This window comes from Alosa alosa, chromosome 5 (genome assembly GCF_017589495.1).
Source record: "Alosa alosa isolate M-15738 ecotype Scorff River chromosome 5, AALO_Geno_1.1, whole genome shotgun sequence".
NCBI classification, from domain to species: domain Eukaryota; kingdom Metazoa; phylum Chordata; class Actinopteri; order Clupeiformes; family Clupeidae; genus Alosa; species Alosa alosa.
Window position 1 is genome coordinate 19332848 of NC_063193.1, and position 71688 is coordinate 19404535.

The 71688-nt window shown below is 42.8% G+C and overlaps 4 protein-coding genes across 5 annotated transcripts; 2 read left to right on the plus strand and 2 right to left on the minus strand.

Annotated features, from left to right (window-relative positions):
- The first annotated feature begins 14501 nt into the window (after nt 1-14501).
- Nucleotides 14502-27330, plus strand: LOC125294220 (HLA class II histocompatibility antigen, DP beta 1 chain-like). The gene is made up of 5 exons (XM_048242694.1): nt 14502-14521; nt 22983-23020; nt 23145-23417; nt 24435-24716; nt 27212-27330. Exons 1-5 carry the CDS (start codon nt 14502-14504, stop codon nt 27328-27330), a joined length of 732 nt encoding a protein of 243 aa, XP_048098651.1.
- LOC125294221 (H-2 class II histocompatibility antigen, A-K alpha chain-like) lies at nt 19057-20112 on the minus strand. The gene is made up of 4 exons (XM_048242695.1): nt 20032-20112; nt 19618-19908; nt 19231-19361; nt 19057-19144 (listed from the first exon to the last, which is right to left on the minus strand). The coding sequence occupies exons 1-4, from the start codon at nt 20096-20098 to the stop codon at nt 19124-19126; spliced, it is 510 nt and encodes a 169-aa protein (XP_048098652.1). The 5' UTR covers nt 20099-20112; the 3' UTR covers nt 19057-19123.
- Nucleotides 27331-31528: 4198 nt separating the features above from the next.
- On the plus strand, nt 31529-38663 carry LOC125294218 (macrophage-expressed gene 1 protein-like). 2 transcript variants are annotated; one of them, XM_048242690.1, is made up of 4 exons: nt 31916-31980; nt 35594-35943; nt 36340-36891; nt 37539-38663. In XM_048242690.1, exons 3-4 carry the CDS (start codon nt 36365-36367, stop codon nt 38557-38559), a joined length of 1548 nt encoding a protein of 515 aa, XP_048098647.1. In that variant the 5' UTR covers nt 31916-31980; nt 35594-35943; nt 36340-36364; the 3' UTR covers nt 38560-38663. The 2 variants fall into 2 exon arrangements, with proteins under 2 accessions (XP_048098646.1, XP_048098647.1); XM_048242689.1 differs by lacking the exons at nt 35594-35943; nt 36340-36891; nt 37539-38663 and adding an exon at nt 32940-35168 and having other exon boundaries at nt 31529-31980.
- A 1082-nt stretch (nt 38664-39745) lies between these two features.
- smarcad1a (SWI/SNF-related, matrix-associated actin-dependent regulator of chromatin, subfamily a, containing DEAD/H box 1 a) lies at nt 39746-56905 on the minus strand. The gene is made up of 23 exons (XM_048244596.1): nt 56427-56905; nt 55656-55752; nt 55364-55520; nt 55193-55259; nt 54972-55081; nt 54467-54606; nt 54116-54194; nt 53212-53693; nt 50951-51147; nt 49026-49116; nt 48652-48751; nt 48207-48266; nt 47996-48071; nt 47168-47303; nt 46585-46716; nt 44463-44555; nt 43749-43866; nt 42830-42945; nt 41985-42173; nt 40761-40879; nt 40488-40670; nt 40175-40284; nt 39746-39986 (listed from the first exon to the last, which is right to left on the minus strand). Exons 7-23 carry the CDS (start codon nt 54129-54131, stop codon nt 39925-39927), a joined length of 2280 nt encoding a protein of 759 aa, XP_048100553.1. The 5' UTR covers nt 54132-54194; nt 54467-54606; nt 54972-55081; nt 55193-55259; nt 55364-55520; nt 55656-55752; nt 56427-56905; the 3' UTR covers nt 39746-39924.
- Nucleotides 56906-71688: the final 14783 nt, after the last annotated feature.

Sequence of the window (71688 nt, forward strand, 5' to 3'; positions counted from 1 at the left end):
CCAGCTGCCTATGCACCTGGAAGGGCTGGCTCCAGTATGAAGCCATCTTGTTGCCCCGATGAGGCCTACGAGCTCGAACCCAGTCACCAGCGGTAATAGCAGTGCTCTTGACCCTGTGTTTCCGGTCAAAATACTGCCGCATCCGTTGTTGATGTCTGTTTACGGCGGCTTTGGCTTGAGCGTGAGAGCTGCCGCCTGGAGGCACTGCCATGCCTCGTGCCTTGAGTCTGTCCAGTGGCAGTTCCATCTCCCAACCCATCATGAGGAGTGCTGGAGAAGCCCCAGTTGTGGTGTGTTGGCTGGCCCTGTAGTGCATCAGGGTTTGGTTGAGTGCCGTCTGGAATGTACACCCCTGAGCCAGGTGGGCTCGGACGCCATTCTTTAGGCTCTGGTTGAACCGCTCCACACCGCCGTTTGCTTGTGGATTGTAGTATGCTGTGCGGATGTGTTTGACTCCCCTATCACTGAGAAACTGAGAGAAGTCTGCAGAGATGAACTGGGGCCCATTATCTGTCGTGATGGCGCAAGGCATGCCCCAACGTGCGTACAAGGCTTCTAGGATGTCTGTGATGACCTGTGTTGTGACAGTTCCAGCTGGAACCACTTCGGGCCATTTTGAATGGAGGTCGTACAGCACCACAAGGAAACGCTGATGACGGAATTCCACGGCCATGGATCTCCCTACAGATGTCGAGCTGGAGATGTTCCCATGGGCGGGACGGCCATGGAACAGGCTGCAGAGGGGTTGGCACTGGAGGTCCAGTTTTCCCAAAGAGGAGGCATGGCACACAGTCTTTAACCAGGGCTTCAATATCGCGATCGATGCCTGGCCACCAGATGAGATCTCGGCATCGCTGTTTGAGTTTAACAATGCCTAGGTGCCCCTCATGTGCCATGGATAACACGCGGGCCCGCAGGCTGCAGGGCACCACGGTGCACAAGCCCCTAGAGACACAAACATCACCCCAACATGACAGTTCATCACGCACCCTTGCGAATGGCATGAGCTCATCACAAACTTTTGCTGGCCATCCAGAGCATATACGCGTACGTAGCAAGGCCAGTATGGGGTCATGCTCAGACCCGCGCTGCAACTACTCCAACGACACAGCCGACTGCAAGGGTGTGTGGAGCATGTGAATGAATTCAGTCTCTGTGTCCTCGTCCGGGGAGGCCATTGGTGTGGGAGCATCGATGGAATGAGAGAGTAGGTCGGCGACTACATTGTCCCTTCCAGGGGTAAATTTCAGTTCATAGTCATATTGCCTCAGCCTTTCCCCCCATTTGTGCAGGCGCAGGGGTTTATGACCAGATCCTGAAGCTGTCAACAATGCAGTCAGGGCCTGATGGTCAGTCCTAAGGGTGAAACGACATCCGTAGAGGTAAAGGTGCCACCTCTCTGAGGCCCACACACAGGCGAGCGCCTCACGTTCACCAACAGAGTAGCGCTGTTCTGTTGGTGTTAATGCCCTGGAGGCGAAGGCTACAGGTCTCTCCACCCTGTCCTGCACCTGTGAAAGGACTGCACCAATAGCCCGATCTGAAGCATCACAGGTGACTAGAGTCGGACATTCAGGGTTAAAGTGGGCTAGGACAGGGGGTGTTGTGAGCTGGGCTTTCAGAGTTTGTACGGCTTCTGAACATGCTGTAGTCCAGTGCCATGGCTCTTCTTTTTTAAGCAGTTGGCGGAGAGGTGCGGTGGTCTGTGAGTAGTCGGGCAGAAAACGGAGGTAGTATGCAGTCATGCCTAAAAACGAGGCCACTTGAGAGGCTGAGGTCGGCTCTGAAATCCTGTGTATGGCGTCGACGTTGGACTGTAGTGGGGAAAAGTCGATGGCTGGGGCAGCAAAGCATTTTTCTTCGTTCAGAGTCAGGTTGTTCTGAAGGAGGGCCTGAGCCACCCTCTGGAGGCGCTTGTTGTGTGTCTCAATGTCTTGAGCATGGATAACAATGTCATCCAGGAAAACCGCTACCCCAGGGATGCCAGCCAGGATTGTGCTCATCACCTTCTGGAAGCAGCTAGGGGCGGAGCTTAATCCAAAAGCCATTCGAGTGTACCGGAACACCCCAGCGTGCGTCACGAAAGCAGTGAGGTCCCTGCTGGCTGGGTGGAGTGGTACCTGCAGGTAGCCCTGATGTAAGTCAAGCTTTGTGAAGACTGTTGAGCCGTGAAAGTGAAGTGAGCTCCTCTGAGGTAGGCAAAGGATATCTGTCTGGAAGAACTGCCTTATTCACCAAACGTAGGTCAACGCATATTCTTATAACCCCAGATTTTTTTTTTGCAATGACTAAGTTTGAAATCCAGGGAGCAGCATTGACTGGTTCAATAATTCCCATGTCCAGGAGTGTCCCAAGTTCGCGGGTGACCTCGTCTCTCAAGGCGAAGGGAATCCTGCGCAGGGGCTGGATGACAGGTGACACATCAGGGTTCACCAAAGGCCTGTGTGTGAAGGCTGTGAGACAGCCTAGGCCATTGAACAGAGCCGGCCACTTTTGCTGTCAGGGGGAGGTGATGGGGCCAGCATCATCCCTGAGAGTGAATCCCAGGCCTGTGAACAGGTCCAGGCCTAGAAGGTTGGCTCCCCTCCTTGTGATGTGAAAGGGGAAAGATGGTAGATGCTTGGAGCCGTAGTGAACGGGCACATGGAGCACACCTATTATATCAATCCTGGAGCTGTCGTAGCCACATAGAGCTGTGGCAAGGTGTTCTAATGGCAGGTGAGAGAAAAACTTATAGTAAGTGCTTGAGTTTAGAAGTGATGCAGCCGCACCAGTGTCCATTAATAAGGGCAGGGTCACTTAAATGTAATTATAGATATCTTGAATTAGAGTTTTGACTAGGCGAAATGACGTTAGAGATATCTGTATTGCTATGCAAATTAGGCCCGCATCCCACTTTAGGCGGGAGCAGAGCGTGTTATTGTTCAAATCATCAAATCATATAGCACCTGTTAACTGTTAACTTTATAATTAGCATATGTCAGAGCAGCCAGAGGGCGAGTTTTTTATTGTCTTTTTAATGCTGCAGCCTATGCAAGACAGGAGCTGGCAGCAATAATTGATTATTCAATGTTGCTTTGATTGTTTCGATTACAGCCAACACCATTATGAATGGAGTTTCCTGTAGATGGTGCTGGTGCATTTAGTAGCCTAGCCTAGCCTAGGCCTACTAATTTATGTAGGCTACGAAACAGAGATCAAGCCTTCTTCTTCTTCCATTCATAGAAATAAGGAAATAAGCCCACTTCTTCGATTATGTTGGGGAGGGGAAATTAGCCTACGAACAGAGAATGTCTAATAAGTAGACGGGCTCTGCTACGGATCTAAAGAGCAACGTCTTGCACAATAATTTGCAATAGTCATAATGACGTTTGAGATATCTTCACCTTTCATTCTGCCTAGTCAAAACTGAATTAAAGATATCTGCAATTGCCATTTAAGATGTGTGACGAGTTGAATGTTGTTTTCAATGACGTGATGACAGATATCTGTAATTCAGTTTTGCCTAGTCAAAACTAAATTACAGATATCTCTATCTGACGTTTCGACTAGTCACAATTACGTTACAGATATCTTGAATGACAATTCCAACTATCCAAAATGTAATTGCGACTAGTCAGAAAGACGTTGTTGATATCTTCAATGTTAATTCCAGATAGTCAAACTTAGCGGGTAAATGATAAAATTGCTTGCCATAAAGCACATGAACACTTGCTGTCGGAAAAACAAAGTAGCCATGGGGGCGGTCCTTGTCATTCCGAGGTGCTCTGAATGCACCATTACATAGCCTAGGCTACCATGCATGGACTCGTAGGCTATATTTCCCCACAAACCAAGCGGCTGCTTGGACAAATCCACTTGAGGGGTGGGGCAGGGGGGCGCGATCGTAACAGACACTGAACCTGTCATGAAGAGGCCAAAATGATTGACCTGTCACCCCCCAATCCAAATGGATGCAACTGCATTTATAGGCTAAGCTTAGGTCTACATGACGGGCCGCAAATAGGCTAAATAACTTAAAAAAAAAAAAAATAATAAATCCCGGAGGTCACCGGCCCACATGTGGACCGGCTCACCGGGCATTTGCCCGGTTGTACAGATTACCAGTCCGAGCCTGGATTACACAAATAATTGACAAGGAAGTGCAAGATTATTCGACGGTCGCTTCTTTTCTAATTTTAATTCTAATTATTTTCGATTTACCAGGAAATTGTGGTAGAAATATAGTTTTTTCTTACTAATTATTCGTGTAATCCCTCTGATATATTGTGTTTTTCTTTTTTTAAACTTCGTTCCTTTATGAATTGTGATATAATATGAAGGTATTTTTTTAATGTAGCCTAATTACTCTGACAAGTAAGGGATAACGGCCGCCACGCGACTCATGGACAAGGGGAAATGCAAAGCACTCCCGATCACGCAGCAGCAATTTTCTTCCTCCCGAGATTTCTTCACGTTGCTTGATCCAAATTCTGTTATTTTTGCTGTATATATGTTGTACGAAAATGTAGTTTGTTATCAAAGTGAAATGGTTGCTGGCATAGGCTAAGTCAGCGGTGTTAGTTTGAGCACATAATTGACGTTTTGTTTACGTGTGTTCAATGGAAGTCAATGGGAGCCGCAAATCTGTAAATAGCAGCGACCAAAGAATATTTCTCCGGATAGCGAGAAGGCGGTCCTATAAGGTACTTTTAAAGGAGAAATCCGGCAATTTTTCATATAGATTTTCGTTTCTTGAGGTCAATGTCAAAACAAAAACAATTAAAGCAGCCAGGCAGCTACAGTGATACACTCTGGGTTCTTGGCCCCAGAGTGTAGCGCTGTAGCAGCCTGGAAGCTCTATCAGAACGTCACATATTACCAACCGTCCCGTATGTCCAACCTCTTACGTGTATGTGACTAAAAACCTGCATCATACATAATCTGTTGGTGATTTATTGTAATCTCACAATGAAAAAAATAGGAAAAATCCAACCTTGAAGGGAAGCAAATTTATTCTGAGAAAAAGGAAAATCTCATAAAGAAATAAATATTTTAACAAAATCACGTCGCTCACAATTATTGGCACCCCTGCTTGTAATACCTTCTTAAGCCTCCCTTTGCCTTTCTGTATATATGAACCAGACGTGAACGGTAATGTGTTTCTTTTTAATAAACTGCCTGTACACTTAAATTTTTCAATGCTTCGCTTTACATGTAGAGACCCTCATTATGCTACCGTGTAAGTGTGGTGCTATTTTGAGCCTTGTTAGTGGTATAGAAATAGCGATTACATTTTACTGTACATCTGCCCCGAAGGCTAGCGTTAAACGCTAATTAGCGGTTTGCAATAAAACTGGTCACATTCGACTAGCATGAAAACAAATCCCAGCGATCGGTCGAACTCGGTACACATGTGTTATTAACCCCTAGGTTCATTTTGCGCCGGATTTGTTCCTTGACATCGTCAAGGAAAATGGTTAATTATTGCCGTGTTTTAGGTTGTACCGGTATACGTCAGACTGGGAAAAACATCTGGTGTAGGTATCGACTTCCAAAAGTTATAAAAAAAAAAAATAATGCCAGAAGTTATCAGAGGAAGGGGGGCGCTTGTGGTTGAACTTGGTACTTCGTCTCCCTCACCCAACTCATATGGATCTGCGCTGCCAATAAACCGTAATTTCTCGAAATATCGCGCCTTTTCTTGTGGTTCAAGTCCTGCCCTATATGCCTTTGCATCTTAGACGCATTTTGATTAGCTTTTCTGTTGTTTAGACCAGGCACGGCGCCAGGATTCCAGTTTTGGATGGGCCAGACTAATTGTGGGTGGGCCAAAAATAAAAAACTTTATCAAATCACTGTCTACCCTAATAAAAATGACTGACTAATATACTGTTATATTATTTGTGCTTACATAATAGAGATTTGAATAGCTTGATGCTCTTTAAATAGTTTGTTGCATTGTAAAAGGTTTCGCAGCATAGGACGGACTTACCTATCCTCGATCACTGTCGTTGGTTCTGACCAAATAAGAGCGCTTTGGAATCTCCATTAAGCACCATATCTGGCTGTGCTTTAGCGCATCTCTCTAATAGACCTAAGGCCTATAGGCTGTAAAAGTGGGAATCTAATATTTCCCCAACACATAGTTTAGTTCTGCTTGTATAACGATTGTAATTAAGGTCGAATATTTCATTTGTTTTAAGTTTTTAACAATACAGATCAACCACACTGCCCGACAGTTTCAATCAATATGCAGGGCAGTTGAAAACATTCGGGGCTTAGCCCATAGAGTCTAAACGGTTTTCATAATTCCCATTTTGCCTGACTTGCTGCTTACGTTTCATAAATTAATCCACTGACTCAAGCCTCATTTGCACCACATTGATTGAATATTATGGACAATAATATTTTGACAATTAGAGGATGTAATGACTTGTTGCTATCTTCACATTTTCTGTTTGCTATTAGAAACAAACTATATAGCCACCTAGCAGAGTGGCTTTTAAATGGCAAGATGCATTATATGGTTTGTTATGCTTAGCTTAGGGAGAACGGAACATTGAAGACTCACTAATTCGATTTTACAACTAGGCAAAGTAGTTAGTTAGTTAGTTAGTTAGTTTATTAGTTGTCCCCTTAGGGAAATTCTTTTTCACATTTTCCGTACAGCTTTTTCATCCTGCATGGTCACAGGCACAGAAAGGCACATACATGAAACACAGACATAGGAATGACATACAGACATACACCTTACATACATCACAGGTAACTGACACAGACTTTTTACATAAAATATTGGGGGTTTCATGGGAAAAACATACATTATTGCGCTGCATAATTTATCTGTGGGGCTTTGTGTTGTTGGGTGTTTGGATTCCTAAGGGGTATTAGGCTTCTGCTGAAGCGGGCTTTACTGCACCTTATGCTACTAAACCTCCTGCCAGAGGGTAGGGGTGAGAAGTAGCGATTGAGTGGGTGGGTAATGTCCAGGGATTTTGAATGAGCAATACGTGCGATGGCTTTGGTGTTAAGTTCTTGTAGGTTTGGGGTATGCAGACCTATTGTTTTGGTGGCAGTATTGGTTAGTTGGGTGAGTTTGTTACGTTTTTTTACAGTAAGGATGTTGAAGAAGCAGGTGGAACAGTATAAAAGGATGGGTACAATGCTGGTATACAGTAGTAGGAGTAGATGAGGGGCAACATGAAGTCCTTTTAGTTTGCGCACTGCCGACAGTCTTTGGTTTCCTCTTTTCTGTATGTCTGTTGTGTGATGTTCAAAGGTAAGGTTATTGTCAATTGTGAGTCCAAGGTATTTGAAATGTTCTACTGTCTCCACTGTTTCATTGGAAATGATGATGGGGTAGTGGATTTGTGTGGATCCAAAAGCCATTTCTTTTGTTTTGCTGATGTTGAGTTTGAGATAGTTCTTTCCACACCACTGAGTGAAGTGAGAGACTGTGTTGAGATATTCTTGGGTTGAATGAGTGTCTGTGAGGAGGCCCAGGATTGTGGTGTCATCGGCGTACTTGAGGAATGTGGTGTTGAATGAGGGGCTGGTACAGTCGTTTGTGTAGAGGGTGTATAGGAAGGGGCTTAGTACACAACCCTGCGGGGCTCCTGTGTTGGAGATCAGTGCAGGTGTGGTTGTTGTGCTTACCCAGACGGACTGTTGTCTGTTGGTGAGGAAGTTGTGGAGGAGATGGATCAGGCGGGAGGGGACGTTGAGGTGGTGCAGTTTCTGGATCAGTAGGTACCTTGGTGTTGAATGCAGAGCTGAAATCTGCAAACAGGATCCTGGCAGTTGTACCTGGAGAGTCCAGGTGTTGTAGGAGGAGGTGCAGCAGGCATGCCACAGCATCCTCAGTGCCTCTCTTGGTCCTGTAGGCGAATTGAAAGGGATCCAGATGTGGGCGGACGTGTGGCAGGATGTTTTGTAGCAGCAGGTACTCCAGGCACTTCATCAGGATGGGTGTGAGGGCGATGGGGCGGAGGTCATTGAGGTCTTTGGGACGTGGTTTTTTGGGTACTGGGATTATTGTAGCGGTTTTCCAGAGGGTGGGGATTCTGCATTGATGGTAGACTTCACAGAAGAGTGGGTGGATTATTGCAGAGAGTTCAGTGGCACAGGTCTTAATCACCTTTGCTGGGATCCCATCGGGCCCTGGGGCCTTGCCTGGCTTGCATCTCCTCAGTTGCCGCCTGACATCCTCCTCTGAGAAGGGGGCTGGGTCGTTTGGGTCCAGCAGGGGGAGTGCATCCAGCTGACTGCAGCACTCCTCTGAGTAGTCGACTGAGTCGAACCGGTTAAAAAACATGTTTAATTGATGTCCTTTCTCTGATGAGATTGGTGTGCTGGGTCTGGGTGCATTTCCTGTCAATGTGTTGGCCATCTGAAAGGCTTGTCTGGTGTTCATGGAGCTGAATTTTTGTTCCAGTTTATTTTTGTATTGTAATTTGGCTTTGAAAACTTTTTTTACTGCCCTATTTGCTGTTTTGATTGCTGTCCAGTCCTTGAGCTTGAAGGCTCTGTGTTTTTCCTTCAGGCTTTTTTTTAGCTGAGGTGTGATCCATGGTTTAAAGTTGGGGTATTTTTTTATTTTCTTAACTGGAATGGTGGTCTGAATGCAGAAGTTTATGTAGTGTAGATGATGGAGACCCTGTCGTCTAATTCCCCTTCAAAAATGACCCAGTCTGTGCATGCCAGTGACCAGTGCCAGTGACCAGCTCCAGACTGTAGACTAGAGGCTGATAACAAACCTGAACTTGTAGGCTAGTCTAAATGACGAGAACAGGATAACTCCACCACCACCTTGTCATTGATGACTTCATGATTTCCTTGTAACATATACCAAATATCAAATGCAAACAATGGCATGCCCAACCTCGCACGCGCACGTAGCCTACGTTCCAAATTATGTGTTATGGTAAGGTAACAGTTAAAGTTAAATCTGCTGCATGAAGAAGAGTGAGTTCACCCGTGTCCGCTTGTATGTTAAATACGCCCATCTCATCTCAAAGTTTCAATGCGCGATCGGAATAATGGTTTCATATTTGTTAGTCAACTGTACAAAATGCACTCGGGGCTGAAGCCCTGGCAAAATCAGCTGGCGACTACCCCTGCTCGGGCACAGAACTTGTTCATTGACAACGTCATGTCATGTAAAACATGCTCCAAGAGAGCTCATAAAGATCAATCACACCCATTAGGCCCTTCAATGCAAATCGGATCACCGATCACAATATCAACAACGTTTGCTGCATTGCAAAAAAAAAGAAGCCATTATTAAGCCATAGAGATGTGCTACATGTAGGTGTTATGGATCTCAGCTCTCCTTCATCTCCTGGTTGCAGCGATACAACGAGACCGTTTGTGCACGTTTAAGGTACCTAAACAACGACTGTTGCAACACTGTCCTTTACTGGAAATTATTTTCACACTTTCACTTGGAGCTAGCCTAGCATACCGACAAGCTAGATCCGACCCAGAACCTGGCACTGCTGAACTTGCGCAGAAACAGCACCAGCTAAAATATATTAAAAGTTTATATAAAGTTTTGGGTAACCCAGCACGCACAGCCATATTGCCGGTACTCAGTGAATGAAGTACAATGGAGTATTATGCACTTTGGATATCTTACGTGATTGTAGCCGTGTCTAAACCAGGCACGGCGCTATGGGTGGGCCTGGACGGGCCTAGGCCCGCCCACTTTTCAACAGGCCCACCCATAGCGCCGTGCCTGGTTTAGACACTTTACTTTAAAAAAGTAGGAAACCTGTGGAAAAAGTGTGGAAACCTGTTGCCTTAGAAAAGGTAAGTAAATGAACTTGGTAAAGCTAATGATGGACTGAAAGATATTTGTTGCACTTGTTGCAGTAGAGTTTCAATATTCTGAGTTGAAAGTTCATGTGACAATGGAAAGTAGTTGTTGTTACTCACACACAGTGAGCTGTTGTAACTCATAGTTGTCATTCAACCTAAATTACAATTACAGGATAATTTGAGGCTTGCTTAATTAAAGAACATGCCTCTGAGTTCTGTTTACTTAATTGAATCCAGGAAACCTGTTGCCTTAGAACACTTAACATAATACTTATATTGCACATTGCTCTCGTATGGCTTTTAGGTCTGAACCAATCTACCCTTGCTAGACTTCAATTAGTCCAAAATGCAGCAGCTAGGCTTCTTACTAGAACAAAGAAACATATGCACATAAGTCCTGTGCTGGCCCAACTCCATTGGTTACTTGTCAATTACAGAATTCATTTTAAAGTTTTACTTTTTGTTTTCAAAGCCCTAAATGGAATGGCACCACAGTATATCTGTGACCTTTTAAGTCCCTACTGTCCTTCTAGGCCACTGAGGTCTTCCTCAAAACTTCTCCTATCAGTCCCAAAGGCAACCCTTAAAACTAAAGGTGATAGAGCTGTTTCTGTTGCTGCCCCTAGACTCTGGAACAATCTCCCTATAGAAATTAAGTCCTCAGTAGTTTTAAATCAAATGTAAAGACCCATCTATTTTCTTTGGCCTATAATGTCCATTAATTTCTCCCCTTGTTTGGTTGTTTATTTTTATTTTATTTTTTATTTATTTAATCTTATTTCTATTTCTTTTCTGCATTATATTAACTGGCATCTTACTTTACTGTACATCTTTCTCTAGGCCTATAGTAGTGGTAGTTTCAGTAACCATATGTTTATTTTTTATCTACAATCATAATCTGTTTATTATTATTATTATTATTATTATTATTTTGTATTTTCATTTATTTATTTTTATTTTTGTCATTTATGTCTTTATTTTTTGTTTTTATTACTGTTTATTTTATTTCTGAGCACCTTGGGTCAATAACATTGTGTTTAAGTGTGCTATATAAATAAATATGACTTGACTTGACTTGACTATGGTTTTAACAGCTTTGCATTACAAAATGTAACTAGATGTACCGCGTAGCGGTACAAAATATGACCGCCGCTCAGTCCTGTACATCCGTTCCGCGAAAATAAATCACACTTCAATTTGTCTCCATATTTTACTCCATCCCCCACTCTTGAAACTTTTGTGTATGCTTGTTTGGCATGCCTGAGTGTGTGTCGCGGCTGCACAGAAAGTACCCTACTGGTGCTGAAAAGGTGAATAGATTGTAGAATAGCCAAAGAAGATGTAGAATTGTTATAAAACCTTTAAAATCTCTAAACAATCACAAGTAGGGCAGTTCATCACAGTTCATCCATTGCAACTGGATTGATGAAAGGTCACTTACACCTGTAGGCTACATTGTATTTGGGAAAAGCAAAAGGTATCAGCATAATGTTATTTATTTATTTATTTTTTATGTATTTATAAACAAAAACATCTCTGTCAGTTCCATGCCGTTTTCAACAGCTATCAAAACAAAGGTCATTTTGGATGGATGGATTTGCTGTGAATGTTTCTTCTTCTACATAAGATTTTAGTCATCTTTAGTTCATGTAATACTTTATTGTCAATGCACAAATTAAGTAACAGTAGTCTGAAACGTTATTGTTAATGCACAAATTAAGTAACAGTAGCCTAGTCTGAAACGAAATTCTGTTTTACATCTAACCAGTGGTGCAAATAACTGACATGTCCAAATGGGCCTTGATGAAATGCGTCGCTAGACTGTTCATACACATTTTAACGGGCCAAAGTTGAAGAGCTTTTGTCCGTTATTGTTAGTGCAAATATAGGCTGATTCATGTTCCCTTGCATTGTTTAACTGAGGTCCATGGCTAGTCTGGCTTTCATCAGACCAAGCTCAATCTTTTAAGAAATCAAAAATAAATAGCGGGCAGATCAGGCTGGGTTCACCCAGCCTAGTCCATAGGCACCCGATATTGTTTAATTTTCCGATTGAGATATACACGCTCTGGCTATTCTAAATGCAAAAATGCATCAGGGAGTTATGACAAAACGGTAACTAACAAACTAGATCCTAATAGAAAGTTGTTAGCTTAAGCTACAGGTAGGATTATAAGGTAGGCCTATTGACAACATAAATTGTCAATAGGCTATGCTGGCAACACAAATAAAATCTCCTTTGGAAACCAATGGCTTACTACTTTACAGTATCAAGCGGACTTAAACTGTCATATCGTTGGCGAAAAGTTGTAATAACATTCACGCAGCTCCATGAGTCAAGGAAAGCGCCGAATGAAGTAGCCATTTCTAAATGGGACCCACTACACAGTAGCTTAAGGTGTTTTGCTAAAGCAGCCATAATGAAATGAAGGTGTCATTGTTTGGATACTTCACACACACGCGTGCTTTTTAATTTCACAGACTACAACTACCAAGCTGTAATCAAAGCACATCGATTCCCCTCTCACACCCTGCACGCACTTAAAACAAAATAAACAGGCGTCTCAGTCTCCACGCATGTATAGGCAAAACTGTATCAGACCGGGTGTAACGTTGGTAAATCTTCCATTGCACAGAATGATTTTGTAGCACGTGCAATAAATGACAGTCGAAAAGATACAAACAGTGCTGCTATACATTTGCTTGGTATAACCGCATTTATAGTTTTCTACAAATGCAATAAATCAAATGCCTCCATCACTCAACCAACGCTAAGGGTAACATTACCTAGGTCCTTACTGATATTACAAGATTAACGTTACCTGCAGTAAAACCAAGCATGTCCGATAAACATCCTCAGATTTATTTCGGCTTCAAGAAGAAATGGGAATTACACTTCATGTGAACATCGTCCTATCCTTATTAGATGTTAAGCTGCGTAAATTACAGTCCTTGTATGAAGCGTCCATTGTTTTTCCAACCCACTTTTAACTTCCAACAAAATTACGTCTCACTGCAACGATCATGCCATCTAGTGGACAAACGACTAATTCTCGCCAATACTGAAAATGCAGCCATGATGATGATGATGAATATTTATTTTGGCTTTCTTTTTTAATCCTACTGATTTTCATTTTTTACCGGGGCAAATCACAAATGAGTGATTATGAGCCAGGTTGATGTGGGCCCTTGAGACCAACATACCATAAAAGATTCACAGAGAACTGTGTCTGCCCTACCCTCCTTTCGGGGTCCAGTCCAGCGGGGGCTGCAGATGAAAACGAAAATGACGGTTCCATGCTATCCATGTGGGGTACATGCTCACCAAGTTTTGTGTACCCCGGTCTTTCAGTGTCCCGAATCCTTGTTGGTGTACGCCACTAAATGTACACATAAATTATTTTATTGTAAGGCCCCCATGAACGAAAGTACACAAAACTTGGCATGCATTCAGAGGGTGTCATAATGATCCTACACTTTTAATTTCGTGCAGTTTTGACCTTGTCAGCCAGAGATATTGAGATGAAAACACCTAATTTTTTGCTTTTTAATTTTTTAACTAGGTGGCGCTATACATGAAATAAGTGGTAATGGGATGGGTTGACATGCCCCCTTAAGATCAACATACAAAAAAAAGGTGGACCTCCTAGGCCCTACGGTTCTCGAGATATTCACAGAAAACTGTCTCCGCCACCTACAGGCCAGTTGGTGTATAGTAACATAAATTAATTTATTGTGTGGCCCCCCATGAACGGAATTCCACAAAACTTGGCGTGCATACAGAGGGTGTCATAATGATCCTACACTTCCAATTTCGTGCAGTTTTGACTATGTTAGGTCACAGATACCTTCAATTACACCACCTCATTTTTACTTTTTTGTGTTTAACTAGGTGGCGCTATACATGAAATGAGTGGTTATGGAATGGGTTGACATGGCCCCTTGAGATCAACATACAAAAAAATGGTCCTCCTAAACCCTACGGTTTTCGAGATATTCACAGAAAACTGTGTCTGCCCTACCACTCCTTTCGGGGTCCAATTCAGCAGGGGGCTACAGATCAAAACGAAAAACGATGGTTCCATGCTATCCATGTGGGGTTACATGTCCACCAAGTTTCGTGTACCCCGGTCTTTCAGTGTCCCGGGAATCATTGACGGAAATTTGGGCATGCGAAAAAAAAAAAAAAAAAAAAATCTGACTAAACCTGTATGTAAACTATGAATTCTGTGATCATGGTAAGGTAGACTGTGCCATGCGGTATCAGATGGTATCCCAGATAGCAATTTCCTTTGGGCCGGATCCGCATAAAAGCCTTTAGATCCGCCTGTAGCGGACATACGGTATCTGACTGTGGGCCAGGTCTACTCCTGATACAGGTTTCAGCTCTGCTAGCAATGCTGTTTTATCACCGGTTTACAGATTTGTCCCAGGTCCAATTTCCGCAACTCAACTGGAAGTCATGAGATGCGTTTAAAATACAAAACACTGTTTTTCCCCAAACCTGTGATACGGATATGAGCCGAAGGACCATTTTGTCACAGCAGACCCAGGTGGTAATGATATTAATTAAGGTGCTGCTTCTGCTAAATTGACTGTCCTTTCCCTACTTAATTGTCAACTGGCTGCTAAAGAAAAAAAAAGGTATTTTGGAATGGCACAAATTTAGAAACCATGGGGGTGCACTATAGTATGTTCCCATGGCCACTTCATTTCTACAGTAAGGCTGGAAAAGAAGATATAGTTGGCTCAATATTGATCATATGTTCGTTTCGTTATTTTTATTATTACCTAGCAGTGGTAAAAGTAGTCAATTGTTGTTTGTGTCAGATCTAACAGTGCCATGAAACAACCCCATATTATTGCCACGCATGCAGAAGTCCAAGCAGTAGCCTAATGTTAATCAAGGATCTTTGGTTTGCTCACTATCAATCTTTTGACAAAATTTGCCAGCCTGGGGTTGGACAAGAACAGCCCAACTTTTCAAGGTAGTATCTGCTTTTTATCTCTGTCGGTTTATTCATAGACAACAACAAGCAACCGAGCGATTGATAACTTTACTATTATTTTCCAGCAACAACAACTAGCTTAACTTAAGCCAAACAGCGATCACAATAACTATTTTGGAAAAAACAGTGATAACGCTAACAGGATCACTGATGTTAAAAAACGAGTGTAATTGTGACTTAGCCTATTTGCAAAAAGGAATAAATAATGTTTTTTTTGTGTTTCAGATTGACCATGGAGATGACTGAGGAAGACATCCTGAATATCGATGGGAACAGTGGAATTAACACGACTTAAACTTTGTCTGGGATTGCACTTCTACAGCCAGGTTGTTGAATAAAAAAAATAATAAGACACTAATGTGTAAAGTTTTTTTACTCCCCTTGTGTTTGTAGCCTAACTTATGTTTATCAGTTTATCAGAGCTGTTGGGAAAACGTTACGAACTTTAGCCTGGGTGAACCTATAACGAACCTGTTAGCAAATGTGTAGCAAACAGATTTTTCAGGATAATTAGCCCTAATTACCAATCACATTTCACATGTCAAATAAAGCCGGCTGATGTCTGATAAACGGGTCCGTACCACACACAATAAGCGGACCCGAATTGCATATGATAAACAGATCCGGAACACGTCAGTAACACAGACTACCATACGGAACTGGGCCAGTTTTAGCCCTTATTGGTACCAGATCCGTCAAACAGATCCAGACCAATTTTGGACCGATGTGCGTTTGGACGCCGGATCAGGTCCATTATGCAGATCCGTGCTGGACGTTATAGTAGGTGTGGCCCAGTTCCGTCCCAGTGTATGTTTGCTATCTGGGATCAGACTGGGGCAGTTGTGGCCTACTGGTTAGGGCTTCGAACTTGGAACCGAAGGGTTGCCGGTTCGATCCCTGACCAGTAGGCACGGCTGAAGTGCCCTTGAGCAAGGCACCTAACCCCTCACTGCTCCCCCAGCGCCGCTGGAGCAAGGCAGCTCACCGCTCCGGGTTAGTGTGTGCTTCACCTCACTGTGTGTTCACTGTGTGCCCTGTGTGTTCTCTAATTCACGGATGGGATAAATGCAGAGACCAAATTCCTTGTATATGCAAGTATATCTGGCATAAAAACCTTTTTTTAAGCATACAAACCCCTTCTTTAAGCATACAAAACCCTTCTTTTGAGCATACAAAACATGTTTGATGATGGTGGAGGTTATTGTCCAATGTTTATACCCATACCAGTGGTATTAAGAGTGTTGATGAGTGTACATATTGTGATTGTGGATATTACAGTACTGTGTGATTTTTGAATGAACTCTTTAGAGAGGTGGATAAACTCTATCTCTGAAATTTCAGAGGTGGATAAACCGCGACTCATATCAATGAAATTAAAGGGCAAGGCCACAATGGTGGAAGGGCTTGGACCCCCAACTTTTTGGGTTACTGCATGCTAGGCCTGCTCCTTATCCACTACACTACCTCTGTCCAATAATATTTCTACAATCAACAATCAATTCAGAAATATAATATAGATACGCGTGTTTACTACTTACTTTTGCATGGTTGAAGGCGCTTTTAACTGGGTGGAAGTAGTGTAGTGTAGTATAAGGAGCTGGACTAGCATGCAGTAGCCTGGAAAGTTGGCGGTTCGATTCCGGGCTTTCACTGTTGTGTCAAGGGCCTTTAATTTAATTTACATGTGTACGTTGCTTTGGATAAAACTGATGAATGAATGAATGTAAATGTAATCTTTACAACTCATTTGAAAATGTGTTGCAAGGCATAGAAAGTCCTCACTTTAGATGAGCTCATCAACATTTAAAATGTATATTAATGTAGTGTCATAGTGATCAAATCTGATCAAACAAATACTTGATATTTGTAAATGTATAACAAAGACAACTGCTTGGCCTTAGAAGTAGAGTTTCCAAGGAAAATCATACAGGGATAAATTAAAAAGAAAAGGCTCAAATGGACTAAACAACACAGGTTGAACAAGATTATAGGGATGTATAAGATCAATGACAGTCATTGGATAAGACTGTTAAATCATAGCGAACAAATCTGAACAGGGAACAAATAAGAGGATGCAGTGAAAGTGTTTGATACCAAGGAAATGTTGTGGATTCGGAGCACATTAGAGTTGCCAAGATCTTTATTTATTATGTATGATCTATAATTTATTATTTGTTAAGACAGCAAGGATTGATTTAGCAGAAAGTCAGCCACTTTCTCTAATAAAAGTATTGCGGCCACTATGCAAATTGTTAGAATGCTTCTAAGCTATGCATTTCTGCAGTGAAGAAAAAGGTCTTTCATGTACAGACCATCACAAAAACTAGATATGAACCCTGTGCAGTATTGTGGGGAGAGCCTCACTAAGATGAACTGCCCTACACGTTTTCTACTCTGAGAAGTAGGCTTATCACTTCACTCATTCTGAAGCCACATGTGCTGTGTATTTAAGTTAAAGAAAGAGGAAGGTCATTATTGTGTGGAAAGTCCAGAATCAAGACGGAAATGCACCTAAAACTTTCCAGTGAGAAAAATGAGCTGAAGGTGGTCATAGGACAGTAACTTAGGACAAGGCACAGGGCCAAACCATGCGTATCCTGCTCAATTCCTGATCATACAGATACATGTTAAAGGATAATTCTGGTATTTAGCACTTTGAGTCCCTTTTCTGGTTTGTTTTGGATGAACTAGAGTGGTGGACACAGAAATGTTGACGATGGGTCCTGTCTCGACTTTTTGACTCGTTTAGAATCACCTTTGACTGCTTCAAAGTGGCTGGCTACAGGCATGCACAAACATGCCCTTAAAACAACCCTTAGCGTTAGCTTTTAAAACTGTGCAACTCACCGAGTGGTTAGTAGTGTTCATTGATAATTAAAAACAAATTCAGATACCTCACAACCGCATATAAACTTCCGCTCGATATTTGAGTCTGAAGTATTAGCACACTCCCGACCACTTGATGGCGACAACCACTTTGCCTTACAAGGCCTTTGAGCTGGTAAAAATGTGAATAGAACTTATGTTATTTTTCAATTCTTCCTTTTAACTCAGTCCCAACAGAGTACACTATTAAAGCAACACCCAACTTGAAAAATGCCTTGATTTTTGGGATTGCCCTTTTCTAAAAGTTTGGCCGTTAGAATATTTTTGCTAACATGCATGTGTGCATCAGTGTACATACTACCAAAATGACAGCCATTTTGTAAAAGGTCTCCATGTTGAATTTTTTATTGGCAACCCAGTTTTTCCAAAAAGTGGCCTTAACAGAATATTTGTGGAATATTTTCTGTATCTCTTTTTGGAAACAGTGGCAATGAACATAGGACAGGAATGGCAGCCATCTTGAAAAATGGTTTCCATCCTGAATTTTTGAGTGGCACATACCTTTTTCCAAAAGAGTGTTCCTTGAAGGGTATTTCTGCCTAAACGTATGCTTGCATCACCATTTGAACAATTTAAATAAATAATAAATGATAGGAACGGTGGCCATCTTTAAAAATGGCGGCCATCTTGACTGTTTGAGGGACAAGCATCTTTTCCCATTAACATGTCCTTTAGAGAGTATTTGTATCAAATTTTATGCTTGGATCACTGTTTGAATAATTTATATAATAAGCATTGAATAGCAATGGTGGCCATCTTGAAAAATGGCCGCCATATTGAAGTTTTGAGTTGCCAACGCCTTTTTCCAAAATAGTGGCCCTTAGAGAGTATCTGTGCCAAATGTCATGCTTCTATACCAAAGTGAACGATTTTTTTACTAATCTGCTGCACTATAAAATCTATTTGTACCATTAGAATAGATTTGTAAGTGTAGTGCATATTTGTAATATTGACTTGTACACATCATTTTCACAGTTACAAAACATTTCTACAGTTTCAAAACCTGATACACACATACAAAACATTTCATTCTGACTCTACAGGCTCCAGTCCAACAGGACATATGCATCTTAAAATGTATCACAGATGGAAATCTGACAAATACATCCAACTCAAAATAGCCCATTGTTTCAGCATATTAAGTTCAATAATAAAGTTGAAATTAAGGGCCCTAATTTTTTAAAATGTCAATGTTTAGGGCAGTGTGATAGACTTCCATGGAAATCTGTGTTGGTGCTGGTGTTTAGGAATTGTCTCCTTCCAATGTTGAGGGAGTTCCGTTAAAAATATTAGAAGTGACAACAAGGGATAAACCCTAGTTCTCACATAATAGGCCTTTCATGTGAGAATGCATGATGTTCATTTTGGCAGCAATAAAAAGGTTGGGCCATGCAACAGAAAAGACCATTGCTGGATGTTGACAGACTTCAGCCCCCAAAATTAATTGTCTGAAATAAAAAGAAATAAAAAAAGAATTACACACATCTACATTAAAGAGCATTTGGTAAACATGCTGCTTTAGTTATGGTCATACCTCTGGCCTCAGGTTGTACTGGTTTCCCTTGATGAGAAAGAATGTTCCGGTAGCCACTCCCAGCAGCCCCAGAGTCAGACCCACCCCACAGAACACTGATGGACCAAGACTGGGCTCAGACACTTCAACATCTAAGGAGGACACGCACACACGCACACACACACACACACAGGAATCAGACACTTCAACATAACCGAGGAAGTTACACACGCGTAAACACACAGGTGATGTTTCTGCATTGCAGAAGAATCTAAAACACAATCCACATTAAAATGAGGATTAATTAACTAAGTACACATAACTCAAGCTTGTCAGGTAACAAATTTGTGTTAATAAAAATTGTTGTATTGACTTGAATGAGACTGAATGGGATTCAAGTCAGCTCACCCCAGTATCTTGTCAAGGGTTCATCCAGTGTCTCGTGCTCCACAGTGCAGGTGTACATGTCTCCCTCCTGAGGAGTGAATTGCAGGCTGGAGAACATTTTGAAGGAGCCATCTCTATTCATGTAGTACCGACTCAGAGTCACACCACTAGTCACATTCTTCATGTTCTTGGTCCACCTCACTGTGACTCGAGGTGGGTAGAATTCAGTCACGAGGCAGATGAGAGTGTTGTCAGATCCCAGCTGAACATAATTTTTTGGGTAGACAGCACTTCCGACAGCACTTTGGGCTTCTGAAATGTACATGTTTTTGGGTTAATATACCAGATTAGATTACAGATTGTTTTATACATTATATTTGTTTTAGTTTACACCCTTGGTCTACCAGTTGTGTTTTAGGATCACACACATCTTACCTTGAGCAGGTAATGGATCATTAAAAACCTGTTTCATGTAATCCATATTAGATTTGAAATAGATCATCCGAATGGAAGCGATTTCATATATTGGTCCAAAGTATTTCTCATAGTCAATTAGAGGGTCAAAAGATGGTGGCATTGTACGGACAATCTCCTTCCTTTGGAAATCCACATACATCATCTCATTCCCATTGAGAACTACTGAAAATTGCTCTTGACCATCTGTATCAGTGAATTCAATGATGCTAAGATCAAACGTAACTGAAAGAGAATGGCAGGTAAAACATATTACTATAGCTCTATACAGCCTCAGGCCATTCCACCCATGTCTGCCACTTTAGCGTGTCACGGCCCTCTTATGGAGTCAATATTGGGCCTTAAATATTTTGAGATGGTGAAAAGTATGGGGGATATTTTGTGACATATTATCAATATATTTTTCATTGCATGTGACAATCTTTTGGTCAATAAATATATCTTTCATTGCATGCGGCAATCTATTAGTCAATAAATATATCTTTCATTACATACGGCAATCTATTGGTCAATATATATATCTTTCATTGCATGTGCCAATCTATTGGTCAATAACTATTTGTGTCTATTCGTGTTAAGCACCAGACTTTCTCAGAAATCCAACACATGGAGTTATTCGCTACTAGCAGTATTTTATGTTTTTACTCTTACTCAAGTACTTAATTATGTTAGTAGTTTAACTTCTACTTGAGTAATTATAATGATAAAGTAACAATAACCTACTTTTACTTGAGTATACCCCATTTTGTTTGTCCTAAACACGATAAGAGTCTAACCATATGAAATCATTCATAAAATAAAATACATAAGAAAAAACATATGTATGCACACTCAAGTGCTACAGCAGTCATTACAGTTTTTCTCAATCGCTTTAATGCTTGTGTTAACTCTGACATCACATTTTCAAAACAATTAACACGCAGGTCTAAACAGAAGCACTCTGGCCAAAATGCCATATTTTGCTTTCCAAAGAGTTTAACACTCTCAAAACATGTAGAAAAAACAAATGTTGTCTTCAAACAACACAACTTGTAGTCAAATCACTGTGTGATTCCAATCAATCATTACACACTGGACAACAAAATGCAAAACATATAGTTCTCAAAATGAGGAGTTTCAGCCTTCATTTTTGCTATGGTTGTGCCATAGTGCCATACAACTCTGAAAAGACTAAATTTTTTGCAATTGCTAAAACAAAATTTCTGAAAACCTTGCTCCGTTTTCTTAAAACATTAAACACAAAACCTTTAAGCACTTTTTACAAAACCTCTCACTCTGCAAAATCAAACTTTCACATCCAAACAGATATACCAGTGGTCAACTGTTGTTGGCATCTTTCGCTACAAGAACACTTTAACAAACGAGTCATACTCTCTGTTGTAATTAGGGATGGACATCGTTAAGAAACTTACACTGTGTGCTAGGGTGCAGGATAAGGCTGAAAAGGATGATAAATGTCTTCATTTTGAGGATGATACAGGGTGAAGAAACAAAAGTAAATCAGAGTGATCTTACAGTGCCAAAGTGCTAAATCCACACTGGCCAACATTAACAGCTGTTGATGTAAACCTCTCAATCATTTTTATAGGCTACTGTAGCGAGAATGGGCACACTGATGGTTGGCAGCCTGGCAAGAGAGGGCGGACCCCCAGAGGGTGGATATGCTACCTGTTGAGGAAGTTCTCCCTCTTTCTGTTGTGGCAGATATGGGCCACTGATTTCTAGTGCCTGTTTAGTAAATGGTTGGTAAATGGAATGTTGTGCAGGGCAAATAAGCAACTCTTGCATAACAGTATCTATCTGAAAGATTAACACACACTTTGAATGAATTGTAGGCTACTGAATGAAGCCATTTTCTTGAATTGGCTCTCCACTGTAATCTTTAAGTTTTGGAGTATTATATATATATATATATATATATATATATATATATATATATATATATATATTGGAATATGATATAGAAACAATTTTGTATGTGTGTTGGTCTTTTAGCCTTTATGTTTTTTATGTTGATAGGGCAGTAAGAGACTGACAGGAGGTGAGTGGGAGAGAGAGATGTGGTGGGATAGGGAAATAACCCCAGTCAGACTCGAAACCAGGTCCCCATGCAATTTGGACCCAAATATGATATGGGTGCTATTACAAGTGCACGGTTGAGCACACGGCGATTGAATAGTTTAGCCTTACTGTATTTTGAAAGAGAGTTGACAGAAAGTCTGGACCGTAATCAAAGTCTTGCACTGTAGCCATTTTACCCGTCAAAACGCAGCCAGCATACATTCATTCCTCATATTTGCATATAGGCTACACACACATTCTGTTGAAACATTTTTTTTTTTTTACCAAACAAGTCAGTGCAACATATGCGCAGCAGATATATTTACATTGGAGTGAACAAAAATATGCTCACAAAAAACAGTAAACTGAAAAAGAAAATAGCAGAAAAATGTGGTTGTCTTCTTTGGTCATGAACTCCTCTACCTGCTCTCCCTCTTCCTCCCCCTCTCATTCTCACCCTCCCTCTTCCTCTCTCTGCAACGTCTTCCATTGTTGTTGTAAAAAAAAGGTGCTCACCTGTGGTCTTTTCATAGTGCTTACTTCCTGATTGAAGTGGTAACAATTAACCATTGAGGTGATTGCTTTTGATTGGTCAAATATAGGGACAGTTTTGCGTAAATTCCTGCACAAAAGCTTTAATCTCACAGAAGAGATCATACAGCCAACAGCAATGTTGGGTTCCTTCGTGCTGATATTATCATATCTCAGTGGCAGAGCAGGTCAGTTAAAATGTCACCCCAATAATGTTAAAATTATATTAACATATTTTATGTTCATGGTATATGACGAAGACACACTATTGTAAGTCGCTTTGGACAAGAGTGTCTGCCAAATACTTGCCATGAAAATAGTTTTAGCCTACTGTATATTATTGTATGCCCTCTTATATGTAGGTACAATAGATATTTGTATTACTATTACTATTTGTATTGTATTTGTATAAGTATTACATTGAATTTTGAACCTGATATTGAAACGCAAATAATATTGTGCACATTTTGCTTTGTTTATAGATGCATATGATATCCATTATTGTTTGAAAACCTGTCACTCCAGCACCTTGGACCTGAGTGACATGGTGTTCGTTAACTCCTATTACTTCAATAGGATCAAATATTTAGTGTTTAACAGCTCAGTTGGAAGGTTTGTTGGATATACTGAAGTAGGGGAGAGGTTGGCAGAGGCTTCCAACGAGAATGAAGCATTTTTGAATATGCAAAATGCTATCAACGGATACTGCAATACAGCAGCTGATTTATATAAAACTTATCGGATGCGTATCACATGTAAGTAATACCACACCAAAATTACCTTTAACATTTCAGAAAGCTTAAATGTATGTTTCAAAACTGTTTTAGATTAAATGATTTACTTATGAAGTACTTTAATGATCACAGTAATTATCTGTACCGTGAGTTTTACAGGTTGCATTTTTTTATATATCCAGTGCAACCTCAAAGTATTCAGACCCTTTCAAGTTTCCACATTTTATGTTTCAGACTCATCTTAAAATTGATTCTATTAATTTATTTTCTCATCAGTCTACACAATACTCCAATACTCCACAAAAAAAGCAGGTGTTTGGAGTGTTTTGTAAAATGTATATAAAAAATAAAAGACTGAAATAATCATTTGCATATGCGTTCAGACACTTATTATGTTATGACACTTGCAATTGAGTTCTGGTGCATCCTACTTCTATCAGTGGTCCTTGAGATGGCTCTAGAACTTGATGATACTAACACTCCGCAGTACATCTAGTTTTTTTTATACATTTGCAAAACACTCAAAAGAGTAGACCTGCTCTTTTTGTGGTGCATTGGGGTATTGTATGCAGATTCATGAAAACAATTTAATTGAATCCATTTTTAAGATGAGTCTGAAGCATAACAAAATGTGGGAAAACTTGAAAGGGTCTTAAAACTTTTGGTTACACTGTATCATTTAGGGTCTTAATGTATTGGATCATTCTATAAAATGGGTGCCTTTTCCAGTATAAAACTGTCAACATTTTCATCAAAAGTACATTTCTTTACAATTTATCCACAGCATTAAAGGGGATATCTGGTGTAAAATGGATATTGGATATTTGCATGATAACGAGTTTGAACGTTCGTTGGGGAGCAAAAAAACACTAATCCGATGCTTAGCCTGTTTTTAGGTCATGCTTCCAAAATGCTAACAGTGGTAGGAGGTTTGGGATGTCAGAATCAGAAACATTATATTTGAGATGTGATAGGTGATAGTAACACATATATGTATACATAATTCAGGGTATCACAATCCAAAATTCACTTTTGCAGCTGAGCCCAGAGTGAAGCTGAGTTTGGGGAAGCCTTTCAATGATAATCACCCTGGCATGCTGGTATGCAGCGCTTACGACTTCTACCCAAAAATGATCCGCATAAGCTGGTACAGAGATGGGCAGAAGGTGACCAGCGATGTCTGGGCCACAGAGGAGCTAGCGGATGGAGACTGGTTCTACCAGAGCCACTCGCATCTGGAGTTCACCCCCAAACCTGGAGAGAAGATCACCTGTGAGGTGGAACACATCAGCTTCAAGGAGCCCAGAGAGTTTGTCTGGGGTATGTGCACTGAGTTCTCAATAGCTAAGTGTGGCCTACTGCTAGAAGTGCTAGGTTGTCACTGACTAAAAAATCTACCACATGAAACTGAATGAAGAAGGCACACAGAAAACAGTTTGATGCTGACGCAGTGGAAATATTCTATTGATAGGCTGCCTAGAATAGCGGTCTCTTGAATGAGACTAAGGAATGTTCATTACACAGTTTATTAGTTATATTTTCAAGAGCTCAATACATAATCACTATTTTAAAGACAAAACAGTTAGAGTGATAAGTACAGTTAAGAAGAGGACCATGGTGATTCACTAATTCTGACTAAGCAATCACAACTTACCTTGTACAACTTGAATATTCCAAAAGACTCAATGCAAAAAACAGTAGAGAAAGACCCTAACCAAATTAGTTAGACACAATAAAAAAAAAATACTTGCAACACACAGAGCAGCAATGTTTATTTCACACAATAAAAGCAATAAAATAGTCACAGCAATAAAACAATGATTAGAGGGGAGGGCATCTCAGGATCTCAGATATGCTTAGACTGACACACCTAGCTTTGGCTCTGAGTCCACAGCCTTATGATTCAGGAGAACAGGCCTAATCATTCACAGGATGGATACCCTCTGTCAATGGTTGCTAAGAACCTACAGTATATAAACTAATATCACCCGAGGCATAGACTCCTATGACTTAATAGTAACAGTCTTCTGTGTGGATGAACTCATTAACTGGTTGCTAACAGCAACATATGATTCAAGGTGTAGGTTTGGTTATTTTGCCTACTTAGGCTACACTCTGTGCGGTGAAAAAGCTTTGGATGTCTCTTTTCTTTTTTGGTGGTACTGCTGATTTCCAAAGCACAAAAAAGGCAAAAGTGCAAAGGGAATACTGATCTGAAGTTTTACCCTTTCCTAGGGTATGTATTGGCAGATAGCCCTGATAACTTACTCTTGTTGGCACACCTGTTTAATAAGATTTGGGAACTCTACAAAGCCAAATGCAAAATGCAAAAGAAATAATAATAAATTCCGCACCAGAACATTCTCCTGTTCACAAGAAATTCAAAGCCCCAAAGAGGACATGGGCAAAAAATAAAAATTTGTATGTTTCTCGTGACCACCAGAAACTCTGTAAGCAGGCTCTGTAACACTCTGTCCTGGAACAGGAGTTATTTTTTAAATGCTATGCAATTGCCTGGAGCTGGCTGTGATGCCCCTCCAATAAGCTTAAGACAAAAAAAAAGATCAAGATCAAGATTTGCAAGATCAAAGGATACTTTGCCACAGGGCACGAGACTTTATGTGCCCTGCTTATAGATATGTCAAAGTACAAGTCCCAGACCCAAACCAGTTAAAGGTTGTTTCAGCGATGGCGGGGTAACGTCACTTCTGTTGATGTTCAAACAAAACAGAGAGCTAGCTTGCTACTCCCTCCCCCTCCATCCTGTGCAATTGAAACTCACCTGAACGCGCATCTCGTCTGTTATTGGTTGGAACACTTTATTTTGCCTTTGAGTGGTTGGCAACACTTGTTGTTAGAAATGGTTTTTGTGTGCAGATCTCAGAGCCTAGGTTGCCTACAGAGACGTGTTTTTTTGATGGCCTGCTTATGGGGCGGGCAGCTAGCAGATCGGGTGGAAAGATTAGATGAATGTTTTATGTTTGGGCCTTTTTTGGGCCTGCAATCGCTGATACTACCTTTAAAGGAATATGTAAGATTGTGGCCAAAATTTGTACTGCAATCACTTTCAAATTACTGTAGAGCGGTGTATCCCCTCCCCCTCCCCCCTGACTCGAGGTTGCCAACCCGGATGCCGAAACACTACTGACTTTGTGATTAGTAGATAGATGGAGGGTGGCGCATCAGGCCAAAACACAACATGACATGACAAAACACAACATCAACATCAGTTGAGGGCTGCAACTTCACTTTTTAAATGACAATATCCTGGCCGGACTACTGTTGTCAGTGATATAAGTATTTGAAATGAACATTATTTCTTAATGTCTAGTGACATATCAGGGCCATTTTATGATTCATTTAAATATATTTCTTACATACGGTTCCTTTAACTCTGCCAGCTACATTAGGATCATTGATTTTTTTTTTTTTACTTCTTATTGGTTTAGGACCAGTGGTCAGATGGTCAAATTACCTGCAAAAAGTCATTTCTGGGAGGCTCCCATCACCATGTCATGTTTAGTGATTAGTCACACACACACACACACACACACACACACACACACACACACACACACACACACACACTCACTCACTCATGCATGAGCTCTCGCTTGCTCACTCCAGATATTATTATAATATCCCGGGATATTGTATCAAATTTGCAGGAGTCTGTGAGCTGCTATCAATATGCGTGAAACTCACAGAACTTTCAGGAGGTTTGGGATGTCAGAATGAGCATTACATTTGAGTTGTAATGGGTTGTAGATTACTAAATAAGACAGTAATATATGTCCAACTTCTTATACTGGCAGACTCCTCCATGCCCGAGTCTGAGAGGAATAAGGTGGCCATTGGGGCTGCTGGACTGGTGCTGGGCCTGATGGTCTGTGCTGCTGGACTGCTCTACTACAGAAAGAAGTCTCAAGGTTAGTAGTGTCTAGATACAGCAGGGCACAGTGTTGGTCTGGCAAAACATAGAATTACAGACAAATATGCCAATAGCAAGTCCTCAAAAAAGAAATCAAGCAGATAACCGAAAAGGGTAATGCTTTTTAATAACTATTAAGCATTTATTTGTAGCTATTAAGCATGTATTTGTAAACTATTACTAAATGAAGCAATAAGCCATGAGAGGCTGTAGGTTACAATGATTTTATAACAGTTAAGGGGTGTTGTTAGGCACTACGCGCAAGCGGCGTCCAGCTGCATCATCTCTAACTTTTGTATCAATCTGTGGTGGCACATGTAATTTAGAATGAAATGCAGTCAAGATGTATGGTTATGCTAGGTTTTACAACGGCATTGAACGTGATTCAGCCAATCCTAATTGAGGACTGGAAATATCCGTTTTAGAATGCTTTGTTCCTCATTTGTAAAGCATTGTTCCTACATTAATGAATTATTATTAATTAACATTAATTAATCAGTAAAGCATTTGTACACACAGTTATAAATGGTTTGTCCAAAGTAAATAAGCCTATGTCTAAAATATGTTCATAAATTGTTGTTAATAATTAATAAATGATGCAATGATAATTTGTTAATGAAGTAATATTTTCATTACCAGTATTTAACAGTTGTTAAGGAATTGTCTATTGGTTATAATTAGAATGGGCGTGTTTATGATTAAGAAACTTTTTACATCTACATGTATGCATGCCTTTATAACAATAATGATTAAACACATGCACTAATGATTAGTTAGGGTGTGGATACATGTTTTAAAAAACACTTCCTAATACTATAATTCATGATTAACTCAGGAGTTGCAAGTGGTTAAGGATATTTTGTGGGCTCATCTAAAGTGAGGACTTTCCATGTCTTACAGCACATTTACAAATGAGTTGTAAAGGTTACATTTGCATTTATTCATTTAGCAGACACTTTCATCCAAAGCGACTTACACATGTCAATTCAATTAAAGGCCAAGGGCACAATGGCAGAAGCAGGGAATTGAACACACAACTTTTCAGTCTACTGCATGCTGGCCTGGATCCTTATCCACTACACTACCTCCACAGCTTTACTGTATCACTATGAACGAACTATTTATAACTATGTGTACAAATGCTTTACTGATGAGGATTAATGTAGGAACAATGCTTTACAAATAAGGCACAAAACATTTAGTAATAGTGTACAAATGCGTAATAGTGTGTAGTTATTATAAAGTGTTACCGATGTGGGTCATAAGTGACTGACTTTTTTCTATTGGGAAAAGGTAAGTAATAAATAGAAATGTAATGTAGACCTAGTTGGAAGAACCTACATTGTACATAAACACTACATTTATGTGAATGAATGCATATGTTATGTTTTACATTTATGTGTCTCGTAGGCTGGATCATGGGTCTGCCAGGATGAGAGTTCATTATAGACCCTTTCAAGAGAGTTCCATTATCAGCATCATAGTTGGCCCCACAAGACTTCTGTTTTAACATTCCATATGTTATCTTAATGCAGAGGAAGTAGGTTGGGGCCCAAATAGAATGTTCAAGCATTGTTTTTGTTTTTATTGTTGAAAGGGTCTATAAGGACCCATCTTTCATGTGAGCTATCAGCACACTTTATGTCTCCAAATGTTAACTATGAAGCACCTTTTACTTCTGAACTGGTATTGTAAATATCATTGTCTTGCATCTGACTTTTTGTACTTCTGTGATTTCTTCCCTTTGCTAGTGCATAGGATGTTGTAGGTACACATAGTGCTTTGGTGTGATTTATCAAATCCATCTAATGAGTAATATAACATCTGTAATGGTAAATGTGTTAACACTGGCTGTTTGATTGCCCTTTGATTCCACAAGAATGAATTCTGTTATGTTACTTCATGTAATCCATGTAACTGAGATTTTTGGCCCATAAACTGTCCTGGAAGGCATTGTTGAGATGTGGCTGTAAGGTAAACAAGGAAGTAAAGAGTGTATACAACATCTGTCATTACTTTATACATAAACCCAATAATAGTACATAAACCATATAGATTTTTCTGGTTCTTTTGTCTTTCATTCCATTGCTCTTACTGTTGGTTATTGGTAGATAGGACTTTAGCGTCCTCTACTGACAAGTCTGAACAGTAAACTCACTTGCTCCACATGCCTTCCTTGTGTGTTTTGTTTGCTGCAGTGCCAACATTTCTTCACATATACACACACATATTGCATATATATTGCATATATTTGGACAAAAGCGAAACCATATATATTCACACACACACATACTGTACCACACACACATATTGCATATATATTCTCACATATGCTGCACCTCACACACACATATTGCATATATGTTCTCACATATACTGTACCTCACACACATATTGCATACATATTCTCACATATAACATCCCTCTTAATGTGGCCTAGCTGGAGTGTCAACATTTCTCACATACTGTAGCTCTTAATATGGCCTAGGCTACTCTTTTAGATATGTGGCAACAACAGTTTTTTTCAACACACACAGCCAAATAAATGCTGTTTTTATTTCAAATCTAACTTTTCAAAACATAAAAAACAAAGCAAAACACATCCTCTCTCAGTGTTCCCACTGATCAACTTTCTGTGAAAATATCTCTCTGTTCTTCTGACTGCTACATTATGCCACCTAGTGGCTCATAGATGGTATAACCAGTGTATTCAGAAAACCTTTTTTCAAGGAAAAAAACTGAAGCCCTGCTGGAAATCAACAGTCAGTGCACACACAGCCTCTCCCAAGTGACCTACTTCTGCTCTGTCACTAACCCATACTGGTCACAAATCATAGATGCAAAAAGCAGCTGCAAAAGCTCAGCTCCTCAGCAAACAACCGCAGCTAGCTCCGGGATCTAACCCTGCTGCAACTTCTGATGACATTTGACTTCCCAAAATGGGAATGTGCAGGCTCCACAGTGACCTAACAGCACATAAGATGCATCTTACAATTAATCACAGATGGAAATGTGACATGAGTACAGTAAATACATTCAACTCATAATCAAAGATTAAATTAAAGATTAAAGATAACAGATTTTCCTCAATAACTAGCACATTTATTATGCTGATTCTAAAAGTGCAGTAGACTGGACATGTAACAAGTATTCAAAATGTATGTGTGACTGACTTTGAGGACTTTTATACCCTAGTACCACCAAACTTTCCTTGACCATGAACAATTTTAAAAATATAAACACGAGATGTGCTGAAATAACATTCAGTTGAGGGAGTATAGAGTGGCATTCTTATCTAAAACACACACATTTTAAAACACAGTAAGTAGCTTTTCCTAACAGTATTTGGGCTTTCAATGATCACTGTTACACTATAACTAATTAATTCTCCATGCAGAGTCACAGTTTGTATGTGTTTATGGTTCATTTTACTGTGATCACTTGCTATTACTTTTCTGCTTAAATGATTTATTACTATTATTAATATTTGGACGTAGCAATATGACTTTAAATTAACTGTTCATTTTTTATATTAATATTTATTGTTATTGTTGTTTGTTGCTTTGAACAAAAGCATCTGCCAAGAACCATGTCCATAACCTGACATACAGTAGGCATTCCATGAGTCAACAAGAGTGGTGATATCTCAGGACATCCCCACTTGAGCATTTTGCAGCTAGCAATCACCCCACATATTGCACTGAATTATCCAACCCAAACATTCTATTCATTCAAGTGACAGAGCAACAACTTCATAACATATACATATTTGAATGAGAAAAAAGAGTAAATAAATAGGATGAATGATCATTTTATTATGAGACGTAAAGACAAGTAGGCTATAGAAATGACTGTGTGCACAAGCACATCCTCTCACTGAACCTGGGTCTCGAGTGGTGTTGCATTGCTTGGCAACTTAAGCCACTGAGGATTCAAATTTACATGAGCCAGCCATGTATTGTCAATGCCTACATAGCCCAAACAGCTTTCTCAGTTTTGCGAAAACGAAACTTTGTTGTCAACAGGAAGCTGTATGAAGCCACACTGTGAATGCCATCCTGAGACAACACAAATGTCTGTCTCATAAACACAGGCTGTCAGGGTTGATGTAATAGTCCCTCAACAAGCAGCTACCACAGTCTGACCTTGAAAAGAAAAAAAAAAACCCTCTTCATCTTGTCCTCACTGTAGCTCAATCTGACAGACATGGATCTCTCATTAGGACGTGTTCTTGTGCTTTGTGTCTTGGGTCACTGTCTTTGTCAGCCTCTCTCTCGGCCAAGCAACGGGCTTCTAGAGTGTCGAAAAACTGTGAACTCACCAGCCCTGGGAGTGTTGCCCGGTGGAGGCTGGGACAACCTACGGAACCTGGACATGGGGCGAGTCATGAACATCAGTTACAGGCACTGTCACACCACTGAGGACGGGGTCTACCTCATCCCGGACGAGGTGTTTGTCATCCCCCAGAAGGTGAGTGGTGTGGAGACTAACTCTGAGATCATCTCTTCGTGGCAGAAGCAGCACAGCTCCACTGCTCTCTCCATCAATACAGAGGCATCTTTCCTTTCTGTGCTGAATGCAAAGTTCTCCAGAGACAACCAGCGCATGAAAATCCATCAAGTCATGGAAAGTTCAGTCACTTCTCGTATACAAGTGAGTATGAACTTATACATGAATGGGAATGGGAGTGGGAATGCTTTGAGACTAAAATGGACACAAAATGGTTAAAATGTACTAACAGTGTATATAAATGTAATAAAAACTATGTCAAACTATTTACCGTGTAGGCCCCCTCTTACCTTGGCAATAGTATGTTTTTCTCAGTCACTTTGGTGCATTTTTCAGATCAGATTCGGAATTCTTAAAACTGCTTGTTCAAACTCCATATCATCTTATCACTTGTGCACATCATTAAAGCAATTTCTCCCAGTCTTGAACAAACAGCAATGCTACATCTAAGGAAAATCTACATCCATGCAACTGATTGTATACAAATGTCTGTTGCTAATGCACTATACTGGTTCCATGCTGAATTAGTCCTACCCCATAAAATAGAAAAGGCCTTGTCTCATCATTGAGTCATTGTGTTGAACTAGTTCTCCTAACTAGTTGTCAGAACTGGGGTTTTCTATGTTTTACTGTAAATTTGTAATTTTTCCTTTGCACAATGCTGTAAAAGCCTTTGTTTTCTTATACTGTAACAATGGCTGTCAACAAATTACAGTACAAACATGCAGTCAGTCCCCATCACATAATGTGTCACTTTGTAGTTTTACTGCAAAATAGATATGCCACACAGAAAATAGTACTGCCTTTTATAGTTTTTCATTTAAACATACTGACATAGTAAAGTATTGATCTTCTTCATAAACAATGGTGTCAAATACTTGGTTTTGAGCCATAAACTAAGCATTTTGAGCAAGATACACACTTTTGCAGGAAATCCACTATGTAGAATTGATTTAAAAAATGCACTAACTGTTGTGCAAACGTTAACGATTTGATGATTCGAGAATTACACCAAAGTGATTCTAATGGATTCATTATAGTCCACTTTAAACAGTTTTTACCATTCACTTTAACAACTACTTCTACGTATTTTTCCTCTGTAGGTGCGCAATCACCTCTACACAGTCAAGGCTTACCCTGACTTTGCTTTGGACTCTCGCTTTGCCCGCCAGGCAGAGGAAATCGCAGATGCAGTAGTAAACAACCAAACCCGCCAAGCCATTTACCTGTCAGAGAGGCTGGTGCTGAGCTACGGCTCTCATGTCATAACAACCGTTGAAGCTGGTGCTTCGCTGGTGCATGAGGACTACCTAAGAGCCTCTTATGTTTCCAGCAGCAACACAGAAAAGTCAACAGTGTCTGCATTAGCTGGTGCAAGCTTTTTCAGCAAACTTAATATTGATGGCAAATCCACAGGAGAGACTGTAGAAGCACGCATGTATGAGGGAAACATCACATATTCTTTCACCCAGAGCCATGGTGGGGCTTTGTTCTACCCAGGCATTACGCTGCAAAAATGGCAGGAAAGCACCGTTAACAATCTGGTGGCTATCGACCGGGCCGGGATGCCGCTGCACTTCTTTCTAAACAGAGCAGCATTTCCTCATCTCCCAGAACCAACCGTGTTTAAGATGGCAACGTTAGTGCGTCAGGCTGCCGAGCGCTATTACAAAATCAACAGCCGTCCAGGATGTGTCAAGCCAGACTCAAAGAATTTCAACTTCCAGGCCAATATAGATGATGGTTCTTGTGATGGCTTGGCAACCAATCTCAGTTTTGGAGGGGTTTACCAGCAGTGCTCTAAGCTCACACCAGATGCAGATCCGATATGTAACGACCATGCACAGGCAAATCCAGACACTGGAGATTACTCATGTCGAGAGTCATTCAGGTCCATTCTGTTGCAGTCAGAGGTGCAAGAGCAGGGTTACACTGAGTATGAATGCCATAAAGAAAGTGTCCGATGTTGGGTTATTTCCACATGTTCTAAGACAGTTTGTGGAAATAGCTATCATGTCAGACGTGCTCGCATTGACACTTTCTGGTGTTCCACTGTTAATGACACCATGGAGCTTTCAGGATACCTCTTTGGGGGGCTATATAGCCTTTCCAGGCGGAACCCATTAACGAAATCCATGAGTTGTCCTCCAAATTTCTTCCCCCGGAAATTGTTGGCGAGTGGGCTGATGGTATGTCTAAGTAATGACTATGAAGGAGGCAGTCAATACTCTGTGTCTTTTGGAGGATTTTTCAGCTGCAAATCTGGCAACCCTCTGGCTGGTGGTCTCCAGCACTGCCCCCCACAGTTCAGCCAGCATCTTGCAGCCATCAGTGATGGATGCCAGGTTCTCTACTGCGTGCAGTCGGATGTTTTCACAGCAGAAAAACTGCTGCCCATCAATTTACCTCCCTTCACAAGGCCTCCTCTGGTCAACATGATTGCCACCAACACTGTGGCTGTGATGACAGAGGGAGGCAGGTCCTGGGTCAGAATGGGAGAGACGAGGACATGGAGACTGGCCAAGCCTGAGGACATCAGAAGGCTCTCAGAGGAGCTGGACCCATCTGCAAAGGTGCCCCCCTCCAGGTTGTCCACGAACATATTAGGGTGGCAGATATTCGGGGTCACTATGGCATGCATCGTGCTCGCCTTAATACTTATAGTAATAGTGCTGCTGGTGAGGAGAAGAAACAAACAACGAAGGACGCCTGAATTACCGGAGAGCAGAGAGTGTCAACAATTTATCAACGATGGTCAGATTAGTGATGGTGGGGAAGATGACGTAGAGGTCTTCTCAGTGAGACTGTGAGGAGAGAGGGACACAAGGGAGGAAACAGTAGAGCAGGGTGTTAGGGACGCACGCATTGTTAACAGAGCTGGTAGCGTGTGGCTGGGGATTGTGAGTGGTTTTGTTTGCAGACATGTGCTTCCTGTGCTTTTCAGCTGTTTTTTTTAATTTTTTTTATTCTGCTTGCATGCTCAAATCAGATTTCCTCTCCTCTCACTGAGGTTGCATGAATTGCTGCGCAGTATACTCACAAATGACACGGTTGACCTATATTGTAAGCCTCCTATTGTCATGATTTGATTTTGCATGTAACAAAATGATGTTGTTATATGAATGATGTACATACAGTATTTTCAAATGCTGTAGACATTCAAAGTGCTTTCTTTCATGCCATTTTAACGGAGAGGTTGAGTGTGGGGCAGGGGTGGGTGGTGGGAGGTGGAGTTGTTCATTTTGAATAGCCTTGTATGACCTGGGAGGAAAATACCATTATGGTTACTGTATATTTATATTAAGCAGCAGTGGCTGCACTTTTCCAGGGAACTGTTTTAGCATGGTTTGTATCTGTAAGTACACAAAAACGTTCTAAAATAAAATATCAATTCAACCATTGTCTTTGGGTAAAAATACTTTGACTTAAATATGTGACTACGGTAGTTTTGAACCAACACTGATACACTGACACTGAAATATTGAGGAATGAGATGCATTTTCAAAAACATTTTCTTGCATGAAGCTGCAATATATCTACTGTCTTTTTGAACCCTCTTCCACAAATCTGCCTATGATCCTCCACTCATTTGCAGACAGATGAGATTAAAGGATATATAGACAATGATGTTTTTTTTCTTTCTCTCGGCTTAGTCATATTCGGTTAAATACACACCCACACGTGCACACACACACACACACACACACACACACACACACACTCTTGTGGCCTCATGAGAACCTCCCCCACAGCACAGCTGGAGCTGAGGCAGCCGTCCGGCCCCGGCTCTCATCAAAACAAAACAGTTTGCCTGATGAACACAGTCTGACCGCAGGGACAGGGGGCCTGGCAGAGGGAAACTCCCTGCCCTTCCTCAAACACAAGAGACACTGCAGCTCAAAGAGGAGCTTTTCAGAACGGCAAGGCACTCGTGAGCAAGACACAGAGAATCTGGGATTTCGAGAAGGAAGGAAATAAATGTTGGACCAATCCAAAGCTATAATTGTCTTCTTGGAAACTTGGCCTTGGGGGAGTGGCTTTGTGTGAGAGACATAACTGCTCCCATCAACTGGAAATCTGAGGAACTCAGAAGTGGCTGGTTCTAAGGTAGGCCTACGATATTCCACAAGTGTAGCCTACTTTTTAGCTTTCTGGTAGGCCTATTATGTTCATAGTCTGCAATTTTTCTGCAAAAAAAAATGTGTTAAATATACTCTGCTGCCCTGGTTTTAAATGACCTATATAGTGCTTTTTCTTCTACAATCAAGACAGCACTACTGAATAGGGTAGCCTAGGCGGCATGTTGTGTACATTTTGTTCTTATAAACCTACTTAAAAAAAAAATAGATTCAATATATTTTCTAACAGGACAGAGTTTTCCTGGAGTTGACAGCAATGTCTTATGGTAATTAAGGACCAGGAAACAGGAACTGCAAAACGGCCCAAATGTACCATGTGACGAGCTAATATCATCTTTTTTTTTTCATCCTTCTCGTGTTTTAGTTGTGACACGTGCTCGGTTGGAAAAATGGCCAGACTGAAGTTGTATGTGGTCAAGCTGATATTCCCTCTTCTTTCACTTCTGGGAAGCACCGCTGCCTGCCGGAGCGGTACCCCAGCAGAGTGCGAGAAGGTGCCGTTTGTGCCCGGTTACAACCTTGCAGGAGAGGGCTTTGATGTGGTTAAAATGCGTCGCAAAGGCGCCTACTTGATCAACGTTAAAACGCACCTTAACGACAATGGCACCTGCACGCTGTGTGAGAACCGCTTCCAGGGTGGGCAGGTGCAGAAGCTACCCGCCATGGTCCTGGACTGGAGACCCTTTAGCCGGTGCAGCAAGCAGCTGTCCAGTGCGCTCCATCACACAGTCGACTCCCTTGTCAAGAGCTCCACTGCGCTTATCAACAACAACTGGGGCATTGACCTGAACCTGGACACCTATGGCAAGGTGCTTCTGGGAGGGAGCCGTTCAGACATCGCTAAGTTCGCAAGAACTCAGTACAATGTGGACAAAGCTACTTTTGCACTACATGAAATCACATGCACATACTACAGGTAAGCTCCTACACACCGTGTGTGTTTACAACAAGGGCCTAGTAGCTTATCAGCGGATGTGCTATAACAGCTAATGCACGTCAGAACTTAAGTGACTACAAAGAAAAGCCTGCGTACTCAGTTGAGTATTTGGAATTAGAATTCATTTTAATTATTCATATTCACATTCATTTATTTATTCATAGGCCTACATGAAATAAAAACACACTACATACAAATTAAACAACAAATAATTAATAACACAGAGCATACAATATTCCAGATTTCATTTTCAATTTCCAGCTGATGGCATATACATGTAGTAACAATGGTTTTATTGGTCTTCACCATATTCAAAGAGGTTCTTATCTCACTCTGAACACAGGGCTTCAAGTATCCTGGTTGAGTGGGATTGCAGTTCACAATAGCAGGTCTCCAATAGAACACCTTTCTCACACTGTGTCTGAAAAGCACTGATAAGCTGTGACAAGAAAGAGTTTACAACTGTTGTTTTGCTCAATAGTCATCCCACTTTGTTTGGGCTACCAGGATAAATAGTATCAAAACAAAGCATGACACCATTCTATTAGAGCCATGTTTATTTGGTTTAGGGGAGTGAGCTGATCTATGGTTATCATTCATAAATCCTCTTTATCATCTTTTTACAGTTACAGGGTGACTGATCACCCAGAGCTCAGCAGCGAGTTCAGCAAGCACCTTAAGCGACTGCCAAAGCAGTATGACGACCAGAGCAAAGCAGTGTACCGCAGGACCATCGACACGTATGGCACCCACTACATCCGCCACGTGCACCTGGGTGGCCGCGTGCGAAGGGTAACGGCCTTCCGGACGTGCCTGGCGACGCTGAAGGGCTTCTCCGAGACCGAGATCAAGAACTGCCTGAACGTGGAGCTCAAGTTAGCACTCGGCTTTCTCCCCGCCAACGCCTCACTCTCCAACAAGTGCGTGGACATCCTGAAGGACAACATGAGTATGGGCTTCTACCAGGGCTTCATGACCCACAAGATCGAGGTGATGGGCGGGGAGAAGTACTTCCCGGACGTCCTGTTCCAGGAGAGCCCCAGCAAGGCCTACAGTAGCTGGATGAGCAGTTTGCAGGAGAACCCGGATGTGGTCTCCTATGCCATCTACCCCTTGCACCACCTGGTCGATGATCCGAACATCAGGGGCAATCTCAAGAGTGCCGTTTCTGAGTACATAGAGGAGAACATGGCTCCAGCGGACCAGAAGAATGGCCAGTGCTCCCCCTCCGAAAATCTGGACCACAACTGCTGCCCCTTGAGGACCGCCAGGGGCAAACTCCTGGTGGAGATCCAGAGAGCGGCAGGGTTAAAGGCTGACACGTTTACCAAGACTGACGCTTTCGTCAAGATCTGGTACAACGGTAAGTATCGCGAGACCGACATTGTCGAGAATGACAACAACCCGTCGTGGAACGTCACCTACAACTTCGGCTCCATCGAGGTGGGCCACCAGCTGATTGTGGAGGTGTGGGACAGTGATGTGCTGTACAACGACATGCCCGGGCGCTGCGTCCTGATTCCCGAACGTGGGGTCCACACACATGGCTGCAAACTGAACAAAGGGGTGCTATACTTCTCTTATGCGGTCCTTTGCGATGCTCACCTGACAGGTTACAGGTGTGAGAGGTATTCTCCCAAAAGGTAATAACCTCTCGGTCAACTGTCAGTGACTGTGTGAAGTCTTAGTAACTGCTGTAACTGTGACCACAGTTTAGAACATTTTTCCTAATTTTGTTTTTCTGTATTTTAAAATGGTAATTTGTTTTGTTTTTTTTTGGGGGGGGGGGGGGGGGCGGGGGGGGATATGTTGACTCACCCACAAAAGCACCATGTTGCTGCAGCAGAATCTTTGTGATATTTTTACAGAACAAGTAAATGTTTGGATTGGTTTAATTTCCTGGGTTTCAAATTTTAAATAAGAAGTTCAAATAAATGATTCTGTACTTTTCGAAAGACACCACTATTCAGTTTCTTATTTATGATCACTGAAGGCAAACATTATGGGTTAAGACTGGAAAAATAAATAAATAAATAAATAAATAAATAAAAAAAACTCAGGCCCCATGAACAGTTCCAGTCATGTGCCTGGAAGAAGTGTGGGGGAATACAACCCAGTAACTACCGCTGTGACTATTTTGAGAAATGCTTATGTAAGCAAAACTAGTTTGCAGCGGGCTGCATACTCCATACCTCACATGCCATCCCAGAAATTCAGCTCCTGTACTCCTAGTGTCTGGCAGGTTTAAGGCCTAAGTTTACTGAGAAACCTCTGAATCTACAGTGCGTAATCACAGTACACAATCACAAGTCTGCCAAGTGACAGTGTGGAGGTCCGATGCATCAGTGAAAAGACCTGCCTGATTTTCTGCCTTACATGTTGGTTGGTATATGTCTTTTATATTGAATAGGTCTATTCAGCATATTATAATGGGCATGAGTATTGTGTTTTGTCACAATTTCAGTGATGGGGCCAATCATGTGAATTTTAGTCATCCCGGTCAGTCTCCTTCAGCATTACAGACATTTACCACAGTGTGGCATGGAGCGCTACAGTTATGAGTCATGTGGTGAGCATAATGCATGCTAGTAAAAACCCTGCACTGAATGACTGTCTGACAGTATTTTAGTACTTTAACTTTGAAAGGAAAAGTGTCTCCTTGGAAACAACCAGAGATGAGTAGAATATTACATGAAAACGTCAAAAGTGGTTGCTCAATTTTTATACACATGCCCCATTAGAAAAAAAAAAAAAAAATTCTGATGTGGGATAAAAAATAAGTAGTAGACGGAAGCCGCTAGTAGTAAGGAATACTGTAACTTGCCTATGAGTTTTCAAGTTATATTTATTTCATGAAGATGTACAAGACAAAACACAGACAATAGCTAAAAACAGTTAAAAAAAAAAAAGAAAAAAGAAAAAAAAAAGCCTGAGTGAGTGTGTGAGTGAGTGTGTGAGTGTGTGAGTGAGTGAGTGAGTGAGTCTGGAGAGGTAACAGTGCCATCACTGCTTTCAGAGGCCCATTGAGACCTTCAAAAGCAAAGCCATATCTTCAGGCATGGAGCTCTCTTCCCCTAAAGGAGAGAAAGAGTCAGAGTTCAGTCAACTGAAAATATAGTCACACAAGCACCAGACTTACAAAACATCCATGCGAATTCATTCTGGGTTCAATCTTTGATATTTTACATGATTATACAGCTTCCACCATTATCCTGGCCTGGAACAGTGGGGGAAAAATATACAATCCCCGAGCTGTGCTTACCCATGTCTGAAGAGATCATACACTCTTCAAGTTTCAGTTTTTCCTGCCCGACTCGCAGCATGGCATCTTCAATGGAGTCTTTGCTGACCAGCTTAATGACAGTCACAGGCCTGTGGGTCAAAAGAGGACCAGAAAATGAAACACACCCCTCACTTCACTCCTCACTTAACTGATGACAACTTCATACCACAAATCACCCTGGGACTGCCAGAGAAACAAAGGTTTGGCATAAATGCACAGCCACATGGCTGCCAGAGGCTGAGATATTCTGTCTCTGGTCCTGATGGTTGGGTTGAAAACCCCATACACCAACCTGGTCTGGCCCATGCGATGGCAGCGGTCTTCTGCCTGCTTGTCGTTGTAGGGGTTGCAGTCGATATCGTGGAGGATGACCACGTTGGCGGTCGCGAGGTTGATGCCCTGTCCCCCAGCACGGGTGGACAGCAGGAACACGAAGATATCAGGGTCGTTGTTGAAGTCATCAATGAGCCCAATCCTGGAGTAGGACAACCAAAGGTTTGCTGACTGTGTCTCTGTGTGTGTGTGTGTGTGTGTGTGTGGTAATGATTAACTCAGCACCCCTTACCTCTCCGCAATAGGTGTGGACCCATCCAGCCGGATGTAACGATGGTCCAGGTGCTTCAGCAGAACTTCTACGATGTCCAGCACCATGGTGAACTGGCTGAAGAGCACCACTCTGTCTCCCTGAGGACAAAGATGTCCAGTTTTTAACACACAAAAGAGGATGAGGAAAATTAGGGGGCCAAAAATGGTAAGGTCAATGGATCAATATGACCGAGTATAGGAAATAAATGCTTGAGAAGGAGGGAGGGACAGAGATATTCAACAAAAATTTGGATCCAAACATACAAATACTGCAATAGAGCAGGTTGTACACACTAGTGGTACCTTCTCTTTGAAGGACGCCAGTAGTTGTGTGGGCAGACTGAATTTTGGAAGCAAAACTATCTCTGACAAATTGCTGTTACAATTTCTGCAGTTTACAAATTCTGAACTCTTATCAGATAACTAATTTGTAACTCTGTCGCAATGTGACAGTTCATTTAAACTTCACAACGACATTGGCGAATGCACATGCGGCTACAGGAGCTGTCAATCCAGAGATAATAATTGTGCATTGTAACTAAGGGATGCAATAACGCCAACAACAACCAAAACCATTCATTGTCAACAAGTTAAACTGAATGTAAGGTTTCATTGTAAATCAAAACAAATTGTTTCTCCTCTTTGCAAACGTGTCTTTATACAGATTAGTTTCAAAAAAGTTGCAAAGATACTGCATCAATCCTTAGTGCTCATTAGGCTACTAGCTTTTTCTTCCTCTTTATTCATTTAGGCTATTTATTCATCATCTTCCATCTTTCACAGTACTTGTGTAGCACACGCATTCTCACCAGCAAAGACCGGTCACCTGTCACTCATCATCGTAGGGGAGGTTTTTGCCCTCATTCCCATGTTATAATGATCAGCCAATCAAGGTGGTCACTTCAATCAGGCTTGTGCATGAGTAATGATGTCAACCATAGCAACGGAGCTCTTCTCTTATGAGTTGTCATTTTTCCTTACTTAGAGTAGGTATGAGCGGCTTAGTGAATAGGTTTTAAGACAAAACTCAAACTAGCTCAAAACTTTTAGTGCGATTCAGGAACACTCCTAGCGGTAAGATAAAAAAAGCTTTGTGAATACGGCCCCAAACAATGGTATAACAGCATAATCACGTGTGTGTGTGTGTGTGTGTGCTAGAGAGAGATAACAATTGAGTGGGTTGTACAGTACATGCTAATGTTACCTTTTCTTTGAGGGAGGCCAGTAGTTGTGTGAGTCGATCAAATTTCCCCGAGTCCAGCAGCAGGTGGGTGTCGAGCTTGTGGCTGTGGATGGATGGGTACTGCAGACAAAGGTTATGCAGCTCAAAGTCCGACATCGCCTCCATGTCCTCCTGGATCAGGACGGGGTCAGCATCAAAGTGCGTCGGCTCCTGAACAACAGAGGAAATTCATCATGTTTTTGATTGAACAACATGAGGAAGCAATATGCAACACTAACAGTTCACACCCACGTGTGAGGGAGTTCTCCTACCCCCACCTCACCCCACTCTGTTTAGTCTGTGGCATGTCACAGCAGAGTGTGACTTGTGATGACATTAGAGAAAATTAAGTAGTGCCATGTGCCAAACAGGGCACTGTAGCCTACTGGGTATTGGGTACATGAGGTAACATTTGTATGTGGCCCCGCTTGATTCTAAAGGCTGTTTCAGACCGGGTGCGTGGCGTGTCCGTTTTTTTTTGCGGCTCCCATGTTAACAGGTTAGAACTTGCAGAGAGGCCAGCGCAGCGTCACGTCACGTCAGACACGTTTCTGGTAAGCAAAGACATAGAAAACGCCAAGCCACCGCAAAGCAACTGACACGCCATTTACCCGGTCTGGAACAGCTCTAACACAAAGACTTTTACGCATCATCCTTTTAACTGTCTGATTTGCACATTCAGTTCTATCTGGTCAGAGCACAGTCTGTATCCGTAAGCATTTCAGCTGTTTAACTGAAAATGCTTACAGACCGCGCTCTGACCAGACAGAACTGGACGAGCGAATCAAATCTCACAACGCGCTAGGACTGGCCAGTAGCGCGCTGACCTTCAGCATGGCCCGGCTCATGGCTGCCAGCTTCTCGGTGGTGTAGTACTGCCGGTGGAGCAGCGGGTGGTTGGCCATCTTGCGCAGCTGCATCATCACATTACACAGCTCTTTCTCTGAGGAGAGGACAAACACATAAACACCGGGTCACCACGCGGTTAAGAGAACACTCAGCAAACAGTATAGTATAGTATAGTATATACAGGGGAAAGGCAGGCACACACACACAGTTGGACACACTCCGGCATCACATGTACATCTGGGGTAAGAATGCTGCCCTATGGGACTCAATGGGTGTGTTCGAAACGGGTAAAGTTGCTGCCTTTTAAGATATCTAACTGGGGAGCAAGGCAGCAAGTGTGGTTCGAAACCAAAAAACAAATTCTGCTGCCTTTTAAGATATCTAATTTTTGGAGGTAGCATCGATGCACACTTCATGCTCCCTCCTACCCATAATCCCTTGCGGCAACGTCTGAAACAGCTGTGAAAAGTAAACAAACATGGCGGATGACATCGGTAATGGCTGCTATATCTGTTTAAAATGTAATTTGTGTGACCTTATTTTGCTTAGATTTGTAGATTAGAGATGCAAAATAAACAATTTACTATCTGATTATGCCATTGTTGTAACCATTAATAACGTCTGGTCTGATATATCTGCCGGCCGTAAAACTAATTTATACCGTTAGCCTGCTAGCTTACGTAAGCTAATTTAGTTTAACGTCAGGCCGGCCTTTGCTAACGTCATACCGTAGTGTTAACCAAAGATTCTAGAGTGCTACGCTCATTTTTAAAAGATGCATTTACTCCAAAGTCATGTCTAGTGAGACAGCTCTCTATGTAGGGAGGGAGGCAGTAGGCAGCTGTCTCCCGTTTCGAATACACCCAATGACTGTGCTGGACTAGGCAGGGGACCTACTTTCTCCAGGGACAGCGCGTTTGAGCTTGTTGAACAGGGAGGTGTAGAGGTCCTTCTGCTTGGCTGACATGGGGCACGCCTCCACCTGCTCCACCTTAGGGGGCAGCTCTTTCAGCACCTGAGGAAGACAAGGAAAGTTAACGAGTGAGAGTGTGCGTGCGGAACAGCTGCGTTGCATGTTGACTTCCATTTTGACGCCCGTGTCAGCAGCCACAACGCCTCCGTCATACGCCAAATCCGGACCCAGCCAGAGAACAGAAGCGGCACCTATTTGTTGCGCTTGCATTTGAGTTGAGTTGAGCATTGTGTTTCCCTTTACCGCTGCCACTTCATTATTTCCAATGTGATCCCTGCCTTATGCCGCCTTCAGTGGACCCCTCAGTGGACATGGTACTAGACAACTGAAAGCGTTGCAAGCATTTAAAGTTATTTTTAACTAATTGTCTAACTGCCCTAATATCGTTAGGAAACCATGACAGAAAATCACATGACCAAAAACCTACCAACCGTTAATTTTATTGTGTACCACTACGGATCATGACCGTCCCTTTTCGACGACTTCGGTTTGAAAATGTATTGTTTTAAAGCATGTAGTATGCCAATATAAAAAGTAATAATTCAGTTTGTTTATCAGCACCATAGCTGTCGCAGCATAGTGATGCTGTGGTTTCCTGCAGTGGGCATGGCAGCGCTGCCGGCGGGGTCATTGCTCACCTCGGCTTTGACCCTCCTCAGGATGAAGGGCTTCATTATGCGTTTGGCCTGATCGATCCTGTCCTTATGGAAACTGCTCTCCTCGTCTGATTTCTGAGGGAGGCAGAAAAATAAATCAGGAGAATGACTAAACAAAAACAGGAACAAAATAAAAAACAATAATAATAAAAAAAAAGACAGATAAAAAGGTAGAGTGCGTGAACGGAATGTCCAGACAGGAAATGAGCAAACATGATTCTGGGAAGGCTCAGCTTGTTTGAGCTTTGCTCTCCAGGTTATTACTTGCACTGAGCGACAAGGGGGAAGAGGAAGGGGAGAAAGCGAGAAATAAAGAAACAAAGAGGGTCAAAAGGACAGACAGACACACATTCATATTGGAATTCAGTCATGACCTGGGGGTTATCCCAGATACATGGTTTAATGACTACCTCTGAGTGAGTGGTCCTAATAGAAGGGCACTATGGATAGAGTCCTAATAGAAGGGCACTATGGATTCATTCCTCAAGCAAAACAAAATCATTGGGCTCTTCTTTCAAAAGGTTTACTACTTACTGCTTTCTCTGTAAGTCAAGCTCCCCTGGGCCTGGGGCCATATTAACGAAACAAATCTTAAGATAAATCTTAAGTAGATTCCTAAGAAAAAAAATAAGAAGTCCTTAAGAATGTTCTTAAATGCTATTCACCAATATTTTCTTAAGAACTGTCGTATTTCTTAGGAACTTCTTGTTTTCTCACTTAAGAACTTCTTAGATAAGAAAGGCCTGCATCATTCATCAACAGTGTTAACGTTACCCATACCTAGTTTAAAACGATGAAACCACGTTTCAATGACACACACCATTCAGTGCCATTCATAGACTGTATAAAGTGCCATTTGAATCGGACTAGCGATATCTGCTACAAACGTAACGTTAGTTTTGCTTACAAGTAGCAACTGTTGCTAAGGGGGGAAAGCCATGCCTTCAACAGCACTCGCGTTAGCTTGCGTTATGCAGTTTTTTACCAGAAAATACGGCCATTTCCATGGACCTTGTGTTTAAGAAATGAAACATGTTCTAAACGCTGATGTCGATGTGCGTCACATGCTGCCACCCTTCGGTTATGCCAGTTTTCAGTAGACAGAGGGCTTACCGAAAACAATAGCAGTAAGCTAAAATTAGCAATAAATGGTAAGCTTATATATTGTAAGTACACATAATAAAGACTGATGTTTTAAATGAGCTGTCTAAAAGGTTTAAATGTGTTTATATAAATGACTTTAAGAGGCTCAACTTTACACTGTAACATTTTTAAGACAGGTGCAGGGTTGTCTTAAAGTTACAAGGAAAATTGAGAAGAAATGTAAGAACTTTGTTTTCAAGAATCTCATTTGTTCTTAAGTGTTTTCTTAGGAAACATCTTAAGAAGAAAATTAAGAAAAAACATAAGAACTTTATTCATGAATATCAAATCTTCTTAAATTTGTTCTTAAGACAAAAGATAAGAAGAAAGCACCACTTAAGACGTTTTTTTGTCTTAAGGCGGCTTTGTGAATACGGCCCCTGGTCTCCAATACATGGAATATGGCAATTAAAGTCTGAGACTTTTTCCTGACAGAGACATCTCCACTGACTTTCTATTTCAGTCCAGGGCTATAGGCTTAATCTTTAACAGGAAACCAGCACCAAAAGGACTGCAGGCCAACTCCTCCTTGAGTAGGGCCAGACTTGCTCTTTGTCCTCAATTCAAGACACCCTTTTTCACCCACATCCCCAGAACATTCCATCTCCAACTCCCCCTACAGCACGCACTCACAGTGGACAACATCTCCATCTTGCCCCATAGAGCACACTCACAGTGGACAACATCTCCATCTTGCCCCATAGAGCACACTCACAGTTGAGAACATCTCCATCTTGCCCCACAGAGCACACTCACAGTGGACAACATCTTCATCTTCCCCCATAGAGCACACACTCACTTTGGAGAACATCTCCATCTCCTCCCTTAGCACACACACATTGGATAACATCCCCATCTTCCCCCATAGAGCACACTCACAGTGGATAACATCTCCATCTCCCCTTAGCACACACACACAGTGGAGAACATCTCCATCTTCCCCCATAGAGCACACACTCACTTTGGAGAACATCCTGGCAATCTGGCTGGTGCTGCTGGAGAACATGGAGGGCATGATGAAGTTGAGCAGAGACATGAGCTCCAGCAGGTTGTTCTGCACTGGGGTGCCCGTCAGCAGCAGTCTGCGCTCGGCCTGGACAGGAGGGGAAAAGCACAGGAGATGTATAATCCATGCTGTAGTTAGGTTACTGAGTCATCATCACCATCATCACACATTTCTAACTAGAAAGCAAACCAGCTTTTCTTGGGGTGGTGTGACCATTGGGGAGAGGGGGATGGGGGGGTAAATAGAGTATGTAATGTGTGTAAATTGAATTTCCCCTAAAGATAAATAAAGTATCTATCTATCTATCTATCTATCGACATCGAGCAGCCCTGTCCGGGTCTGGAAGGTCCACTGCTGTGTGCGGCTTTGGTTGCACAGACATGGCTTACGAGGATTGGATTTTCAACTTCCTTTTTATTATAATCCTTATCATCATCATCATCACCACCACCACCACCATCATCATCATCACCACCACCACCAATATCATCATCACCATCATCATCACCATAATCATCATCATCGGTGCAGCACTCACGTTGATAGCCATGAGACAGCGGTAGCGTTGAGAACTCATGTTCTTCAGCATGTGACCTTCGTCAAAGATGGCGTACTTCAGCTTCAGCTTACGAAACAGGCTGCGGTCAAAGTCAGTTCCCAGTGTTGAGCGATACCTGAGTGAGGGTACAGAGCACATGTACCATCAGGCATGTGCACACACACCCACACAATGCAATGCAGATGTGTGTAAGAATATGAACAAGTTTATGAACAATATTCTGAATGTTCATATATGTGCTCAAACTACATTTGTTGTAGACAAGGGAGTTAACAATCGCAGAGCTTAGATTCTAGAGGAACATCTATTCAGCGGGGTATCATCCCATGGGCCAATCACGTAAGGGATTGATGAATAGCGACAGATGCCTGGCTCTGATTGCTCGGTGATTGACAGCATGTAGCAATCAATTATCATTAGGAGATAATTAATCAGCACATTCAGTCAAGTGCTTTCCAGGTGCGCAAGCTGCCACTGGGACTAGGGAGCCCCTGTGAGGGCGGGTAGGGCTACAACAAGAGCCTGCAGTTCTGTTTCTGGTCACCGGAGGGCACTGTGGCACTTCAGCAGATGGGATAGGGGAGTGGATGCAACAGCCAAAGCAATGGTGGAGGAGAGAAGGAAAAAGAGGAAGAGAGAGAGAGAGAGAGAGAGAGAGAGAGAGAGAGAGAAGAGAGAGAGAGAGAGAGCGCAGAAATAGAACAATGGAAGGTGGGAGGCAGCTGTAATGTGTGTGTGTGTGATGATGATAGATGGGGGAGAGAAGCCCAAAGGGTGATTATTACTCAAAGGGTGATTATTACTCACGTGCATACAATGACATTGAAGTCCACCTGCCTGTCGAGAATGTCACGGCGCAGGTATTTGCGGTCGTCTATAGAGCCTGAAACAAAGACACACACAGACACACAAAATGATGTGACCTTATTGCAAAGGACAACACATTGCCACATATTAAACTTAGTTTGGAAATTTTATTTCAGAAATATATGTGCCCACAACAGTGTCCCAAACTCACCACAATAGACCAGCACCTTCAGAGTAGGGCACCACACTTTCAGCTCACGGACCCAGTTATCTGATAAAAACATCCGCATCAACATCAACAACATCAGCATCATCGGCAACATCTACTGAGGGATGCTCACGCTGTCCCAAATAGCTGCACTTAAATAAGCCCTTAGCACTAGCCTCCCAGCAACTCAATATCCAGAGTAATAAAAATTCTCATGCTGCACTGACCTCACATACTGAAAGTGCACAATCTGAAGCGCTGCCAGATCGTTCGTGTAAGTTATTCACACAAGAACCCCCAGCAGCTGCTGGGCAGCCTTTTACCGCACACAAATTTTACATTTATGCGACAGTCAGTCAGTCTGGACACGCAAGCGTCTGCCAATTTAATAAAAGGTAAATGTCAAAGTGCTCCCTTGTTCTCGGGCTGTGGGTGTGGGGTCTCGTACCTAGCGTGGAGGAGGGCACAGTGATGAGATGAGGGCCGGTTATGCCCTGCTGGTAAAGGTGGGCCAGGAAAGCTATAGCCTGGACAGTCTTCCCTAGGCCCTGGAGAGGGAGAGAGGAGAGAGGGAGAGAGAGAGAGAGAGAAAAAGAGAGAGAGAGAGAGAGAGAGAGAAAAAGAGAGAGAGAGAGGAGAGATAAGCCTGTTATATCAACCACTTTATGTACAGAAAGGTTCAAGGACTACTGTACCATCACGTATACAGTGTTTATGTCATGACACCTGCTGAAATGGATTGGGTGGGGTGGGGTGAGGCGTGGGTGGATGGATGGATGGATGGATGAATAAATGAATTAATGTCTTTTCTTTACCACTCACCATCTCATCAGCGAGGATGCCACTCAGCTTGTGTTGGTTTAATAGTGTGAGCCACTTCACTCCGATGAGCTGATAGGATTGCAACCTTAAACTGATGGGACCCAATGGAACAGCCACACACACATAAATAAGAAAAAAAGCAGGAACAGCACAATCAGATAACAAAACTGACTTCCAGAAGTAAAGGTAGTGGCTAAGAGTGGAGCTTCCAGGTCAGCTGTGGGCCATGACTAGAGTTGCTTATTCTTCCAGGGTTAATGCCCTCACCATGGACAACACTAGAGCTGTCCACACCTCATGAAACCTTTTTCACATATTCTTACTTTGTAAAGGCGATTTGTCATTTGCCACGACCAAATGAGTCCAAGGTCATGGAAATCCATTTTGAGATATAGCGTTTTGAATGCAGAGAGGGTCGAAAAATGACTAAATTATATTTCCTAATTTCACCACCACAAACACATTCCTTAACCTCTTATCACTCACTCATTGACGTATCTTACTGTAAAACCACCAAGAAATATGATTTTGAAGGCCAAATGTGTAGGCTGCTCATTAAAGTTTGGATAAAAAAGTTGAAATTTTTCTTCCTCGTTCAGATGCTTGCTGTGTGAGGACAGGAAAGTTTCCGTTTTCTTTGGTCTGATAAATTCGTGTTATGGCTTTTGGCATCTTCAAGAAGTCATCATTAATAATTATTCTGAAGAAAATGTCTAGGATTTAGGAGGAGAAACAGCAACCTAAACCAATTTTTTTATTTTGTTGAACTGGACTCATTTCGTCGCGCCACTCAACAACACACGTTACATTTAGCGCTTTTCTCAACATTCAAAGCGCTTCACATGGAAAGGGGGACCTCACTAACCACCACCAATGTGTAGCACCCACCTGGGTGATGCACGGCAGCCATTATGTGCCAGAACGCTCACCACACACCAGCTTGAGGTGGAGAGTAAGGGAGTGAATGAGCCAATTACAGTGGGGGATGATTAGGGGGCCAGATTGAATGAGCCAGGTTGGAAATTAAGCCAGGACACCGGGGAATCCCCTACTCTTTACGATGAGTGCCATGGGATCTTTAATGACCACAGTGAGTCAGGACCTCGGTTTAACGTCTCATCCGAAGGACGGCATCTCCTACAGTGCAGTGTCCCCATCACTGCACTGGGGCATTGGGATCGATCTATTTGGTCATAGGGAAGAGTGCCACCTACTGACCACCCATCAACACCACTTCCAGCAGCAACCTAGTTTTCCAAGGAGGTCTCCCATCCAAGTACTAACCAGGCCCACACCTGCTTAGCTTCACTAATTCAGCTAAGACAAGGTATCCGTTGGTCTGGCTGCTGGCCACTCCCCATTTGTTATGACCTGGTTTAAAATACAATAATTAGGGTGCATTACCAAATAGTAATTTTATGCATATATACATTTATACTGTATGTTTGAGCATTGTTTATTGAAGGTTTTGATAATTTATAGCGACATCTACTGTATAGTATTGTCAATATCCAGTATTTTTCCAGTATTTGTGCTGGGAATCCATACTTTTCAGGATCAACTTATCATTCTTCTCCAGGCCTGCCAAGGTCCCCCATCTTTTCAATTCCTCAAAGTCTCATTTAAAAAAGGCCACCACATGCTCCTTGGTTTCCCTGCCTCTTGAAGCAGATCAGCGCTCGCTCTCTGTCTCTCTCTCTCTTACCCACCCACCCACCTTCTCTCCCTCCCTCCCTCACACCCACTTTCTCTCTCACACATCCACCCTCTCTCTTTCTCTCTCTCTCATACCCACCCTCTATTTCTCCCTCTCCTTCTCTCTCCCTCCCTCCCTGCCCCATCTCTCTCTCTCTCTCTCTCTCTCTAAGCCCCCAGCCCTTCTGTGCTCAGGTGGCGTGAAGGAGAAGGGGGCTGCGTGGGCTCACCTGCTGTTCAGGATGGCGGGCTGCTTGGTGGAGCCGGTGCCCTGCTCGATGAGGGCGGTCACGTCCTTGAACATCTTGCGGGCGATGCCCTCGCACTTGCCCATGAGCTGCTGCACCACCTGCCTCTCCTTCAGCACCACGCGGCAGCCCACCAGCAGATCCGCAGACAGGCCGTTGTCCCGGTCAAACATGGCCTCCTGGAGGACGGACACACACACAAACACAAACACGTATTAAACTAACAACACTAACCAAGGCAAAGCTCAAGCGGCAGACTATAACATACGTAACAAGACATTAAAAGTGAACATCTAATGAAAGCAACACACATGCAAACAGGGCCTCATGAAGAGAGGACAGATCTACTCTGACGCGCGCGCACACACACACTAAAACTGTTAAAGCATACACCAAGGCAAAGCTTGGGCACCAGAAAGTCATGGGAAATCAGGGATATGAATACAAACATGAAGATAAGAAATACACTGATACATGCTAAATAAAATGGGCTGTCTGGGGTTTTCCCCATACTGACTCCGCTAAACCTAAAGCTTTCTCTTTGTGCAAGACCTAACAAAAAACCCTCTCAAACCCTTCACAAGCTTGCAATCTGCTGCCGTTTTGAGAGCCAATTGATACCACAAATCAATTAGGCTAGTTCATGCCTACAGACCAGTGTGTTTCAATGAAAGTAAAAGCCTGCCAAAAACCACATTTGATTTATCTTCATGAAAACCCAACATAAACCCAAACCAAAACCCAACACATTCAAATGAACCCTTGCGTTCTATCACACACAAATCTTTATCAATCTCTCACAGACACCACCACACCCACCTTTTAACACGCCACCTCAGTGAGGCCGCACTGTTAACATGAGCTGTTATTCATCATTCCCACCCATCAGTGGAATGGCACACTTCAGATAGGACAACCTGACGTTTTCCATTTTCTAATCTTCCATCTACACTGCACCAAATGTGTGAATAAATATTAGCACAATAAATAAAGGCATTTCACCAACACATCAAGGATGGTGTCAAAGAGATAATAGGGATAAAAGCAGGCTAAAAGGTCATATAAAACAATCTTATTCCTTATGTAATTCCACCCCTGTGGCAAATACACGTAAAAAAAACCTTGAAATCTATCCAATTTCCACAAGCTCCTTTAGAAATGCAAGACGGAGACAAGAGCTCTGCCTGTTGCAGTGAGCGAAATTCCTCTGGCTCCAAAGTTAGGCCTAAGTGTTTGCTCTAACTAACACACTAACACACACACACACACACACAGGTGAAGTACACCATACTGATGAAAAGGCGACAGCAGCAGTCAGATCCTGCTGACGGCCCACAATGGCACACCTGTGCCACTCTGCAGTTGAGAAGAAAAAGAAATCGCTGTTTGCCTAGAGAGGTACGAGGGGGAAGTCAAACAGCTCCCCTCTCTCTCCAACAGCTGCCTGACGGCACTCTGACCAGCAGCACTCCGCCTAACACACCTTTTCTCTCCCTCTTCAGGTAAATCCTTTTGGGACTGTCGGGGGGGGGGGCGGGGAGCGAAAAAAGATGTAGATCACTCCAAACGCAGAGAGCAGATAAAGAAGCTTTCTGTCGGAGGGCAGACAGCATCACAGCGCAATCTGTTTGCCAGCACATTGAAAGCCGAGAACAAAGGCAGAAGGCTTTTCCCTTTCCTTATCAAAGGCACCCAGTAGAGCATGCGGCAAAGAAACGCTACACTGTTTTTAAAATATTTTAAAACATCTCCATGGCCGTGCATATTGCTCAGAAAGCATTCTATCACACAACCAAAAACACATCATATGCCCATGTACGGACCTGTATGATTATTCTCCCGCTTTCACTGAGCGTAGGATGAACATATGAGAGATGTGAGAGAGAGAGAGAGAGAGAGAGAGAGAGACAAACTGACTAAGTCTGTGCTTTAAATTACAGGGCAGCATAATGAGCTGAGCTGTTCATCAAAAGCAGCATGTCACTAAATGTGGCGCACCTCCCAAAATATCTGTACATAATCAACCGGCTGTCAATAAGCTGCAGGTCAACACAGTGGATGGTGGGGAATACGTACATGAGATCACCCTCCAACAGACCAAACAAAAGACTAAAGGAAAAGTCTTCACAATAGGAAAAGTCCTCAAAAATGGCTGAAGTTTGCATTCTTATACAATCTTAAAGGAATTTTATCAAGTCGGTTGAAATTCACATTCTCACTCAGCACGCACACACTGAACCCACCAGGTCTTTCCAGACGTTGAAGGGCCTGAGCGAGATGATCTTATTGGCCCTCTTGGCCGAGCAGCCGGAGATGAGCGTGAGCTCGTGCGCCGCCGCCTCCTGGAAGAACTTCAGGATGTCCTGCTGCTGCTCCGAGTTGACCGGCGCCTCGTCGTCCGAGTTGTACTCGTCCGTGAGGTCATTCTCCTCGCCCCCGCTGCTGAGTGCACGTTCGTCCTCATCTTCATCCTCGGAATCTTCTCCTTTCCTCCGTACTGGGGGGACCTTCTTCTCCTTCTTCTTCTCCACTGGCTTGCTGTCTTTGGCCTTGCTGCTCTCGCCCTGTTTGGCCTTGGCGGCCACCGAGGCACTGGGGATCTTCACCACCCAACCGGAGAGGGAGGGTGTGCTGGAGTTTTTCTGTTCACTGCTGCCTTTCTTTGCCTTTGAGGAGCTGGAGGTCTTTGGTTGGCTTGACTTCTTTTTTGAAGAGTTGGAGTGTCCTATTGACATGAAAAACAGAAACAACTATAAACAACCATCTGTGATCTTGAGACCGCAATTATTTTGTGTGGTATCAGTGGCCATGTAGACAGCTTGTCTAAAAGGGAATCCAAGACTCATTAGTCACCCAGACCAAAGCAAAATATGAAGACAACCATTCTCTTTGGTTTGAGTTTCCATGGCAACAGGGACTTGGCTTATTTAAACTTCTGACCAAGCAGAATGTTAACTTCTCAACAGACTGAAGACAATTTGGTCACTCCAGTAAAAATTATTTATACATTTGAAAAGGGTGTTGGTCATGGCAGAGCACTAGCACTGCAGCCCACAGACCTTCAGCACTGCCCAGCAACAACATGAGGTTAAACCAGACTTGTTCCTGGCCGTATAACTAAGTCAGAGGCATGGTAAGTTCCCTCACCTGAATCAGCGAACATGCGCAGTGCTCCCAGAGCATCCTCATAGTGCCAGTCATGCTCCTGCAAAACATCCCTGAGCAACTGCAAAGCAACAGACATCATTTACCTCCCATCATTCGGACCATTGCTCAAATTGCCTTCAGCACAGTAAAGCCACACATGCTCCACTGAACTTCTGCTCAACTGGATCTGAATCCATGAGCTTGTTATCTGTTATCATACAGTACTGTACCAGTGCTGATAAAGGAGTGAAAGCAAAGCAAACTGAACCATTGACCATATTGAAAGGGAAATAAGTTTGCTCATGATCTTGATGACATGGGTATTGAATATAATAGGTCTCGAGGCCTTACCTCCTTGTCCTGGTCCGGAAGCTTCTTCTTCAGCCTCTGCACCAGACGCTCCTGCTTCTCCCGGTTTGGCTCAAATGACTCATCCTCTGAATCTACCAAATCCTCCGATTCGACTCATCAGATTCTTGGGAATCCTCAGGCTGCATGAGGAGAGAAAGCACTGTTAACACGACTCAAAAGGAATTATGCAATGACCGAATGAAACTGGAAAGAAAACTTACTGTGTGCAGACTGGGACAACTTATATTTTGCCTAGCTATGGCAGTTCCAAGATTTCAAAAGGTAACTGGGGCTAAATATTGCACACTCATTCTTCATTAATTCCTGCACTTCCAAACAGCTTTTCACATGTTTACAAAAGCATCCAGCACAGTAAAGTGATTCAGGTAAAATATTAAAACAACACATGGCATGCATTCAGTCATCTGTGCCCACCAGGAGCTAAGTACTGAGCTACCAGGAGCTTAAAAACAGAGCTTCTGTTGATCCAGTTGCAGTCTCTTACCACTTCAGCACGTCTCTTCTTTGCTGGGTTTGACAAATCATCCTCATCCTTCTCAACATCATCATCATCATCCTCACTGAGGACATCCCTCTTTCTTTGCCTTGATGCAGCTGGTCAGAAAGAATGAGCATTATACAACAGGGTGTAGTGTATATAACTCATAATGATAAATTAAGTTTAACTTTCAGAAAGTCCTAAGAACCCTTTGACAGACACCATACCTCTGTCTCCATACTGCATCAAACAAAGTGCCACTGCTCCCTCTAAAGTGCCTGTGCATCTGATTAACTGTGAGAAAGCAAAGACAGGTGTTAAATGGCTACAGGGGAAAAAATGTGGTGTTCTGAAGAATTTCTGCACAGTTTTAAACATAAAGGCTACATGTTAACTACCTCTAGCAGCTGACTCCGGTGCCTCTGAGGAAACATCTCTTGCAGTGTCTCGATCTTCTGATCCTCATCATCGACCTTGTCGTGGCCGTCATCATCATTGTCATCTGAATGCTCAGTCATTTCTGTCTTGTAAAGCTTTGCTTTTCTCTGAGGTAATCTGTCAATAAGCATCAACACTGATCACCTTTCAAGTGCACGTCACTCAAAACTTCTCTCTGCTTCTTCTTCCATGCATGTACAGTTACAGTAAACAAACAGAATCTCAAGTCTGCATAGAACATTGCTCTCTTACATTCCATTCTGGAGAATGTCCTCATCAGAATCACCACCTTCAACTTTATTCTTCAATGGTTTCTTAGAGGCAAGTTTGTGATCTTGTTTGGTGGTTTCTGAATGACAGAATGAAGACAGAGAGGTTACAGAACAGGCATTCAGTGTGGCACAATACACGAGACTAAGCTCTGAGATTTCATGACATGGCAGGGATTCTGATTCAGGGTTTTGAGGAAACAAGCAATCTTAGCCATCATGGCTGGCCAGCTACAAGAAGCTATCTGTTAGCAGTCCCTAAAATGTAAGCTACTGCAAAAAATAGCTAGCTTAGTTAATGTTTCAGTCATCACAGTCATGCACAGCACAGAACATTGACTCCATACAGCATGTGTCACTTCATGGAGCAATTAACGTTACACTGTTAAACTACTGATGAAGTTAGCTGGCTAGAAAGTAATGTTAGCTGAGGCCGAGGCAGCAATCTACGCTTACACACAACACTTTCAAAGCTATGGGTACGCATAACCCAATGAGTGGTATGCCAATAACTGATCAACTTGTCAATGTATGAAAGTAAACGTTAGATATTTTAGACAAATTGACAACAGACAAGTCCACTTCTCGTAGCAAGCTAACTTAGACCAGATACTACTAGCAAGCTAATAAAAACAGTAACGTTAGCCTAGCCAATTTCAGATGGAAAAGAGAGCAGCAAGCTTATACAGTTCAGTGCAGTGCTAACTGTAACGTTAATGGCTTTTGGTTAGGTAATGGTAGCAGGTATTCTTACTTGGTTTGTTCTCTTTATCCGAACTGGGGCTCGCCGAGTCACTTGATACCTCTGATTTCTTTAACTTCGGGGTAGAATTTGTTCCTTCATCCCCTTTGAAACGGAACCTGTCCAAGTTAAATAAACTCATTCTTGTGCAGCTGGGTTAACTAGCCGGTTTTTGAGCTATATCGAGCCGGCTAACGTTAGCTAGCTAGCTCCCTTTGTTCCCTTGAGAAATGCCACTTTGTTTCAATCTGAAGCGTAACGGGAATCACAAATGTTGCACGCAGTCCCACGTTAGCGAAATCATTAGCTTGGTTTCAGTACATTTAGCCAAGGTAGCCTATATAGCGATGCGTGTTGATCCAATACAGACAAACATCACAATTTCACAAAAGTACACACAGAGACTGTCCACAGACGGGCTCTGGTACAGCACAGGTCACCAGAGCAAGTAAGGTTGACGGCCTTTCCCGCCACACGGAGAGAGCGTCCTGTCGGTGTTTCCTATTCGACAGAGTGCAGCATCCTTAGATGTAAAACCCAATAGAAATGCAGGCTACACGCAAAGATGAAAAGGGGGCGTGTACATACCGACGGTCAACAAGAGGGCTATGTGATTTTCTCCCCTTATCTGTGATAAGACTAGAGCAGGGGTCTCAAACACCCGGCCCGCGTCCGGCCCAATTCCGGCCCGCGACGTATGTCAAAATAATAATGTAATCCGGCCCTTGAGACTTTTTAATTGTGACAAACAACGATACTGATTAAAATAGACGATAGTTCCAAGTCAAATCTCATGTGTAGGCCTACTCTGCTCCACTATGTGCTAGACATCCAGAGCTTCATTCAAACCCAAAATCTCTGCGCAAAGTTTTCAGGAAATACTTGTATTACACGAAGAAACACAAAGACGTGCATTTGTAATGACGCGGAAGCGATGCAGGCCACAGTGTTGCATAAATTGAAGCAGAAATTAAGCAGAAATAGGCCTACACCAAATGTTGAAAAACGTTTACGTGTGATGAAGTCTTAGGTAGGCTATGTTATTCACCTATTCTAAATCTGAAGGAGAATATCCTTTTAGAGATTATGATCGATCGTCTATTGAATGGAGGTGCGTCTGTGTGTATACGACGGTGTCCACTAAGCATAGGCCTACCATGCTTATTTCGACCCTCTGCCCAACATAGCTTGGAGGTTGCAGTGGTAATCGTGATGATAGTGTCCGTAATGGATGTGGTACAGACAGCAGGGCTAGTAGAAATAGGGCTCTAAACTACAAAGTCACCCGCAATATGATGCGAACTTCTGGGTACTCAGATTACCCGCGATAGGAACTGATTTAACCAGAATAGGCTACTTTATTGTAGGCCTTGTGGTTTAGAAACCATATACATCTTAGGTGTTGGTATACATCTTAGGTGTTTACCTGTTAATTTGTTATGTGGGTAATATGAAAAAAGTAAAGTAAACCTGCTCAAATATGTTCATCCAGTATTTATTGAAAGGTGCATAATTTGAGGTGCTTGCCATCCAGTGGCAAATTAGATGGGTAAATTTACCCTCTTCATAAACTTTTGTTTTACTCAAAGATTTTTACATTTACAGTAGGACTTTATCTCTGACCACTTTCAAGCCATGGCCTTTTGAAATGTTGATATAAAAATCCAATGGTGTTGCTTTCTTAACCCTGACGCCTATAGTTTGCCAGGTTTAAAAAGTTATGAGAGGAAAATATTTTTATTTGGTGTGAAACACACACATACCTGTTTTTATGCTTTTCATTTGTTTTATAATTTGTATTAATATTTATTTTATCATTATTTTATTTATAAGCTAAGGTTGCTAGCACAGGTGTCTAAAACTAGATAAAAACACTTGCACTTTCTGTTTGCAGTTTTGTGTGGTATTTGAAAAAAAGAACATTGCATTTTCAGAAATAGCCGGCCCTCCAATCAGATGACGTTGGCAGAATTGGCCCCCAGCTCATTTGAGTTTGAGACCCCTGGACTAGAGCATGCCGAAATGAAACAAGAAATGTAGGCTATGTATAACTGTGGGTCTGACGTCCACTAAACCGATGAGGATCAAATGCATACGGAGACAACTGACTAGAAAACGCTGGATAACACAGCCTGATGTCGACTTCAGAATCTGTTATTTTGCTAAGATATATGCAAGTAAACTTTAACATTATTTTCGAACAGACTCAGTCAAAACCCTCTCACCAGCTCAGTGTGGCATAGAGCTATCTGCACTTTTAACAGTGTATTAGAGCTCTGTTTGCTCTAGGCTAGGCCTACTGCACGATGGATTTGTCAGTTTTATAGCCTAGCCTATTTTGGGGAATGTGCTTATATGCTAGCCTATGTTGCTTTAACAAAAAAAAAAAAAAAAACTAAAAATATGTTTGTGCCTACAGTTACATTTCACCAATTCAGGTAGTCTCATACCGAGCAGTGACATAAACTGTAGACTACTAGTGTCCACAAGGTGACAGGCTTGGGCCACAAAGCCAGCCGTGAATTGAGCTACTCCAAGTGTACATTCCTGCAGGGGGCAGTGTATCTGTAGTAGCCTACCCCCACAGATAGAGACGATTTTCCAAATAGATAGGATTCATTGCACACATTCAGTACCATACTCCCTGTATTTATGGCGTTCCAGATTCTCCAGTAGACTTCAGCTATTCTACTGCAACAGTCAAAGATTAAAACAGACTTCATATTATCATCTCACAAATTTCATATTGTAATATTTGGAAGGTTTACGCTAGAAAAGAAGCAATGTCTTTTTTTGACAAATTACCCAATGTGTGTTTGTGTGTGTGTGTGAGACAGAGAGAGATCACTACCTAAAATTCATAAGGAATATATTGCCTCAACAGCTTTGATTGACTAAAGTTTCTGCATTGCACATAACATTATATAATTATCTTGACATGTTTTATATCAAGAAGAGGCCAAAGGAGGACAATATTCACTTTTCACCAACCAAATCTCAACTCACTCCTTCTGAGGTGTTGTAGTGAAGTAGGCTACCAGGCACAATTGTGTACCAACCCCCCCCCCCTTCCACTCCAGACATATAAATGTCTGTGTCCCTCATCACAGTGGGTGATGAGGTGCAGAGGTGGGCTCAGATACAGTAATGTACAGTCCCGACTCGTGTCAGCCGTCTCGCTCGCTCTCTCTGTGTCGCCACTCTGTCTCCCCGTGGCCATCACTATGGAGACCTCTATAAGTTACACTAGTGCTGTGCGGGTGGGTGAAGGGGGTGGGGGACAATAGGCCACACTGACATTGAGCTTGATCAGAGTCCTGACCCCCAGGCAGCGGGATGCCACGCCAAGGCTCCTGCTCAAGTTTTCCTGCAGTTTTACTCCATATAAATTGATTGCTGAGCGCCCTGTGCGGTAGTAGATGATCCTGTAAATTAGGGCAATCTGACATTTATGTCCTTCCCAAAGTGAACCCACTGGCTTTTTTTTTGTTGTTAACTTGAAATACTATGCAGTCAGCCAAGAAGCCTCATAAACTGGAGAGTGGAGTTAGGTCTAGTGTGATCTAGTGTGATTGTGTGTCTAGGATGTCCATGGTGCCTTTGCTTTGAGGTTTGAGCAAAAGGCTGGAGGCAACAGAAGCCTGAATGAGCCCTTTCTGCATTAGGTCTCTGGAGAACACGTTTTTAAGTCGACAGTGCTGAGCACAGGAAAGTTCGAGAATCACGGCTCAAGGTTGACCCGATATCTCGGCGGACTTGTCACTGTGTCTGTCACAATCCAGTCGCCATGACTCCCCACATGTGCGAGACCCGACGGCGGCAGGGAGTACCTTATCACCGTGGCAACACGTCTGGGATTTGACCCACCCCCATTCCATAAATGCACATTAGCCCCTCCCTATCTCACCCTTTCAGCAGGCAAGAGCATGACAAAATTAATTGCCATTGTCTCATTTAGATGCCATCATATATAGATACATTGAATGATAATGTTGATTTAGTAGATTTCTTCATAAATTATGTTATGTATTTACACAGTTTGAAATGTGTGTTACATTTTTGCCTGAGGACAGGGTTACACTATCCAAGAGACGCTATTTTCATCATAAGAATATTTTACAATTCTAATGGCGTTTAGGACTATTTAATGTCCTTTGTATAGATTTGGTATATAGAAGGTCACAGAAGTTTGTTTTGCAAGGTTATAGTGCATGGTAAAAGAAATCTGCATATCTGTCAAATAAATCTCCATATTTGATGTGTCGGCGTTGAGGAGTCCGTAATGAGTGTCTAATGTAAGGGCGAGAGTTTTTGTGTGCGTTGAGGAGACGTCGACAGGTCGGCACAACAGTGGCCATCATGAGTACATCACTCTCTGCTTGTTCCCAGCGTGGTGTGTGTGTGTCTGCGTGTGCGCGCGTGTGTGTGTGTGTGTGTGTGTGTGTGTGTGTGTGTGTGTGTGTGTGTGTGTGTGTGTGTGTGTGTGTAAGGGGGAGGGTCTGCTGTGGATGACACACAGTCTCCCTGCGCCCCGGCGAGGAGCCGTACCCTGGCGAGCCGAGGCCCAGGGTGGTGGAGGTGGCGGGGACTTTAATTAAATCCCACTACAATGAGGAAGGTAAGGAGGAGGAGGAGGAGGAGGTGGGCGTGGGGGTGGTGAGGGCACTGGTGGCAGCAGGGGTGTGTGTTGGGGGTGGTGGGGGGGGGGGTGGGATCCGACCATCTCCAGGGTAGAGCCAGTGTGGGAAGAGAATGTGAAGCTCCTGCCTCTGTCTCGTCTTTGTTGTCAGGCCGTGCGCTCCCCACGTCCTGTGGGGATTCCCAGGGGGGACGGAGGTGAGAGGCAGACGCACAAGGTTCACTCTGATATGAGTTGTCATAATTATTGCCGCTGGCCTGTTTGAGCCGCGGTTTAATAGCACTGTATGGGTAGATGTTGTTTAAGGCTCCAGCCATGGGTAATTATGCTGCTGTTATCATCCGTGTAATGCCTTCATGGTGGTTGCCAGGCCCCATCTCTGGTCATTATCGCCACTATAAAGTATCAGTTTGGGGATGCTATTGGGTGTCATATAATCACTAATTACCCACTGTTTATGTGAGACCAGGGCAATTCAGAGAGTTCAATTAGTTTGGGTGGGGCTGTTTGTTACATGAGCCTTGTCAACCTATCCTCGAACTAACACCAGATCATAATATATGGCTACACTGACTGAAAGCAGAGCTTGTTGTTAAAAAACAGCGGCCTGCAATTGTCTCACTATGGAGTAAACTGGACCACTGGTCGGAGTTCAATTACCATCATGTCACGAGGATGTTACGCACTCTTAGCATTGTCCTCCATGCATTCAGTGATGCTGGCAAACCTCATGACTGGACTGTGAGATTGCCTGGAAATAACTTGGTACTTAATAAGAAAGGGGACATCAATACAAAAGTTAGCTGAGTTGTATTGATTTCCTGACAATTAATTGGACTTATTTATTTGAAAGCCCCTCAAAGTGTCCCTGAATTATAATTTATTGCCAACTTGCAGTTCCCTGCTCTCCAAGGTATTTGGTGCAAGTATATTTTTCTTCAGGGTCACACTAAAGAAGCATTTACCCTTAAATACTGGCCAATGCTCCTTTATTGAGCCAAAAGAGTCCATTGCCTTGAGGTGGTGGGACCAATACAGATGACATTTCAGTGCAGCTCAGTGGTCTAACGTTGGTTGAGGGAAATGTCCAATTCATAGGTTATGAAACTTCGAAAACCAAAAGAAGTTGTCTTTGTGAGCGACTTCGCTTGAAAATATCAACAGAAAATAAAACAGCTAAGCCTTCTTTGTCAGAAACAAATTACCGACGTGTCCCCTTTCCATCACGGCCACAAAGAGAGCGCAAGGAGAGGAAGTCATTGGGCTCACAGGGTGCCCTCTTTTTAATCGTCCCACACAGTGAGCGAGAGAAAGCGGCAGCCGAGGCGGACCGCCAGACAGACGCATGCGGGGGCTGCAGGGTTAGGGCCTCTCCGACGGGGACGAGGCGGATGAGAGATGGACTCTCACCGGCTCCCTCTTTCCCTCCCTCTCTCTCTCTCTCTCTCTCCCTCTCTCTCTCTTTCCCCAGGGCGTTTATGGATGGCAGAGTCGCTGAGATGGCCCGAGGCTGGGAAGCATAATGGCGGGAGCAGGCCCCCTGCGGCCGGGGACTGGTGGGGTTGAGTCTGTGTTGGGACAAGCCAGCAGGGGGGTGGTGACAGCTCTGGAGGAGGAGAGGCAGGAGATGGAGCGACGCTATGGGGGCCGATGTCTGACATGACCCCGCCCAGCGTGGGCCCGGCAGGGAAGTAAGGAGCCCATCACCAGAGCGAGGCTGGGGCAGTTGCCATGGTTTCCCTGTAGCCGACATTTCGCCTCTGTCAGTTGGAGACTTATACACTTAACCTGTTGGTATAACAACAAAAGTAACGCTATGTAAACACATCCAAGACACTACAGAGGGAATAATGCTAACGTTATATGTAGGCTCCTGGATATGGATGTGCAGGGTTCTGAATCAGTGATTTATGTATTTTATTTCTACCATTAATTTGGATTCATCAAATACCAATTTTAGACTTGCAAGACTTGTCGGGGTGAAGTGTTCATTATGAGTTATGAGCAGTTCCTCTTATGTTGCTTCATAAATCTTGTCGTCCATTTGCACTAATAGATTCCCATAATGATTAACTAGGAGACTATTAAGAGCTCTTTAGACTGTGTCATTGTCTGACAAGGGAAGTGATTTATTTTGCCATAATTGCAAACTAAAAATCCTTGGCCTGTGCAGATTCAGCTTTGAATAAAAATTAAGCTAGAGATGAAAAATCAAGCCCAGCTTGCAATATAACAAATGATGCACAATTCGATGACCAAATGAGAAATTTCGCTTTTCGGATTTAGCTTGTAATTCATCATCATCAGTTATTTATTTAAACCTTGGGGAAACACAAACACACCATTATTGGCTTGTTAACTTCAGCATTCTCCCTTCAGAATACAAAGAGTTAAGTGAAACCAGAACTAGGCTGAAAACAGCCATCCGCTCTCATCACATCTTTTTGACATCACTGCTGCAACAAGTCCACTCTTGTCACAATGTCTCTTTATGTCCTTGTCACTAAAAAATTTAAGTATCTGTCATAAGAGACCTAAGTGTGTCAACTGAGAACGTTAAGGTTGCCTTTTAATGCAGCAATCCTTTGAATGTTTGTCCCATGTCAAGCCTTTGATGCATCCGACTCATGTCACCACCACACTGTGACACAATGAAACTAAAAGAAACTAAAAGAATCATAAACTTAACCCTATTCACCTTCATGACTCTTAAATTGCTCTAATCACCAATTACTGTCACATGAAAACAGCTCGTTGAATGACACATTTCTTAAAGACTTTAAAAAAAAATAGCACACAATTTCAGCCAGACCTCACCCATATCTTCGTATCATAACGTTATGACAAAAGGTCTTGTAGGTGGGAGCGTTTCCCAGCGTTCAGCGTGAACTTGTGGTGGCATCACTTGAGGGTTGGTGATGCGATTGTGTGCATGGGACTCCTGTTGTCGGACCACAGACAGGAAGTTCCTCAGACACTTTTTCTCTATTCTCCGCGCCTCTCTCAGACTCGTCGAGGCTTGATGGACATGACAGGACTGCTCTTGTGTAACTGAAGCCTCTGAGTCAACACCCCCCGTAGACATGAAGTCTCTGAGGCTGACCTTCTCACTCTCCCTTTCTTTATGCTCGCTCTCTCCTCTCTCCCACCCTCCTTTCTCTCTCCCTCTCTCACTCTCCCTCCTTCCTCTCTTTCTCTCTATCTCCTCCCTCTCTTTTTCTCCCATGACTGTGCACTCAATTTAGGAATGTGACCCAGGAGTCCAGGACTATTCTGCCTCTGTTCTGACATTGCATGTCCACCTCATCTCAAAGGTCTCTCTCTCTCTCTCTCTCTCTCTCTCTCTCTCTCTCTCTCTCTCTCTCTCTCTCTCTCTTCCTCTGCACCCCCCTTCCACTATGTCCATCCATCCATCCGCTCGCTTCGCTGTGCTTTCTCTCCCCCCCCCCACCTCCACCCCCTCTCTAACCCCCACCCCCACTCCGCTGCCTATTTCTTTTTTCGCACTCCTCCCTCTGCCCTGCCGTCCCTGCAGCTAACCTGCCACAAAGCCCCCACTGTGTCCCCAGCCCTGTCCTTGGCTCCTTCAGGAGTAGCAGAGCGTGAATCGAGGAGGGAGGAGTCACTTATCTCCCCGGTCACCATCCTCCTCCCCCTCCTCCACCTTCCCCCCCTCCACCCACCCCTGCCCACAGCACAATGGCTATGGCTCTTAATGTTGGACAATGATGCCGATCTGAGAGACTACTGGGCCCTGTGCAAACCCACCGACCCCCAACTCTCCATTCTGCCCCCCCCCCACCTCTTACACCCCACAGCAACCCCCACCCCCTCATACCTCTATCCCCACTCCATCCCCCCTTCCCATTCCTCAGCATCAAGCACCATGCATGAAAGAAACTCTAATGGTCCTTGTTAGCCACTCTAGAGGCCACAGTGATCCCCCTTATCTCCTCATCGGTGTACCCAAGATGTCTGTGTGAATGTGGGGGAATCTAGGTAAGGGTCATGTTTTTATTCGCCCAATCGGCCGCAGTCTGATAAGACAATTTGTCAGGAGAAATCAGAGATGGCTGTGGCCATTAGGGTTCCCTGTGTGTTCCTGGGTGGAAACCTGAGGGACGTTTGCAGGGAGAACCTGAGGGCTTTTGCCCAGAGGAGTTCTTTTGGGGGCTCGACCCTCTGATCTCCGGTTCCTCTCGGCAGAAGCGTTCCCATTCCTCCCCACAGGCACGGGGAACCACTTAGAGTGAAATGAGGAGAATTAGTGGCTGGTTTAACTTTCCCCCCTCATGCCACCCAAGGTAGTATACTCTGAATAATGTCGTGTTCCAGTGACACTGTAAATGGTCAAAGTAGTTTTCTGAGGGGAATTATTTAACAAACGAAAACAAACATAAACAAACAAAATAAATTAATGAATAAAGATAGCTTTTAAGTGAATACTTTGGTTTAGACTTCATCTAGACATTGAAAAGCATTAGTTCTTCTACAGTTAACACCAAATATTGTGGACAGCGAAATCAGCATGCAATGAAGCGAACACACTGAAACGAAAACACAATGTTCTTACCAATGCTCCAGTATTTCAAATATTGTATTGGAGCAAAACGTCTACAAACTGAATTAGCACTCCATCAACTTGCCCGTGTCCAGCCTTACCTTCACAGCCTGTGGCTTAATCTACTTTAATCCAGGGAGGCTGTGATGTTAAATTGCTCCGCGCCCAGCGCTGGCCCCCGATCAGTATGCAGCCCCAGCGGTGTTACCCGAACTTGCACAAGCTCTAATCCAATCCCAGTACATCCACATAGTCGCCGTGGACTTTTGAATTTCAGTCTCGCCCACCGCACTGAGCTCTTAATCGACGGTTATTGCCCGGGATCAAATTTGCAGAGAGGAGCCAAGTCTTTAGTGATGCGATTAGAGTTGCCATAACCCAATAGGTTGCCAAAGCCTCTCTTTCATTTTGTGTCTTTCATCTTACAACAAAGCGATGGCATTTTAATTCTCATTCCTGCATTATGCTTTATTTATTTATCTGACCGATTCCTGCTAGCTTGATCTCAAATAATAGTTGGTATTGGTCATTGACAATTCTATTATTGATCTCGGAGGAATTGTATGGGCTGCGCACCTCAGATCCAGGTGGAGGCAAACATCCTGTGGTTCATAGGGGTCATACAGAGAATAAGTGCGTGTGATGGCCTGATGGGGAAAACATGGGGAACACTTTATTTGGAGTGTCCACCTCAATTACTTGAGTGTAGAGTGTATATAGAGTCATTGGTCCACTTACAGAGACTTCATAGATGGTTTGTTGAAATTCAAGTTCAGTCAAGTTCATCGAACATCACCTTAATCAAACACAACCCCTAACAATAAACAGCAGTTAACAGCGTTTCAACAAATGGTTTGTTTATAATCTGATCATCTGTAGGTAATCTATAGGAGATCACCCAAATGTAATTAAGTAGCTGAATCAGTCATGAGGCTAGAGGAGCTTGACTCGCTTTACTGAAGCTGAGAGGACTTTGGCTGTATGAGCCACCATAATCATAAATAATAATAGATAAATAATAAATAAATAATCACATAATCTTGAAATCCATTCAGTATTCATCCCCATTTAAAATACAATTAAATCATGAGCATGTGCATAAATTATACTTTCAAAATATGATATGAACATTAAAAGGGAGAATGGGGGTTAGATTTGGGTTAGGATTAGGGCAAGGGTTAGTGTTAGTTGTCACACTATTAATTTATCCATACTGAAATAGCTACACTATGTGACAAAACCCCCTGAGTCAGCAACAAGATCACCTGTAGCCAAGATCACCTGAGAATGAGTTTTGTACCATTTCCACACATTTCCCAAATTCCCAAAGTCAAATTGTGGCATAATGCATTTCAGGTGATTAAATGCTTTTCAGTATTTACATTTTTCAGCTTTTGCATATTTATGATTGAGGGTGTTAGTGCAGTGTGATTAGATGTGTTTACAACAGGCTTTGCTTGAATGAGCAAATATTTCATTAGTGAGTTTGAGGCAAGTTGTAGCATGTGTTGTGTTGACTGATTTTCTCCCTAAATTGAAGAAGCAACTGGCTTGATACATCATTAGGTGAGCAGACATTTACTTTGGCTGATTGGAAAGTGGTGCAGCATTTGTAAAAGACTTCTGTGTGAACAGACTTAGATAGGCCGGCGCTGAAGGAAACTTCAGAAAGGAAAGAGAGCAGAAAACTATTAAATTAAACATCCCATTACAGGTATACTAAACTCGACTCATGTAGATGAGAACTAGTCTGGTTGCTTTGTCTGTGTGAAACTATCTTCAAACATCCCACTAAAGGAGACGGGATGGCCTGATATTACATTCAGGTGACCTCAGAAGAGACCATGCCAGAAATATGACCAATGCCAGCAGACCTTTGTCTAAATTGTTGTCTTACTGTCTTATTTTTACTGACATGCATGATGTGGCAATTTTTTTTAAATGATTGATTGCTTTCACATTGATTGATTGATTGCTTTCAAGTGTGTTGTGTTCAGTTTGGAATATGAAATGAACCAATTCATTACGTGTTCTTATTGTATAATGAAATGTGACAACTTACCGTCTTATAGGTAAATACACACTCTGAAGTTAGAGCAAGGCATAACATTTTTACACTGAATTACACTACCGAATATGTACCCAACACTTAGGTCTTTCATATTCTCCATTAAAATGTATCATTTAAGATGTATCAGTTTGCAGTATTATACACTAAATACTTGGTCGGGCTGCTTTTGCACAAATTACTGTACCAATGTGGCGTGGTATGGAGGCAATCAGCCTGTGACGATGCAGAGATGTTTCCAGTGAGACCAGGTTTCTTTGATAGCGGCCTTAAGGTCGTATTGTTGAATCTGGTGTCTCTCATTTTACTCTTGACAATAAACCATAGATTCTCTATGAGGTTCAGGTCAGATGAGTTGTCTGGCCAGTCATGCACAGTAATATGGTAAGCAAACCATTTACTAGAAGTTTTGGCATTGTGGGCAGGTGCCGAGTCCTGCTAGAAAAAGAAAACCAGCATCTCCTTATAGCTTGTCAGCAGATGGAAGCATGAAGTGCTCTAAAATCTCCTGGTAGAAAGCTGCATTGACTCTGGAGTTGATAAAACATAGTGGACCAACACCAGCAAATTGCATGGCACCCCATGACTGTGGAAACATCAAATTGGACTTCAGACAACTTGGATTATGTGCCTCTCCACACTTCCTCCAGACTCTTGGGTATCCAACCCTGATATCCAAATGAAATGCAAAATTAGTTTTTATGTGAAAAGAGGAGTTTGGACCACTGAACAACGGTCCAGTTCTGTCTCTCCTTAGCCCAGGTAAAACGGCCTAACCTTGTCTCTGATTCAGAAGTGGCTTGACACTATAGGAATGTGCCTATTGTAGCCCATTTCCTGGACAGGTCTGTGCGTGGTGGCGCTTGATGCAGACTTCAGCCTCAGTCCACTCCTTGTGAAGTACCTCCAAGCTCTTGAATCAGCTTTGCTTGACAATTCTCTCAAGGCTCTGGTCATCCTTGCTTGCACACCTTTCACCACACTTTTCCCTTCCAGTCAACTTACCATGAATATGCTTTGATACAGCACTGACCTTCTGTGGCTTACCCTCAATGAGTGTCTTTTGGACAACTATCAAGTCAGCAGGCTTTCCCATGATTTTGGTTGTGTTTACTGAACCAGACTAAGAGATTGAAGGCTCAGGAAACCAACATTTCTGTAAAATATTTATTCTAATATTTTGAGAAACTGATTTTTAATTTCCATGATATTCATTGACACTAAACCAAAAAATTGCTTGAACTATTTCACTCTATCTAGACCCACCTGTATAAACATAAAAATAATTAAAAATAATAATAATAATAATAATAATAATAATAATAATAATAAAAAAATACTGCATGCTTCATGCTTCCCCAAAAATGTTTCTTCACCTCTGATGTGGCTCATAAGTTTGTGCAACCCCTTTAACCCCCCCCTCCCCAACTGCGACTTGTGTGAAACTTTCCTCATCATCGAACCTTGGTGCCATGACGTATTGTCATTGTCTCAGGGTCAGAAGTGATGGCAGGGCATCAGTGAGAGAAAAATGGCATGTACAGCCATTCCTAGTCATGATAGGACAAAGTAGGCAGACCGGGTGGGAGTGAGGGAGACAGAAAGACTGAGAGAGAGAAACACAGGGAGGGAACTGAGAGAGAGAGAGAGAGAGAGAGAGAGAGAAACAGAGAAAGAAAGATAGAGAGAGGGAAAGAGAGACAGAGAGAGATGGGTAACAGGCTGAGAGAGAGAGAGTGTGAGAGAAAGAGGGAGAGAGAGGGAGGGAACATACTGAGAGGGGGGGGGGGTAACAGACAGAGAGGAGGTTGGGAAGGAGACAAGGGCAGAGCCAGCCTTAACAAGCTAATGAGATATGTCAGTGTGTCATTTTCCGCCCCCTGCCTCAGCCGGGCCCAGTGAAAGGCCCCCTGCTGGGGGCGGCCATTGTTGAACCTCTGGATTAGTAGAAGTCCCGGGAGTCCTGCTCCACTCCGTCTCCATCCGTCACTGTCGCCGGCCAGCACTTCCCCACTCCTCCTATGAACACACACAGATATACACACACATATACAAACACACAAACACACACACAGAGATACACATACAAACACACTCATATACACAAACACAGAGATACACATATATGCACAAACACACAGATACACAAACAACACACACACATACAGAAACACATGCACACACATGCATAAACATACATACACAGACACACACACAAACACAGACAGACATACACACACACATACTCAAATCTCTCTCTCTCTATCTCTCTCACACACACAAACACACATGCATAAATATATACACATAGACATAGTGAGACATGGTCCCACACCTCATCCACTGAGTGACCCTGCCAGCTCCAGGATGCTGAGTCCAAAACTGCCCCCCACAAGCGGAGCACATGGAGGCACTGCAAACGTGATCGGTCAAACAAACACAGAAGGTGGGCACGGAGCGAGCGCGGCCTGTCAGGTGGCCAATGGGCCGTGCTCCACTGGCATGGCCTCTCCCTCGGAGATGGAATGAGGGACAGCCCCGGCGGGTCAAAGTTCCCGACACGGCCATTCAGGGAGTGGACCGGAGTGGTAATTAACTGGCTGATTGACAGGGATTTCATGGAGTCGGGCAGAGGGGAATGAGCTGTCTGTCCTGTGTCAGATTCACAGGGCCAGATGGAGGAAAGGGCAGGTCTTTCCCATCAGTGGCGCTTCAATGACAGGACCGGACGGCTGCCGCGCTCTCCGTCCCGCGCGCATCCCGCGGTCATGTTGTGATGTAGACCGTCTGATGCGATTTGCGTCCAACAGAGTCCTGAGTGATTTGAAATGCTTCACTAGACCTGATGCTGTGGTGCTCCATGGATGGAAAAATTAGAAAACAATATAGGTCAACACATACAGTATTAGATTACTTTTTGCAAGGCAAGTTTTTATTTTTTATTTATCATCTCTTGGTATCTCTCGATGTTGCCTTTCTTTCTCTTTCTTGTTTTCTGATTGATGTATAGATAGGTTAGTATAGATTGAAGGGGAAACATGAAGGTCTACAGTATTTTTTTCCTTAACCATCTCAAGTCTCCTTCCAGCATTTTAATAAGTAGCTCACCCTCCGGAAAGATCTAGATCCTACATGCCGTTAATCTCGACCTGAATGCATGTTTGAAGAGAGGGATTTCACCTATTTTGAGAGGTAACATGGCCCTTTTTTCACATGTTCACCTTTGAAGAAAGCACATGAAAGGGGAAAATCGGAGGAATTAAATGGTGTCTCTCCTCTTGATTCGGAGAAGCGTTTTTTTCCCCTCCACTGCCACAAAGGCCCCGGGATCGAGTTGCGCTGGCGCATTCACCGAGCCACTTTGTTTTGAAATGGTTTTGTTAGTTGTGACACTGCAGACATCCAACACCTTCCAAGAATCCGAACAGTAAAAAGCTCTTGTTCTCGCACAGGTAACCCAGAAACAGGAGGGCCGTGAAGGGGGGAACCGTGAGGCGGGACTGGGGGGTTGCTGTGGACCTCTCCCCCTTCCCCTCCTCTGGTACCTGGATCTTCAGCTTCTCCCTGCAGGGCTCTCCCCTGCCTGCAGCCCCTAAGCTCCTTAGCCCTGGCAGGATCAACAGCTTTAGTGCCGATTCATACTCTACTTACCCGATGCTTTTGCCTGTTCCACTCAGCCAGCCCATTGACCTTTGACATAAGAGGATGTTATACTCTTAAGGAGAGCACACATGCAGCACACCCACTGAAGAGAGCACACCGGTGGGGATGGACATGTGTGTGTGTGTGTGTATCTGTGAGTCTCTCTGTGTGTGTGTGTGTGTGTGTGTGTGTGTGTGTGTGTGTGTGTGTGTGTGTGTGTGTGTGTGTGTGTGTGTCTTTGTCTGTGTCTGTGTCTGTGTCTGTGTGTGTTTGTCTCTGTGTGCTTGTGCAATTGCTTCATGTACAAAAGCAAACATGCTTAAACCCATGAACGGTCAAATTCAGAGATACTTGCAAAGAAACA

What these genes read in the sequence shown, in the direction of transcription:
- LOC125294220 (XM_048242694.1), top strand. Translation starts at nt 14,502, where the DNA reads ATGGCCACTTCATTTCTACA. An exon ending in ATGGCCACTTCATTTCTACA is followed by an intron (nt 14,522 to 22,982) that starts GTAAGGCTGGAA and finishes CCATGAAAATAG; the next exon opens with TTTTAGCCTACTGTATATTA. An exon ending in GCCCAGAGAGTTTGTCTGGG is followed by an intron (nt 24,717 to 27,211) that starts GTATGTGCACTG and finishes TTATACTGGCAG; the next exon opens with ACTCCTCCATGCCCGAGTCT.
- LOC125294221 (XM_048242695.1), bottom strand. Translation starts at nt 20,098, where the DNA reads ATGATCTATTTCAAATCTAATATGGATTACATGAAACAGGTTTTTAAT. An exon ending in TGATCCATTACCTGCTCAAG is followed by an intron (nt 19,909 to 20,031) that starts GTAAGATGTGTG and finishes TGTACATTTCAG; the next exon opens with AAGCCCAAAGTGCTGTCGGA. An exon ending in AGTACAACCTGAGGCCAGAG is followed by an intron (nt 19,145 to 19,230) that starts GTATGACCATAA and finishes TTTTTATTTCAG; the next exon opens with ACAATTAATTTTGGGGGCTG.
- LOC125294218 (XM_048242689.1), top strand. Translation starts at nt 31,534, where the DNA reads ATGGATCTCTCATTAGGACGTGTTCTTGTGCTTTGTGTCTTGGGTCAC. An exon ending in CAGTCACTTCTCGTATACAA is followed by an intron (nt 31,981 to 32,939) that starts GTGAGTATGAAC and finishes TTTCCTCTGTAG; the next exon opens with GTGCGCAATCACCTCTACAC.
- smarcad1a (XM_048244596.1), bottom strand. An exon ending in CCCGCCATCCTGAACAGCAG is followed by an intron (nt 49,117 to 50,950) that starts GTGAGCCCACGC and finishes GGGTCCCATCAG; the next exon opens with TTTAAGGTTGCAATCCTATC. An exon ending in TGTGCCCTCCTCCACGCTAG is followed by an intron (nt 48,267 to 48,651) that starts GTACGAGACCCC and finishes TGTTTTTATCAG; the next exon opens with ATAACTGGGTCCGTGAGCTG.